This window comes from Cryptomeria japonica, chromosome 6 (assembly GCF_030272615.1).
Source record: "Cryptomeria japonica chromosome 6, Sugi_1.0, whole genome shotgun sequence".
NCBI classification, from domain to species: Eukaryota; Viridiplantae; Streptophyta; class Pinopsida; order Cupressales; family Cupressaceae; genus Cryptomeria; species Cryptomeria japonica.
In genome coordinates, this window is record NC_081410.1 from 211,281,990 (window position 1) to 211,354,078 (window position 72,089).

At 36.9% G+C, this 72,089-nt stretch overlaps 2 protein-coding genes across 3 annotated transcripts; both read right to left on the reverse strand.

Moving 5' to 3' along the window:
* Positions 1-14,653: 14,653 nt before the first annotated feature.
* Positions 14,654-17,673, reverse strand: LOC131050962 (coniferin beta-glucosidase-like). The gene is made up of 11 exons (XM_059207308.1): positions 17,257-17,673; positions 17,097-17,163; positions 16,940-16,998; positions 16,780-16,855; positions 16,526-16,685; positions 16,179-16,416; positions 15,965-16,080; positions 15,547-15,799; positions 15,358-15,460; positions 15,147-15,255; positions 14,654-15,046 (listed from the first exon to the last, which is right to left on the reverse strand). The coding sequence occupies exons 1-11, from the start codon at positions 17,377-17,379 to the stop codon at positions 14,863-14,865; spliced, it is 1,488 nt and encodes a 495-aa protein (XP_059063291.1). The 5' UTR covers positions 17,380-17,673; the 3' UTR covers positions 14,654-14,862.
* A 5,408-nt stretch (positions 17,674-23,081) lies between these two features.
* LOC131050961 (coniferin beta-glucosidase-like) lies at positions 23,082-26,192 on the reverse strand. 2 transcript variants are annotated; one of them, XM_059207307.1, is made up of 12 exons: positions 26,091-26,192; positions 25,815-25,942; positions 25,658-25,721; positions 25,501-25,559; positions 25,341-25,416; positions 25,087-25,246; positions 24,725-24,977; positions 24,510-24,625; positions 24,092-24,344; positions 23,903-24,005; positions 23,690-23,798; positions 23,082-23,591 (listed from the first exon to the last, which is right to left on the reverse strand). In XM_059207307.1, the coding sequence occupies exons 2-12, from the start codon at positions 25,935-25,937 to the stop codon at positions 23,408-23,410; spliced, it is 1,500 nt and encodes a 499-aa protein (XP_059063290.1). In that variant the 5' UTR covers positions 25,938-25,942; positions 26,091-26,192; the 3' UTR covers positions 23,082-23,407. The 2 variants fall into 2 exon arrangements, with proteins under 2 accessions (XP_059063290.1, XP_059063289.1); XM_059207306.1 differs by lacking the exon at positions 26,091-26,192 and having other exon boundaries at positions 25,815-26,060.
* Between the last annotated feature and the right edge of the window lie 45,897 nt (positions 26,193-72,089).

Below are 72,089 nucleotides of genomic sequence, written 5' to 3' on the forward strand. Positions count from 1 at the left end.
TTTTTTTATAAAATAGAAGGGGATATCAAGATTGTTGTCGGGTGGTTTGTCAAAAACCATCCACTAATGATCCCAAAATTTTTTCACAATCCCATCATTTGTGCACCATTTAATAGAAATTTTTGTTTTTTTGGGATCTATAGGCTGACCAGTACGGGGATTGGCAAACAATGAGGCGATTTCGGCTTTGGATATCTCAAGATCCTTGATATCCTTATACGACAAGCCATCTGCATATTTTTCCCTCATAGAATCTCACCACAAAAAGGCGGCATCGTGCTCCTTAGTCATGGTTTCCATACTTTTTATGATCGATGTGAGAGGATCAAACATTGGGTTTAGACGAGGGATCCTATGATATACTTCTACAATCCCCCTTAATTCATTCAAATTTTGTGCAATCAAATCCTGAATTGAGGGGGGGTTTGGCAAATGAGGGTTTGGCTGTTGCAGTTGTTGTTCGTCAGTGTTTTCATTGTTATCCCCCATTTTTAACCTAATTGAATGTAAACAATTAAATTTAGTTAACAAACTTAAACAATTAGGTATTTGATTTAAAAAAACCTAGTTTCCATTAAAAAAACCATATTTTCAATGAAAAATCAAATAAACATTAACAAAAAATACAAAAAATGAATGAAAATGATTCAAAATGATAAAATTCTTACCTCTGAATCTATCTTTTAGCAATTTTTTGTCAAAAAACTGGATATCGGATGGAGCGGATATCGGATTGTGATGAAATCGCGTAGCCCGTGAGTTAAAAATGACTCACGGGCTACCAGTGTCAAAATATAAAAGTCTCAGAAAATTGGATATCCGATTTTTATACTTAAATTATTTTTAAATAACATATATAATATAATATATTATTATATTATATAATACGTATTGTATTGTATTATATTATATAATATAATATAATATTATATTATATTATAATATAATATAATATTATAATATATTATAATATAATATAATATTATAATATAATATAATATTATATTATAATATAATATAATATAATATTATAATAATATATATAATATAATATAATATAATATAATATAATATAATATTATATTATGTTATATATAATATAATATAATATTATATTTTATATAATATAATATTACATTATTATATTATATATAATATATATTATATTTTATAATAATAGATTATATATTATATAATATGTAACATATAATATATTTTTTAAATTAAAATTACAAATAAAAATCGGATATCCGATTTGCATAGGTAATTATCAGGCCAAGGTGTACTAACACCCAGGTCAAGCAAAAAGTCAACACGGATTTTCGCGTTTTTAGGGGAGTGAAGAAGGCTATTTTTTTCACATCGCCACTTTTTGGCCCCCCTTGATCCTGCACTAACCCATAAGACTAATGGCAATCTTAGTAAGTAGTAACAATCTCCCCTTTTGACATTAGTTGAGATGTTTGACAAAAACTACTTTCAAAGTTATAACTCAAAAATCTATATACTTGCAAAATATGACTAAACTGACAATATATACATTTGTCAATGAAGTAGTATATTCAGATATACTCCCCTTATCAATTTACTGTACATAACTCTGATTTTGCATGCTTGGTGATCAATGTTCTGTGTGCTGCTCTGGTTCTTTGCTTACTGCTCGGTATACTCCCCTTGTATACTACATTCCCTTGTATACTTTGATACAATACTCACTCCCCCTTTTTGACAAACATCAAAATTTAGTTACCATTTGGTGGAGGTAATTGGTCAAAAATGGATTTATACTTTGTCCTTGCTTCAGTGAGGGCGACAGAGAGTGCATCCTTGACACTATCCATTAAAGAATTCTGGGCTTGAATGTCAGCCAATAGAGAAATTAAGCCATCTAATATGCTTCCCTCTTGTGTAGTAGATAGGTAAGTGGCTCGGTTGATCTGTTCTTGAATGGAGGACAAGTGTGGAATGAATAAGGTTTGAAGAGTCATAATGTCCATCCTTATTTTGTGCTCTTCATTCCTGAGTTCCAATTGTTGAGCCATGAGCTGTTGTAACTTTGTATAAAAATTCTGAACAAAATTGGGCTCGGTGGTCAACTTATTTGAGAGATCGGTGACCTCTTTCTCAATTGCTTCTATTTTATTTTTGATATCTTTAATGAATAAAGAGAATGTACAAAGTTTCTGAAATAAATAAAGAATGTGCTTGAGTTGAGGGGACAACTCAGCAATAAATTTGACAAGTTTAACTTTGCCAAGAGCAATAGCTTTCTATACCTCTTCAATCATTTTTGCAGTGAGCTCTTTGTCCTTTAACTTGCTCAAATATTCAGATGCATCTACTCCAGATGTTTCTATCTGATTGAGGAGTTCATCTAGTTGAATATGGATGGATGCATTTGTTGACACTGTAGCTGTGGGTAGCATATCTGATAATAGTGTCTTTACCTTCTAAAGTACTTTATTTTTCTTTTGTATGGCCAATTGTTTTTCCTGTTCGGCCTTTGCTTTGCATAGTTCACCGAATTCAATGAGTGCCTGCCCTTTTAATTTTGATATGTCTACATTGGGCAACACTATTGGTTTCGATATATCAACCTTGAAACTATGCTTTTTCATCTTCTTTTCTTTAGATTTGGCCAGTTGAACCAATACAATAGCTTGGGAGGCTTGTGGGTCCTCGGTAGGTTGCTCGGTGGAGGCAACACTTTTGTTGGTTTCTTTAGCCTTTGCTAAGTCCTTCGGTGATTTGGTGCTCAGGGTCTTAGTTGCAACATTTTCAGTGTTAGGAGGATCCTAAGAGGTTTGTTCCCCGGTGGCCTGAGGAGTAGCTTCTCCTTCTGTAGACTTGTGAACCTCTGCACCTTGTTCAGTATCTTGAGGGGCCTCAGTTGAAGTAGGGTGATTGACTGGAGGATAGGGCTGAACTTGCTCCAAAACTGACTTACTGGATACAAGTTTGGCATATGCATTTCCTTCGATCATTTCTTGTTCAGGTGCCTCGGTGTCCATGATGTCTTCATCAATTTGTATGGTGTCAGTAGGGTCTTGCTAGGTGACATCAGGATCTTGCTTGGTGACATCAACAATTTCAACTATAGCTTGCTCACCAGCATCCTTGATTTTAAAGATTTCCTGCCACTTTTCTTTTGTCTCATTTTCTACTTCAATATACAGACCATTCATCAGTTTTAAGGCTCTTTGTTTGACGAGGAACTTTGTGTTGTAGGTTGTCAAATGTTCTTTTATTTCAACTACCGACATGTCTAGAAAGAGATGTACTAGACTTCTTTCTCTAATCTGTTTCTCCGAGTCCATTGCATACTTCCACCTATTTTCAATATGTAAATATAATTCATTTGGAAGTGACTTAGATAGTTCCAATGGAGCCAATCGGAATTTTAGAAGTGTGTAGATGACAACTTCTTCTATTTGTATCTTTTCATCATCAGATTTGGATTCATATTTTACATATCTGAATGATCCAAATCCACCATATTCTTTCAGATTAGCACATAAATTTTCAACACTATGTACATTTACCTTCTTGCTCTTAACAATCTGAAATTTTCTAGCATCTTCAGACTCTATGTCACTGGACTCTTTTGCCAAAATGAGTCTCCGAGTAGATTGCTTGTAGGTCTTTGTTACCTTAGGAACATCAACAGTCTTTGGTTTCTTACTCGGTGACACTGCAGATGCTCTTGTGTTTTGGCGCTTTACTGAGGGAGTTGATGATGCGTTTGATGTGTCCAGTTTCTTCCTCTTCATAACTTTCCCTTTAGGCAACTCGGTACTTAGTGTAATAGCAGCCTCTTGGGCTTTTGATTCTTCCTCGGTGATTACTAGTGTTCCCTTGATAGGTGTGGAGGAAGAACCTTCTCCAAATTTCTCTGATAGTGCCTTGATCATCTTTGTTGCTTTTCTTGTAGCTTTTGGTACTACAATGCTCATCTTTACTTTCTCTTTCACTTCTTCATATGTTCCATACCTCAGCTCAATAGCATGCCTTGGTAGTGTAAGAAAGGCATCTATCTGATGTTGTGTGATGTCAAAGTCAACCTCATAACCCATAGGTGGCAAAGATTGAGTTCTTGGTTCCACAACATTCACATAATAGTAATTCGTGTCTACTTCAAAACATATGTCATCCTTGTATTTTTCCACTAGCTGGGGTGGAATTCTATACCTGCTATGCATCTTCTCTTGAAACTTGCTGAAATAATCATCCATAATATCATTGAAGTTGTCACCTAGACATTTGATAAATTCATTGATTTGATGGGTGACTGGTTGGTGTAGCTCCCAAACTACTTTATTGACTGATAGAAAGAATTTTTCAAAATAGAAAAACATGCATATTAACAATGATCCAAACTTTAGTGTATTAGCCAAGTTGTTCTTCTTCGGCTTCCTGATGGTGTTCAGATTTTCAAATAGGTTTTTCAGCAATACTTCACAAAGATCAATTTTCATTCCCTTTTTCACAATTTTGTATGCTAAGTTGATTGTTGCACAGGGTACACTGTTTTCCCTTGCCGATTGGAAGAAACAATAACCTATTACTCTAATAGCAAACTTTAGTTCTACATCAGTGACATTGTTCAGTTTTAGTCCTCTGCAATCTGATTCCACTCCGGTTAAGGTGATCAATTCCTTTTGTGATATCATCTTTTGAGGTCGGGCATGATCATAAATAGGGTAACCGGTGATCAGATGAATGATTTCCTTGGTGTTTTTGAATGGTTGCTCCTCTAACCACATGAAATCATTGTGAACTCTGCTAAGAACAAACTTGACCCACTGGGGTTTGAAGACACGGGGATAGGTTAGGGCTTCAATCAATCCCTTGATCTTAATGTGCTCATACTTGCTATCCAATTTTCCATCAGTGCACAATTCATCATAGATGTCCTTGATTTCAACATGACCTAGTTCTTCAACTCAACATTTGGTGAAGAATCTAACATCCTCAACTAGTAAAACTCTATTTGGGATGAGTGAAAATGTAGTTTTGTCATCTGGTTCTGATGTTACTTTGGGAGTTAGAGAGTATTTTAGTGAGGGCTTTTCAACATTCTTAACAATAACGGGTTCTTGGATCTTCGGTGCCATTGTAGATTTCAGATAGAAATTATCAAGAGATCCTTAAGGTTTGAAAACTTTCAAAAGATAGACGTTTTTCCTCTTAACAAATATGAAACATAAATCTTCAACAGATATGATCAGTAAACCAGCTTAACAATGCGTTGAGATTGATGTAAATAACTTGAATTTCACTTTGGAGGAGGTTTGATCGCCTTAGATTCGCTTTGCTCTGTTCTCTCGAAAACTTGGTAAGTAAAAATGACCACGTAAATTTTTTAAGTACACAATATACCTTATCGGGCTCCGTGCAGGTTAGGTTAAAACATTAAATGCACTCGGTTCCACTAAACTGATTTACTTTCCTTTTTCCGCTTTAACCAAGTAGCCAGATTTATTTCATTTACCAACTAGATAGGCTTCCTGTAGTTACCAACTTGACAGGTTTCCTGTATAGTGCTTCAAAAGACTTTGATAGAATTTCAAACTTACTAATACATCTTTAACTATGCAGATTTTGACTTAAGTACATAATAAAGTAGGAACTATTAAGATTTTAATCTTTTGAGAGAGTGCAGTCCCTTCATACCTTTACCGATTAATTTGGAATAGGTACACCTAATTCGGTAGGTAAGGTGCTTTCTTCATTTGACACAATTTCCTTCTTTTTCCAAATCATTTGTAATTTGCCTTTTATTTCTTCAATGTCTCCTCTAGGTTGATCTTTGCAATCTCCAACCAAGTGTCCAGCTTTGTGACAATGAAAACATGCCATACCAGGATTTCTCCATGATCTTCGATTGTTCATTCCAAACCTTATAAAGTAGTTGACACTTATATATCCATATCTTCCACAACATTCACACCATATCCTTGTATTGTAATCTCGTGGTACTGTAGCATATGGTCGGTTAAGTTCTCTATGAGTTCGGTAGCTTCCAGTATTTGCTCGGTGTGTAGACCACATATAGTTCTTTTGCTTAAACCAACACTTCTCAGTACTGTGTCCATATCTATTGTAGTTTTTACAAAACCCTTTGAATTTTGCCTTCTGATAATTGCTAGCAGACTTTGTCCTACATTGGTTAAATGTATGACCATATTTATTGCAATTGTAACAATAACCATTAGACTTAGTGACATTCGGTTGCTTAGCTTTTTTGATTTGGCACATGTTGGCAGTATGACCTTGATTTCCACAGTAGTTGCAAATAGGCTTCTTTCTTTTGATGTTCTTGATTCCAGCTTGCTTTGATGATTCTCCTCTCTCGGTAGTATAAATTCCCTTCTCGGTAGAGTGTTTTCCTTTGTAACTGAGTCCTGCATCTTTGTTGGGTCTTCTTATATTCAGTTGCTCATCCAACATCTTTGATGCTTCATAACTCTTCTTTAGTGTTTCTTTGGATTTCTTCTCTATTTCAAGTTCATTGGCCAACCTTGATACTTCAAGTTTCAATGCTTGATTCTCATCATCTTTCAGATTTGCTTCATGATGTGCATAACCTAGCTGATCTGACAGATTTTCTTGAATCCCAGTCATTCTTATGATTTCATCATTCTTTTCAGATACCAATGCTTCAAGTTGTTGTTTCTCTTTCTAGATCTCTTACTTTATCCTCGGTTGTCCTCAATGCATCAAGATTTTCAGTCATCTATGTGCTGAAATGCTCATGTTCTCTTTTCATTGCTTTTAGCTAATCAGTCAGTGCTTTGTTCTTTTCGTTCAACACTTCAATCATTTCTTCAGTCTCTTCAAACATACTGTTCTTAGATGATGTCTCAATTTGTTCTACTAACTCTTGAGAGTCTTGCAAATCATCAGACAACCTTCTTCTAACTTTCAGAGAATTTTGCATTTGTCTTTGCATGTCTGCAATCACTTGATTAGCATGATCCAACTCTTCTTGTAGATATACAATTCTCTAAGATTGTTTATAACCTTCCATTGATAAGATCTTTCTCTTTAGGCAGTTAAACCCATTTCCAAGATTGAAGCTCTGATACCAATTGTTAGGCCCAATATGGAAAGCTAATGTACTGAGAGGGGAGGAGTGAATTAGTACTTCAAAACTTTTCTCCAACAATAACTTTACTGTTAAGCATAAACTGAATAGTGCAGTAACATAATATAATGCTAAAACAAATAAGTGACAATTATACATGATTCACTCCATAACACATATATTTTGGCTACGTAGAAACTCTTGGTTAGAGAGAAAAACTATGGTGGGGATGGCACCCACAACTTCACTACTGCAATAATAAAGAGTGCTCGGTTAGAGCTACATGTTTAGCTATTTCTGATAGCTTACCCTGTTAGGAGTATCAAGATCTGTTAGATCTACCTTGCTAAAGGATTTTATAACACTTAAACTAAATGTTGTACCTGGTTAGAGGCTTTACAATTTATAGAATTTGTTAGAGTCTTTTACCTTGTTAAAGGTTTCTCTTACAACTTCAAAATATTATAATAAATCATTACAAATATCTGTAACTTTACATCTGGAATGTTATAGCAGATTCTATGTGCTCAAAATAAGATTACCTTGCTTATAGCATACCTCGGTAACCCATAAAGTAACTCGGTAAACCCTTCTGTTTACTCTGTTCTTTTACTGTTCTCTGAAATCCTTCTCGGTGACCTCTGTGTCTCTGTAACAGTCATAACACTTAGTGCTTTCGCATGTCTTGCTTCATACACCACTATATCTCTCTCTTTCACTGCATGTAATTTTTCTGATCTCAATCCATGTTGTATAAATAGTTCTCTTATGTTAGTGATCTGATTATTGCTTCAATCTTACAAACATGATTTTTCGAATGAATAACTATACAAAATATTTCATTGGTTAGATGACCTCAAAATCATACACAATCTTTAAGTGCAATTTCCAATGTGATAATGGTTACTCATTCCTCGATCTTTGTAACATGTTTCCCATATATGTCCAGGTTCAGTGAATCTGGTAAAACGTTTCACTCGATGTATATCAACTCGGTATATCATTATTGCTACTTGGTAGACATGGAATGATACTCGGTAGAGAGCTTGGTGTATACTGGGCTTTGTGAGTACTTTCTTCTTTAACCGACTGTACTGTGCATACTGACTGAATGTTTCGGTAGAGATGACCGACTAGAGTATATAGAATAACTTTGAACATAAGACTAATGGCAATCTTAGTAAGTAGTAACAACAATAAATCCCTTACAAAAATTCACAACCCAAGTCGGCCTAAGGCCGAAACAACATTATCCAATCAATAAATCCCACTGGTAACGCATCGAAAGAATCTACCAAAACATTACAAAAACTGGCCCATAACCTGGAAGTCAATAACACAAAATAGCACCAGACCTAAAATAGGTCACCATAAGCCAAATGCAACACCACCAATCAACTGGAACATGAACATGATAACCATCAGCATCTTGAGAACCTTCTAGAAGTTACACCAACACCACTTATCAAATCCATCAAAATATCTTCAACAAAGCTTTGTCAGTAAAACCCATACTGGTAATCAAAAGGCTTACTAAAACATATGATAGCTTCCGGATCACTGAATCCCGAACCAACTGAATGTGATACACACATGAATGACTGAACCAAACCATATACTAGAGATCAATCTCCTGATCATCATCACAATCCAACCATTCTACCAAAATTTGGTAGAAAACCAAATAAGCTAGTGTTGACATCAATGACAAACATCAATGCAACACATAATCAATTCCTTCATATTGCCAACACCCTAGGGGCTTATAAATAAACTCCCATTTTCTTGGGAGTGACCTTGAGAATCCTTTTGATCTTCTCAATATTGCAAAGGATGTGAAAATGGACCAATTCAATATTTCTAAATGGTTTTCATAAATGAATCAGGTTAATATTAATGTCTAGTCCATTAAGAATAAAATGACTACATTGGAGCATGGCAGACTTGGTCGATCTACCTCAAGGGTTGGTGATGGCAATCTAATTTCTGATGAGAAAAAAACTAGAATACTCTCCATCCTTGAGAATGTTGCTAAAGATGTTTTTCACTTGAAGATAGCCTATGAAGGCAGGTTGGGGGTCCTTGAAGAAAAAATGAAGAGAATTGATAACAACCTAAAAAATTTGGTTAAAATGATCTATAGAACCATTCATAATAGCGAGGAAGGGAATAATTTAATGCTCGTTAATCATTGGCAGAATGTACAAGCATTGAAGTCTAGGGATAATATTATAATTGATCTTGATTTAGCTGAGAAGGGTATCAGCACGAACCCATGGGCATCTCAAGAAGACAAGGGAGAAAGCAACACTTGAACTAGAAAACCTAAGGAACTTGTATCAAAACTTGGAGTAGGTGGAAGATGAAGTCTTCAGAGATTTAAAGAATCTAAGTTAGTTTTAAATATTTTCTTTCTTTCTTTGGCCTTATTTGTTAGAGGTATTATCCTTGTTACTCTTTTTTATGTTGCTGAGCTATGGGTTGGTTGTTTGTTATCTATTTGTAGCTCTTTGTTCTTAGGGTTTGAAGACCCCTTCAAAAGCTATTTTTTCCTTAATAAAAAATAAGTGGATACATGTATGCTCATCATGAAACATATAAAATCTCTGTCGACCCCTTCTAAAAGTAAACCTAAGCTCTCTGAGGATTTGACCCCCCCATAATATAAGGATTCAAAATTTGTTGTTTTGGAGGATGAAGGATGGGATACCGAAGAGGACGCTGAGGTTAGGGTTGGAAACAAAAGGGAGAATTTGAGCACTAGTAGAATTATAAAGAGAGGCCAAAAGAAAAAGACATCCCTTATTTCCTCTAACTCAGAGGAATAGATTAATTGTCATTCCTCTCGTTTGAGGGATTTTGAGGAGGTTCCTAAGTATAGAGGTGATAGATTGCCATTTCTGCATCAATTGAACATTGATTCTCCTCACCTCAATTTGGATAAGGAAAACTATGATGATGTCCTAGGAATCACTAGGATGTGGTGGTGGACACCTTTAAGATGTATAAATGGCAGTTCCATGAAATCAAACAGATGAGCCTCAAGATCAAGTCGATTCAAGCTAGGCTAGATAAGGGTGTGGAGCACAATGAATCATAGGTTGATAAAGAAGACAAAAATGTGGTTGCATCTCTTCAAAAGGTTGTGATGGATGTGGCCAATTTGAAATCTAATTATGAATGCCATATTTTGGCTTTGGAAACAAAAATGGAGGATATCAATGCCAGCTTGGTCAAGCTAGTCAATTTTAGCCACAATGTGATTAAACAGTCTGCAAGTAGTATGAAGATGCTGGTGGAGAAATTTGAAAGGTTGCATCAAGGTTTCCTTAGTTCAGAGACCTAGAGGACAAACAAAATCAAATTGGGGCTCAAGAGGGAAAAGGACCTTGTACTTGTACTAAGGGTAATATCTAGAAGTTTGTTGCACTGAAGGACTTGCAGAACATCAAGAATATTTTTCAAGAGGCATCTGAGTGTGAGGCTGAGGTAGTTGAATCTTTAAAGAACCTTAAGTAACCTTTTTATTGTGTTTCTTCTTGTCTTGGCCTAGTGCCTTGTTTGTTGTCTTGTCTCTTTTCTTTATATTTCTGTTGGCTGCCAGTTTAGTTCTATTCTACTGATGTTTTTCTGAAGGCAACATTTTGTATATAAGGTTTCAAGTCCCTTCAAAACCCATTTGACTCTTTAATAAAAAACAAAAGGATACATGTTTTACATATAGCATGTTGCAAAACATGATGACACACATAGGAAAACATTGTGCTATACATCCACAACCAAGATTAAATAGTTTGGTATGTAAAACAATCCACAAAGTAAAAAAACCTATGTTAGATCTTTTCTATTATTTCAATGTTATTTAATCAAAACATAACTTTATTTCTCTTGTAACATATCAACAGCTCAACAATAAAGAGAACATTAATATCATATATAAAATAGTTAAATACCTCTTATTTCTTTCTTAATTTATCGTTCCTAATTCTTTTTAATTTCAAACATAAATATAATATAACTTAAAATTTAAACCATAATTTAATTGTTAAATTATTCTATGCATAAGTTTTTAAATAAATTATCATTCTTCTTTGCAATAAATAATTAATCATATGAAATTCACACTTTTAGAAAATTTCTCATTAATAACTTTTCAATTATTTAAAAAAATATATCAATCTAAATTACATTAATTAAAAAATATATCAATCTAAATTAAATTATTCTATAATTATGTTTTTTTTCCATAATATTACAATCTAGAGAACTATTAATATCTTTATTAATAGTTTGCATTTTAATAATTACAACTGACCATATAGCTATACTTTGTCAACATCTAGACAAAAGATACAAATATTGACCCAAAAAAAAACCAATATTATAGTTTCATTTATTTTCTCAATAACCTACTAATTGCCTTCTTTTATTAATTTAAAATACATCGTTTCAATATTTAAAAAGCAATAAATACATGTTTTTTTTTCCAAGTCTATTTACTTCCTCCTCAACAATCTTGTATCTACTCTGCCAGGGATTGCTTTCCATCGTCGATTGCTATGGCACCCATTGAGTATGTTCTATAGCCAAAATAATGCTATATTCCAAAACAATCGAGAGCGTATAGTTTAAGCTTTAATTGCTTTTGTAGTAGATAGATTGCTCCACAATTTCTAATATATTTTTCCTGCTTTTGTAGTAGATAGATTGCCCCACAATTTCTAATATATTTTTCCTGCTTTTGTAGTAGATAGATTGCCCCACAATTTCTAATATATTTTTCCTGCTTTTGTAGTAGATAGATTGTCCCACAATTTCTAATATATTTTTTCTTCATTCAAGATTAGATTCTCTTTAAAAAAATGCTCAAATTATTATATTGCATTGGTTGTGTTCGCACAGTGGGTGTGTGAAAACAACTTTATTTTGTTTTGTTTTGCTTTCTGCTAGACAAGATCATAAAAATAAACAAGAATTTTTCTGATTTAGTATATTATAGAGATAAAATTTGGATTTAGATTGGTATTGAGTTATTCCATTGCAATTTGTTGACTATTGAATCATTCTATTTTTTCTGTAAACGGGCAATTAATAATTATAAAAACATATAGGATTGTTGATTATAATATTGATTCATCTTTTTCTATCATCCCGTTTCATATAAATGAGTTTAGAGGGAGAGATATGACAAATAATTTGACAGTGTTTGTGACTTTTCACTGCCCGGGGATTAGAACTTGGTCTCTCAAAAAAAAATCCAAGTTATTTTCTGATTGAAAGATCAGTCCAGATCCCATAAAAATTCATGAAATCCAACTATGATTTTTACTTTTTTCACTGTCACTTTTGTTTATTTCATGTGACGAACTTTTCTATTTCCTTATGAAGATAAATATTTATCTTCAATGCTTCGACCAATTTGCACTATCAAACCATTTTCCAGCTAAAATGAAAATTTGATTTTTGGTTTAATTTATTTGATAAGTAAACGTTTCCAAATTTATTGTTGAATGTTAAGATGGGTTGGTTTTAATTCTATGCAGGGTCATTTTTGGAAAGTGTTATAACAATAGTTTCATTATTCTTGCTGTATTTGAATTTTAGAATATTATTATCATTTTTATTTCAATTTTTTTTAATATAATAATACAAATTATGTTAATGATAAAAATAATAAAGAGTATTGGTCACACTCTTTATCATTAAAATGATTAAAAAGAAAATTTAACAAGCAATGACTTTATTTATAGTTGGTTTTGATATATTATCATAGTGTTGTTAAAATAATGTGGTAATATTTGTAGCTGGCATTGACATATTGTGATGTCATTGTTCTTGTCATCAAAATTCAAATCCACACACCTTGGAGAAGCGTAATTTCAGATTTATTTAGTATACTTTGCAAAAGTTCCACAGAGTCTTTGGACAAGAATTGGAGGACAAAACTAAGAAGGTGGTTAATGCACTGTTAATATTTCTTGCTGAGGATCATGTTGGTATTTCTAAACACCCTCATCCAAGCCCTTTTCCTAATCTCAATGCTTTGCCGAGAATGGGGGAAGTGCATTTTGGATATGATGCTGCTAGTTCTTCTCATGCTCCTCTTGTCCATGAACGAGTTATGCATGTGGGGAATGAAGGATTTTGATATATCTTATTATTTGATATATCATGAAAGAATTATAATATTATTAAAAAAGTTATATAAATTAATATATAATTATAAATATATTTAAATCTTTATAATTTATATTTATTATAGATTTATGATATCTTTGAATATAATCTCATCAATATTAACTAGCAATTGCACCTTGGTGTGCAATGTGTACGCCAAAAAGGTCTTAAAGGTTAATTAGGGAATATTTTGGTATATTTGTTTGCATACATTTGTATAGTACATGATGTAAATTGCTAGGTATGATTTTTGCTTGTGCAACAAAGGTCTCAATGGAGAAGTGATAGCTTCAAATCAACTATACATCCACTTATAGGGAGAGAAAAAGAGATAATTAGGAGGCGAGAGAGAGGGGCAAGGAGATAAAGATGGAGATGGAGATGTAGGAGAGGGATATGAAGAGGGGAGGGAGAGATAAAGATAGAGGAGAGAGGAAAGAGATAAATATGTATAGATAGAGAGAGAGGGGGGGGGGGGTGTAAATAGTGATGGATATAGAGGTATAGAGATATGGAGAGATATAAAGACAAAGAGATATAAATATAAAGGTCTAGGTTGAGGGAGATGGAGGGAGATGAAAATCTAGAGTGGGCAAGGAAGAGGAGGACAAATACATAGAGAAAGGGGGAGAGACAAAGATAGAAGGAAATGGGGAGCTATAGAGACTAAATTATATAATTATAGTATTAGTTATATTTTGGACTATTGGAATGGATCTTCCTAAGACAACCATATTTAATGGCATTGATTTGGTTCTCTTTAAGTCAACAACACTTTTGGTTATAATTAATAAGATTTTTTCAATTGCTTTGACTTCAATTTTTTTTTCTATAGTTTTAAGTTATCCCTCTCTTTTTCTAAGCAATGTGTTTTGTTGGTGTCTCATCATTATCCTCTTTCTACCTGCTTCTTCCATCTTTATTCCCATCACTCTTCTTCTTTCTTCTCTCCTCCCATCACTTTTTAACATCCTGATGATGGATCACAAAATGTAATCCAAAAAATTGATGAAAAAATAAATAAACACAATCAGATTCAAAAACAATTAAATGATAAATTAAAAAAACCATGTACCATATAATGAACCAAACAAATGACCTCTTTTCTTTTTTCTCAAAAGATGACAGAGCTATTCAACAAGAACAAAAATCAAGCAGACTACTTAGACGAGGCAAAAATGCCCTTTTCAATTAGTGTCACAATGAATTGAAAACACTATTTGCAACCAAGCAAACATTACGTGGCTTGCTGTTGCTGAGAAACCAAAGAAAATATACACTATTGGAGATTGTCGAATGGAATCCTCTTCTCTGCAGTTCATGGTAGAAGACTTGGTAATTAAAATCATTTACAACTTTGAATGGAGTTATCAACCGTTACCTTGAATGGGTTTACATATGTTGTAGCACCAACCTGGTGGAGTGTCGGGGGTGGCTGGTGATGGTGGCCGCCATGCAGAAGAGCAAGCTGAACGTATCAGGGAATAGTGAGTGTTGATCAAATGGTCAGAAGGAGTTAGATACCCCGATGTCGAGGATCGATAGCAATGACAGAAAAAGGCGAGGAGAAGTGACAAATTCACATTTGCACGTTGTGGTTATACTGTGATGCTTGCGTCCATCCGAAGAAATTGCTTTACCCATTCAGCGGATAGCTTCGGATATCTGCTCTGAGAAAGCTTATCCACGTAATATAGCCCAAATATCCGTGTGTAGCCGAATCGCCACTCAAAATTGTCAAGAAGAGACCAAATGAAGTATCCACGCACATCTGATCCATTCCTGCCATAAACAAGGACACCGCCTCAATTTCAATAAACATCCCATATTATTCTAAAAACACAAACCTAATGCAAGGTAAAATGCTCTTTACGAGAATTACATGATTGCCTTTGCCAAGTAATGCAAGTTATTGCTGTGAAAATGTATTCTCCTCACGTCTTCCAAAGCTTCCTGTAATGTGGCACAGGAATCCTTGGATTCTGCATACCCTGTTCAACCATTTGCAGACAAGGTTTCAGGACTTATCTTTTAGATATTGTTTGTTGAGGAGAATTCGAATTTTGAAAAGATTGATAGACGGGATAGTTTACCGTTTTCTGTGATGAAAATAGGAGGATTGTTGTAGATTTGTGTTACATATTCCACCATATTCTGAATTCCATGAGGCACAACATATAAACCGTCCATTCCTGTCTGAAGACAAGTAAGAAATTCATATCAGACTTTTGGCCATATATAGGTAAACCACAACCTGGGAAAGAGTATGGTGAAGTTCTTACTCGTTCTCCAATGGGAATTCCTTGTCTTTCGCCGGTCAAATAAACCATGGAGTCCGCATAAAAGCGTGTAGTGGAGTCGAGGGAAGGAGTAGGGATACTGCTTGCATACAAGGTTGTGTACTGATTTATGGCGATGAAATCGAATGATCCTGCAAGCTTCCCAGACATTTCTGAATCAGTAGCAGGTAGGCGCAAACCCAGTCGTTCACGCATTTCAATTGGATAATTTCCCAGAATAACTGGATCTAGAAACCTGCATTCAATTTAAGAGCTTGCGATGCTCATCCATTGGAAACAGTACCACTACTTCTCTATGGCACCCATATAAGTCTGATCTGAATAAAAGACATTGTATGCAATATCTAATGAGTAAACGAGAATCTCAATTTGAATTAGAATCATTGTTTCGAATACCCACCATCGGATATTGAATGCTAGAATTCTATCGACAGCTGCTCTGTCATCAGGAGTGTCTTCCAATGGTTCATACCATGGTGCGCTAACCACAAATCCAATAGATCCTCCTTGAATTTGCTGAAAATTATCTCAGATGTGTAAGAATGAATTAAGTTTCAAGAACGATTAACAAACTAATTATAAAATATAGCAGACCCGAAATTAATGAAAAATACCTGATATTTGGTCCTATATGTGTTGACTGCAGCTGCATGGGCCAGCAAAACATGTTGTGCAGCAACATATGGTTCAGACAGGGAATTCCCAGAGACACACTTTCCCAAAGGTGGAGGAAATAATCCAACGGTGTAACCCAGTGGAACAAAAAGATATGGTTCGTTCATTGTAGCCCAGTACTTTACCCGGTCACCAAAGGCTTTGAAACAAATATCCGCGTAGGCTTCAAAGTCCGTTCTGCACACAAACAAGTCAATATATGTTAGCGACTTTCAGTATTGAACGAAATTGTTTTTCTGTTTAAATGTTGAAAACAGATGACATAGAAATGTTAGAGACTGCATACACTATCTGTGGACTGAGCCATCCACCGTAGGAGTCTTGAAGTGCATTCGGAACGTCGAAGTGGAATAATGTAACAAATTGTTGGATACCATTTTGAAGAAGAGCATTGATAAAATTATTGTAGTACTCAATCCCAGCCTGGTTGATTTTACCTTTACCATCTGTAAACATAGCAGAGGATCTTTTAAATTATATTTTCATTCTTCAATCCTCTAATCATCAAACGTTGAAGTGGAGAAACCAAGAGCAATGTACCTGGAAGGATTCGAGACCATGATATGGAGAATCTATAAGTGTCTAGCCCAAGTGACACCATGAGCTCGATATCTTCCTGTTTTTAGCAATCATGATCACTAAACATACAGCTGATAGAATTGAAGATCATAAACAGATTGAACAGATGATTATTGTGTACCAGATATTTGTGATATTGATCATCCGCTACGTCTCCATTGCTTCCATCTTTTATACTTCCTGTATAATTCAAGTTGATTGACAGCACCAAATCTATCTCAATAAACAGTTATAAAAGCGCAGTGAAACATATTGAAGAAATAGTATAGAGAACAGACCTGGTGAATGTGTGAAGGCATCCCAGTTGCTGAGACCTTTACCTCCTTCTCTCCAAGCACCTTCATACTGTTTCAGCAATGAAGAGCATCAGAAAAAGGCTTTGAGTATTAGACAACAATAAGTGAGCATTCATAAGGCAAGATGTGAAGATGAAGAAACCTGATAGGCAGAGGAAGCAGTTCCAAACTTGAAATTCAGGGGAAAGTCGTTCCTGTCGAGCCCAACACTCGTGGAAACAATGCTAAATAACAAGCAGAGAAACAAAGTTTGAATCATTTCCATGTTTTCTGCAAAAATAAGGATTTGTTAGTGCCAGAGCAGATGCGATCTCTATCTTACTGAGATATACAATCCAGAGAACGAGAGTTATATACAGTAGAGAATAATTATTTCATAGATTTGGAATGTGCGAGGCAAGGCTGAGTACTTTATTCAGTAGTCGGTGGGGATTGAGACCGAGTTCATTACTTGTCAGCGCATTAGTAAGATGGGCCTGGTTCTAACCGATCCTATTTTGGGAGGCGTGAAGATCACATTTAAGTTTTGTGCCTTGTGACACAAATTCCTCGTGCTTAAATTCGATTTTTGTCCACAAGACGGTCAATGAAACGTTGCTTAATTGCGAAAAGTAAAACTGCAACCGACGAATCCCACGCCCACAACGTGGAAATTATGATTCGGCCCTGTGAAGTTTAACATCTCATCAAATGTATTTATGAAGTAGGGTTAGCATAATCGTAATCATCATCAAAACCATGATAAATCTAATCTATCAATAATCCATCACATGGTGAGCATATAGAATCCATCGAATACATATGTCATCAAATCACATGATCAATCATGATAATACCAACATCCATATAGATCATCAAAATAGCATATGTCCAATAGTGTCTAACATCAATAATACGTAATTGAAGCACATGAGTAATCATCATCCAAAGCATTAAATATAGTCTAGATAAGTCTATCAAGCATAATATAAAAGTCAACTCTAGTCAAAATAAGTCAAATCAAGGGTGAACACTACACAGGCCGATGTCACGTGTCACTGGGAAGCTAACGTGGCCAACTCCTAGGAGATCATCTGCCTTTAGCTCCAGTAAACCATAATCAAGATCAATAGTTTTCTTCAACCCTTTTATCAATGCAATTGACATGATTGAATTGAAAAAACAAATAAGATGCAATTGATATTCTTCACACTATCAATAACACCACACATTCACCATAAATGACACTGTCAACACACAACCGGTTATTCGCACATTGCAATATAAAGTCAGCATGTCGCTGTGTTATGTACAACCCAGCTAATGGTTAGCCATAAACTATTCATGACATTCCACTGTAGAACATATTTTGTTGCAATTGCAACGAAATAATGATTATGATTCATCGCTAACGTTGTCAAAAAGGCTTCATGTGTTGTCCCCATCCAAAATACAACACAAAAACTAGATTTTGTTAAGGATTGATAAAGAAGGATGCAGAACACGCTTAACACATCAGCTGCGTCTATTCTGGCTCCAAAATAGACCTTTTGTACAACGTGTTAGCAACAAGTTAGTCAATCGCAACCGTTAATTGCAAAATCGATGGTGTAAAATGAGTGTGCAGCAATTAAGATGGTCACTCTATGTCACAGAATACAAAGGGATTGATTACCATTAATAAAGTCTTTGATGATAATTAATGTGTACAAAGACCTCCAATTCAATATTCAGAAGACACATGTCTTTTGAAATGAGTATCTATTCTAAAGGTTCCATCTCTTTGTTGATATGGGAATATTATTAATAACCTAGTCTTAAGTTCCCAAAACAAAACAAAAGCACTGTGAAGGATACACACGTGAGGAGTTCATCATGCCAACCGGAGACATCTGAAACAGAACTCCAAATAATATTTCAAATCGGAGTTGAATCGTCAAACACATGTAGTTCTCAAACATCATGAACATCGATAATCTAGATATACAAATACATTGGGATGCACATAAACACTCTCATGCAAATTAACAGAATATATACAAATTTATAACACATAGTTCACAAGAATTAGGATTTCAAGTTCATATATTCAACATTGGTTTCATGACTCGAAGATCCATAAATAATAATCCTACTGCATTCAGGTTGGAAAATAATATCTTATTGTCTAATATGGTGCATCTATAGCATAGAGTATAAGGCATCAGCCAATTGCATTGTTCATTTTCATTATTATCAAATTTAGTAAAAGTAAGGACATTAATATTACATGATCAAGAACTAAATTTTATACATAATGTCTAGACATTTGTAGGGGGACTGCTCAATAGTCCTTGAAAATCAACAACCTGCATTAGTTTAGTAGTAGTCTACATTGGGAAGTAAATGCATTTCAAAAGGCATAAAAGGAACCTACATGTTCATATATGAAAATGCAGTTTAACATTCAATATAAACTACCACTAAGTAATATACATCACCTAAATTATATGTGTCAATTTGCCATAGTGCCAAAGCTGTGTATATCAACCACCTATTTTGGTACTGTTGTTATGCACTCGAGGACAAACGCCTCTATTCTGACTCGAAATCAACACTATGGTACGACTAACATGCAGCTTAGTCACACGTTTTACACCATATATTTTACATTCAATGACTACGATTGAATAACATGTCACTAACACAGTAGGGTTTGTCTATTCTGGAGCCTTGTTATTGACTAACGCCAACTCCAACACCAAGTGGCTTTACCTGCCCAACAAGCCTTGTTATTGTAAATTGCATCGCGTCTTAGCCTTTGGATTTACTGCTGTTAGCTACATCAAATCAAAAATAGTACATGATCAATGCTCTGAGAGGTTGTGTCTATTCTGGCTCCAAAATATACAAATCGTACAGAGTGACAACATCGTGTTAGACAAAAGCAGCCATTGAATGCAAAACCTATGATTTAAAACCTGCCACAAACATGGGGTGTTAGTCATCCCATACTGTTTTTTGCAACCACAATAGAGGCATCCTGCTGCGAGACTAACTTGAGTTTAGTGTTAGTCTTTTCTTTGACAAACATACCAAGTTTTGGAGCATGCGGCCTCTTTTTCCTACTGAGATGTCGTCCAAATGCGGTTCCTTCATTCACGGAGCCAGAATGTGCGTGTTATGCACAATAAACTGCCAGTAACCACGAAGCATGTCGTGGCCATCCTCTGGCATGTCCACATAATTTCGTGTGGGCCTCGAGGAGTGAAACCAACAACTCGACAGCAACTCCACATCACATACCGTGGGTCTAAGTGCCACGGCAAGTTGGCATGGTATACATATCTCGGAAATGTATGTCAATGCATGTCGTTGGTATGATAGGTCCATTGTCGAGCCAGAATACACGTAGCTATTAGGTGCCTCCCACATATATTTGCATATATGTTTATTCTGCAGTTTTCGAGTGAGATTAGGTGCATCCAACTTGTGTCGGACATGTCTATTCTGGCTTCAAAATGCGATTGTACCAATGACATGCATTGACATACATGGGACGCGTCTATTCTAGCTCCAAAATAGACCTATCGTACCAACGACATGCATCAACATACATGTCCGAGAATAAATATATATGCAAATACATGTGGCAGGCACCTAATAGCTACATGAGAGAGAAAGTCATGTAAAATGTTCTGCTTCAAATTGAGCTTCTTTTACGTGGTCTTGACCTCGTTTACATGTTATGGTTTGCCTTTTGATGCAAACAAACTCTTGAAAATCAGGTTGTTGACTGGTTGATCCAACCATTCCTTGACTATGCATGACCTGCTCTTATTTAGGATTTGATTTGCTGTTTTTACAATAAATGTGTAGGACATGCATAATAGCTACACGAGGGGCCCATTTTCTACACACTACCATTCCATTCAGTAAACAAGCGTATAAGTGACTAGATGTTATTACAGTTCTCATTCAAATCGATTTGTGGAATAGCGGGGAACTAATCTCTGTTGGTGTTAAGTTAGATGTGATTGATCATTTATGGACTGCTGTTACTTTGCAGTCTTCGTAGGAACTGATAACGATTTTAGACTGTTGTTACGTGGTAGTAAATTGTAGGAGTTGATTAGGGGCTTTTGTGGAATAAAGAGGATTGTTGTTAACGAGGAGAGTAGAGGTTTTCTTTTTTTGATCTAATGAGCAGCTGAGAATAATGGAAATAGAGCATAATATTTCCATAGTTTTTTTGTCTTTGTTTTATTTTGTCTTTTTCCTCTGTATTGTAGAGGACATGTTTGTTGAATTGCAGGGTCAAAGGATCATCTACATCACCTTTTCTATGTGTGTGTGTGTGTTTGTGTGTATATTGCTTCATATTCACTCACACACACACACACACACACACACATATAGGGTTTGGCGTGTGCTAGTATAGATATAGATATGTTTGTACATTTTTGTGCATACATATGTGCATTAGTAAAAAATTACAGATGTTGCTCGTGCTTAGTAGAACAAGTTGCATTTTCCTTTTTCATAACACTAGAAATGTGACACATTCAAACAATTGCAAAGTTAAAAAAGCAAACAACCCGCTACATTTTCTAGCTCTTAACACGTTCGCCCCTAACACGAAACCTTTTGGCAAATCAAACAATAAAAATGTGTTTGGTTGGACCAACAAAATAGTGGACACTTCCAAACCATTCTAATTTTTTATACATACAAGAAAAAGAACGAGCATTTCATCTTTAACAGCTCTGCTCACTATGGAAAACCGACACATATAATTATGGAAATATACATACCTTTAAAATCTTCTAGATCTTCTTCACCCAGCCAACCCACAAACAACGAACCTTGGTATCCTGACACGACCATGCTACAAAATGATTAATAATTTTCACAGACAGAACACAAAATGACACAAGAAATTAAAAAAAAAATTATTGAATGTCTTAGGGTTTCAAATTACCGCAGCCGCCTAAGCCTCCACCCAAATTGTTGTCCTCTTGACACCTCCCAACGACACCCTCACAACCACCTCTACGATACAAAAATGATAAAAAATTTGCAATGGAAAACATAGGGTTGAGGAAGGAATCATAAAACTATCGTTTTATCTGTTAGGGTTTGAATTTTCCAATGCCGCCATACCCCTACACAACAATCTTCAAACATCCCACCCACCTGTGCGCTACGATACCTCCTCCCTGCACATGAAAAAACCCACATGTTAACAGGTGATAACAATATACCCATACAACTCACATTATGCATGCAGTCAACTTTGTCCTCCCCTTTGGAGCCATAGATATTTTGACAATGCATACCTATAACTCCAATGGAAGTGCAACTCCCTCGCTCAGTGATTCAACAAGGGACATTCAACCACAATGATCTCAATGGATTTCTTTGAATTTTTTCCCCTCCTCTGCGATAAGAGTTCGGCATGCAACTCACGTACGAAATATATCCAAAAATTTTGGGAAATCAAGTTTTCGTTCAAAATTTAAAAAAAAAAAATTGAAAACTGTGCACATAACACATGACTGACAATGTTAGTCACCTCGTGGATGCCAAAAATGTTAACCGCGTGGATGCCAGAATGTTAACCGTGTGTAAGCTTTGATGTTAACTGCCTCGCCCGATGTAATGTCCCATCACCGTGACATCGGCCAGCAAAATGTTAACCGCGAGCAAGCTTTTCCATCAAACGCAAAAAGGCAACATCATCCATGTCATCGCGGCCACAAATACCTCAATGTCATCTGTGGATCCCAGGAACATTGGTCTCATGACATTTCGTACTTGAATGGTATGCCTTCGACATCATGTAGGGGCATGCCGTTTTGGAGCCAAAATAGCTACAGCCATTCTGAACATGAATGAATATAACACTTCTCTTTATGATCATCGAGTCATTTGGAAACACTTTTACTAGTATAAAATATATTGCACATTCTAAAAATTTGGCCAGATATTTTCTTGACATATATCTGGAGGCCATTATCATGACCAAATCGAAATGACATAATTTGTTTTATCATGTACAATCATCTTTGGGAAACAAAATGCAAGACTCTCGTGAACTTCCCACTTCTTTTGGTATCGGTTATCCACACTCAGATAAAGTACCGCAACTATCCATCCTTGTTCTACCTACTTTTTGGGTTTTTGGATGGTTCGATGAACTTAGTCAAACTACTTGAAATTATATTACATTACATTTCATTTACATCTTTTCCGTCATTGAATTCTGTCTACATTCATAATAATCTGCTTCCTTTCTCCAGGAATTTGCGGCTTGATAATGGAGGTAGTTGTTGTTAAACTGTGCTGCTTGCGTCCATCAGAAGAAATTGCTTTAGCCATTCAGCGGATAGCTTCGGATATCTGCTCTGAGAAAGCTTATCCACGTAGTATAGTCCAAATCTCTTTGAGTAGCCGAATCGCCACTCAAAATTGTCAAGAAGAGACCAAATGAAGTATCCACGCACATCTGATCCATTCCTGCCATAAACAAACACACCACCTCAATTTCAATAAACATCCCATATTATTCTAAAAATAAACCAAATACAAGGTAAAATGCTCTTTACGAGAATTACCTTATTGCCTTTGCCAAGTAATTCAAGTTATCGCTGTGAAAATGTATTCTCCTCACGTCTTCCAAAGCTTCCTGTAATGTGGCAGAGGAGGTCTTGGATTCTGCATACCCTGTTCAACCATTTACAGACAAGATTTCAGGACATCTTATCTTTTAGATATTGTTTGTTGTGGAGCATTCAAATTTGAAAAGATGGATAGACGGAATAGTTTACCGTTTTCTGTGATGAAAATAGGAGGTTTGTTGTAGATTTGTGTTACATATTCCACCATATTCTGAATTCCACGAGGCACAACATATAAACCGTCCATTCCTGTCTAAAGGCAAGTAAGAAATTCATATCAGACTTTTGGCCATATATAGGTAAACCATAACCTGGGAAAGAGTATGGTGAACTTCTTACTGGTTCTCCAATGGGAATTCCTTGTCTTTCGCCGGTCAAATAAACCATGGAGTCCGCATAGAATCGTGTAGTGGAGTCGAGGGAAGGAGTACGGGTAGTGCTTGCATACAAGGTTGTGTACTGGTTTATGCCGATGAAATCGAATGATCCTGCAAGCTTCCCAGACATTTCTGAATCAATAGTTGGTAGGCGCAATCCCAGTCGTTGACGCATTTCACTTGGATAATTTCCCAGAACAACTGGATCCAGAAACCTGCATTCAATTTAAGAGCTTGCAATGGTCATCCATCTGAAACAGTACCACTATTTCTCTATGGCACCCATATAAGTCTGATCTGAATAAAAGACATTGTATGCAATATCTAATGAGTAAACGAGAATCTCAATTTGAATTCGAATCATTTTTTCGAATACCCACCATCGGATATTGAATGCTAGAATTCTATCGACAGCTGCTCTGTCATCAGGAGTGTCTTCCAATGGTTCATACCATGGTGCGCTAACCACAAATCCAATAGATCCTCCTTGAATTTTCTGAAAATTATCTCAGATGTGTAAGAATGAATTTAAGTTTCAAGAACGATTAACAAACTAATTATAAAATATGGCAGACCCGAAATTAATGAAAAATACCTGATATTTGGTCTTATATGTGTTGACTGCAGCTGCATGGGCGAGCAAAACATTGTGTGCAGCAACATATGGCTCAGACAGGGAATTCCCAGAGACACACTTTCCCAAAGGCATTGAACACCTTCTAGGAGGAAATAATCCAACGGTGAAACCCAGTGGAACAAAAAGATTTGGTTCATTCATTGTAGCCCAGTACTTTACCCGGTCACCAAAGGCTTTAAAACAAATATCCGCGTAGGCTTCAAAGTTCGTTCTGCACACAAACAAGTCAATATATGTTAGCGACTTTCAGTATTGAACGAATTTGTTTTACTGTTTAAATTTTCAAAACAGACGACATAGAAATGTTAGAGACTGCATACACTATCTGTGGACTGAACCATCCACCGTAGGAGTCTTGAAGTGCATATGGAAGGTCGAAGTGGAATAATGTAACAAATGGCTGGATACCATTTTGAAGAAGAGCATTGATAAAATTATTGTAATACTCAATCCCAGCCTGGTTGATTTTACCTTTACCATCTGTAAACATTGCAAAGTGTCTTTCAAATTATATTTTCATTGTTCATATCTCTAATAATCAAACTTTGAAGTGGAGAAACCACGAGCAATGTACCTGGAAGGATTCGAGACCATGATATGGAGAATCTATAAGTGTCTAGCCCAAGTGACACCATGAGCTCGATATATTCCTGTTTTTAGCAATCATGGTCACTAAACATACAGCTGATAGAACTGAAGATCATAAACAGATTGAACAGATGATTATTGTGTACCAGATATTTGTGATATTGATCATCCGCTACGTCTCCATTGCTTCCATCTTTTATACTTCCTGTATAATTCAAGTTGATTAACAGCACCAAATCTATCTCAATAAACAGTTATAAAAGTGCAGTGAAACATATTGAAGAAATAGTACAGAAAACAGACCTGGTGAATGTGTGAAGGCATCCCAGTTGCTGAGACCTTTACCTCCTCTCCAAGCACCTTCATACTGTTTCAGCAACGAAGAGCATCAGAAAAAGGCTTTGAGTATTAGACAACAATAAGTGAGCATTCATAAGGCAAGATGTGAAGATGAAGAAACCTGATAGGCAGAGGAAGCAGTTCCAAACTTGAAATTCGGGAGAAAGTCGTTCCTGTCGAGCCCAACACTTGTGGAGACAATGCTAAATAACAAGCCGAGAAACAAAGTTTGAATCATTTCCATGTTTTCTGCCAAAAAAAGGATTTGTTATTGCCAGAGCAGATGCGATCTCTATCTCACTGAGATATACAATCCAGAGAAAGAGAGTTATATACAGTAGAGAATAATTATTTCATAGATTTGGAATGTGCGAGCCTGCGAGGGAAGGCTGAGTACTTTATTCAGGAGTCGGTGGGGATTGAGACCGAGTTCATTACTTGTCAGCGCATTAGTAAGATGGGCCCGGTTCTAACCGATCCTATTTTGGGAGGCGTGAAGAGCACATTTAAGTTTTGTGCCTTGTGACACAAATTCCTTGTGCTTAAATTCGATTTTTGTTCACAAGACGGTCAATGAAACGTTGCTTAATTGCGAAAAGTAAAAGTGCAACCGACGAATCCCACGCCCACAACGTGGAAATTATGATTTGGCCCTGTGAAGTTTAAAGAATATATATATTGATACTGCTCCTTTGCTTTCAGTTGCAGGTTGGGATCAATGCTTATGATTTACTCGCAGTCGTAAACATGAATGTAAAACAAAAAAACGGCACTGTTTGGGAAACTTTGAAACTAACAAGTGAGCTGAAAATGCTGCATGATTGTAGTGATCATCGGTTGATGTGGCAAATAGCTTATCCGCATTCACCTAATCTGTAGATGTTGATGTTTCTTGCGAACGAAGTGTGGGTATCATAAAGTCCAATCTTTGACAGACACGCTAACCATTTTACCAACCTCCAATGATAACGTTTGGATTGGGTGTCGTTTATGTTTTGTTCATTATTCTTTCACGGGTGCTGTGTTGGGTCTATGTTTATGTCGATGGCCTTCAAGTGAAATGCCTGACGATCTGCACTTGTCATTCGTCACGTATATAGGGAATGCAGGAAATGGCTATGGAGCACACAGAATGGTCTGAGTGTTGGAAGGAATAATTTCTCCAGTTCCAAATTGCATTCAACCAGGTTAGGCAAGAAATAATAAAAAAGAACAGTCAGTTCTCATTTCCTCGCTCATGCACAACTATCTACAGTTGGTTTCAAGCTCAGATCTCTATGCACCGTTATGCAAATAGTTAGTTCGAACATGATTTGGACGATACTTGTTTATGCATAGTTACTAGACAGTTAGCTTTCTATTTTATCTCCTCTCCACCGTATAAACTGTTATGATCGATTGATTATTCCTCCATGCATGTAGAAGACAGTTTGTCTTATCTTCTAGTTAAACACGATAAGATTCTCTATAAATAATAGGCGAATGTAATGAATTTAGCAATCAATCAAAAAAATTATTTTGCTTTCTGTTTTATTCTTCTTTCCTCTTCCTTCATATTGGTATCAGAGCTTGGTGTTATCAGAGCTGGTCTGGGCCTATCTCCCTTAGGGGATGGCCCAAAACCATTAGAGAAAGAGCTTGGTGTGAACTGCTGTAGCAGTCAGAAGGAGCCCGCTACCTGCCAAGAGATTTGGAGATTGTAGAGATGTTGGAGCCATCATCGAAGTAGTCAAGAAGTTCGTCGAAGTTTTCAAGAAGGCAATTGGAGGAAGCCTTGAAGAAAGTAGATCATAGGCAGTGAATGGAGGACAAAAGGCAGCAGCCACAATCATAGAGATAGATAGTGTTAATCACCATACAAGTCACAAAAGGAGAGATCGTTGAAGAGAGAAATTGCCATTGCTGAAAGGAGTCAATTGTCAAGGGGGGTCAAAAATTAAAAAGAGGAAACCAAAGCCATCAAGATTGCTAATCTGATTTGTCATCATCAGAGGAAGGAGACGATAGAGGCCAGATATGGAATTCGACAAAAAATTCAAAGGTAAAGAGGATTGTTGTTTGTAGTTGTTTGAAGAGTGGAGAATGGTAGAGGAAATCAATTTGTGGTCAAAAATCTGTTATCTTACTTCTGTGGAAGAGTCAGCTGTAGCTGAAGTTGAAGACAAAAAAAGAGCATTTTGTTTCTGGATGAAAGCAATGTTTGATGCCAGCAAAGCCCATTGATAGTAAGATCTTCGAGCACCCGCAGTGTGACTCTAAAGGAGGTGTTGATAAAACAAGTAAAACACATCTGAACCAACGATGGACTGGTAACCAAGAGGGCCAGAGCTTGTGGTAAGAGCATCCCTATAGCAGCATGGGATTTCCTAGGTTCAATCTCTAGATTTAGAAGTTTTTCAATGCAGCAACATGAGTGAAAGAGACTAAGAATGGAACCAGAGTTCGCAGTCAAAATTAAGGAGGAATGTTGGAAGGAATAATTTCTTCTGACACCGTTTACTGCAGTTTGGTATACTCAACCTTCAGATCCATTATGAGCCCTCGGCCACCGTTAAACTCCTCATAGACATTTTTATTATTGTTCATTCCTTCAATTGGTATGAGAGCTAGGTGTTATCAGAGCTAGTATGGGCCTATCTCCCTTAGGGGAGGGCCCAGAAGTATGAGAGAAAGAGCTTGGTGTGAACTGCTATAGCAATTAGAAGGAGCTCACTACCAGCAAAGAAATTTGGAGATCATCGCCAGTTTGTGTAGCTGTTGAGGGCCCAGAACCATGAGAGAAGAAATAATTTCTCTAGTTCCAAATTGCATTCAATCAGGTTAGGCAAGAAATAATAAAAAAGAACAGTCAGTTCTCGTTTCCTCGCTCATGCACAACTATCTACAGTTGGTTTCAAGCTCGTATCTCTATGCACCGTTATGCAAACAGTTAGTTCGAACATGATTTGGACGATAGTTGTTTATGCATAGTTACTAGACAGTTAGCTTTCTATTTTATCTCCTCTCCACCGTATAAATTGTTATGATCGATGGATTATTCCTCCATGCATGTAGAAGACAGTTTGTCTTATCTTCTAGTTACACCGGATAAAATTCTCTATAAATAATAGACGAATGTAATGCATTTAGCATTCAATCAATAAAATTATTTTGCTTTCTATTTTATTCTTCTTTCCTCTTCATTCACTGAGGTGATATTTTTTATTTATTTATAAAAATAATAAAAAATCACAAAACAATGATTTTAATTTATTTAACAAATGAAAATAATTGTCATACATAAGAATTATTTTGTCTGTTATATATAGTCGAATAGCAATGAATGATTTTCAGTGGCATCTATGTAGGTATTTCGATATGTATTTTGGAAAGGGTAGACAATGTCAATGTATGGCTGGATTGCACATTTGAAAAAAAAAGTATTTATAATAAGTTTTTTACTTTCGAATAATTATAAACTAGCATCTTGTACCTATAAGAGGTTCAAGGGATATGCCAATAGGTTAAAAGTGTGAAATTTCCACAATTCGTGATAAATTGTCTTTTGAAGCTTATTTATCTTGATGATGGTTCATGCAACATGATCCAAATTGTTGATGAAGAAATTGATCATATTGTTAAATCCAAAAGCTACCCAAGAGAAAATTAAATGTATTTTAATATTGTATACTTAATTATATAATAATTAAAACCTATATATTATTGGAATATTATTCACGCCCCTTTAGAGTTCTAAATAGATTAAGCTCAAAAAGGCTTAAACCATTAAATGAGCACATCAAAAACAAGTGACAAAAACTAAAGGCTCATGAGGAGTGAGGGTCCAAGATAAGGATGCCTACTACCAAAAAGGAACAAAACCAAGTAGGTATCCAACACCACAAACAAAATCCAGACAACAAAAAGTAGAATCAACATACCACAAAATAGAACAAAACACACCCCCACCGAAGGCATGAACCAATGGCCTACCTGGTGGGGGACATCACTAGCTTCCTATCTTGGCTCATATTTTTAACTTTTTCTAAAAATGAGAGCTTTCTATTAGATCCTTCCCCAAAAGAGATAGCCTACAGGGAATCGACAGTTGCCTTCATGTTTGACGTAGATGTCTACTCCAAAAGACAATGAAATATTATTATTTTAAATTAACTTATTATTTAATATTAAGTAGTAAACAAACTTATAAACAAAAAATATAATAAAATTAAATGTAATAACTTAAATATGACAAATGTATATTATATTTTAATGTTATTATTATATCATCTTATATTACTATTATATTATAATATATTTAAAGTTTATTATTACATTATTTTATTACATTCTAATTATAACATTATTATATCATAATTGATATTATCTTACATTATTTTTTATTATTCTTATATTAATATTTTTATTATAATAATAATATAATATTAATTATATATTATTATATAAAACACATATTATTTTACTCATATTAAAAAATTAAATTAATTAATTAATCTACTCATTTTGATTTTGGTCAAGATAACAATCAATTACACATTATGAAATGGATTTTTATGAATCTTTTAACTTTATGTTTGTATCAAATATTTTCAACTCAATAACATTTTTGGGGTAGTATTATATAGCTATGATGAGAATTCACATTTTAATCTGATAGGCTTTTTTTTAGGTGGGGAACTCCCCATCAGATTCCACAAGTCCCAAGTTGATAACTTATTTCTAATGCCTGGTTAAATTTCTACTACCATCGGAAAAGGATATGTATCAGTATACATTTTGAAAGTAATAATTCATATTGATGCATATCTCCCAGTTTCTATGTAGCCAACATGCCATATCTATGTGTCATCCGTAGAGGTCATTTTTCCATAGTAGAAAATGAAAATGCAACGAAAAGTTTCTTCTAATATCTACTTCTTGCTAAGTAAATTTTACTAGGGATTGAAAGTTCAATTTGACATTTTAGGTTTCATGAATAAAATAAAGTTATTAAATTATGTAAAATATTTTACTTCATGTTACCATCATATTAAATAAAAATCATACAAAGTAAATAAACCAGACAAAGTAAATATTATAAGAAAATTATATATTAGAAAATCTGCATTGTCCATGGATGGGGAACACCACAAAATAGCACTGACATAGATCTTTTGTTTTTCTTGCTCTGGATGGCATCAAAAAATTTATAATGTCAACAAGATAGTTATAATTGTTGGAAGTGAAGTCCAACAGACTCCTTCCATTTTATCGCCAAAACTCTTGGCTCTTCAACTTCTGTTTGTAAAGCTCTTTAAGAGCTGCTTGAATATCATTTTGTCATAAGTATTCTGAAGCTACTTGTAGCTGTGTACGTACAAACTAGATTTGGTTATTAATACATTGATTCCCCTGCTTTAAGTGTGGATGTAGGCAATTCGCTGAACCACGATAAATTTGTGTGTCTCATTTGTGTTTGTTGTGAATTCATTATTCTATTTTTCTGCTCTTCTAATTCATTTCTAAATCCTAACAATTGGTATCAGAGCGAGGTTAGATCGTTGTTAAGATTTCGATGGTTGAAATTGCGAAATCATGGAAGAAGCGAAGATAGAGAAGTTCTTCAGTCAGAACTTAAGGTTATGGAAGGTGCAGATGGAGTCTCTGCTAATAAAGAAAGTCCTTTAACTTGCGCTTGAAGGGAAAGCAAAGAAGCCAACTACGATGGCTGATGAAGAATGGGAAAAATTAGATAAGAAGGAAAGAGCGACAATTTTTCTCTTGTTGTGCAACAATGTTCTATTCAATGTCACAGGTGAAGCAACAACAAAAGATGTATGGGATAAACTCACAGCCATGTATGAAATGGTGTCGACTGCCAATAAAGTGTTTATCATGAAGCAGTTGTACAAGCTTAAGATGAAGGAAGGTTGTGCTATGGCAAATCACATCAATGAATTTAATACATTGATTAGTCAAGCAACTTCGGTGGGGATGACACAAGATGATGAGAGCAAGGCTGTTCTTTTATTATGCTCTTTGCTAAGTAGCTGGGATGGTGTTGTAACAACAGTTAGCACATCAATATCCGATAAAAATAAGTTAGTTTTTAATGATGTAGCAGCTACTCTTCTCAGCGAGGATTTGAGAAGAAAGAATGATGAACCTTCATCTGGTGAAGACTTAACGGTGGTAAGCACCGAAAATAGAGGTAGAAGCCATAATAGAGGTAGAAATAATTATCATAGACATTCAAAATCAGCAAGGAGATCGAAGTCTAGAAACAGAAATGGTGATTGTTGGTTTTGTGGCAAAGATGGTCATGTAAAGAAGGATTGTAGAAACTACAAAAGGGCACAAGAGAGGGTGCAGGACAATGAAGCAAATAGAGTCTACGATAAAGATGATAGTGTACTAATCCTTTCAACAACCAACACTAATTTGAATTTATGGGTACTTGATTCCGGTGCCTCCCATCATGCTACCTCATGTCTTGAAGCGTTCATTAACTACAATGAAGGTCATTTTGGAAATGTTTTCTTAGGAGATAAAAAAGCCTGTGAAATTACAAGCAAGGGTGATGTGTTGCTTCCCTTAGAAGGTGGTAAAACATGGTTGCTCAAAGATGTTCGACATGTCCCACAATTGAAGCAGAATTTGATATCCGTTGGACAACTCTTTGATCAAGGTCTTAATGTAAATTTTCTTCTGGATACTTGGAAAGTAACTCATGGTACCATGCTGATTGCAAATGGCAATAAATTAGGTAGTCTATATATATTTAAGACTCATGGTGAAGTGGGAGCTGCGATGGTGATTGAGGACAACAAAGCGAATCTTTGGCATCAAAGACTTGGGCATATTAGCAAGAAAGGGCTCCATGTTATGCACACAAGAAATCAGCTTCTGGGCCTCAAACTTGTCGACTTAGCCTTTTGTGAACATTGTCTTTATGGCAAACAAAAGAGAGTCAGTTTTTTGAAAGGTGGGCGTGACACGAAGACAACATCACTGGAGCTTGTATACTTGGATGTTTTTGGGCCTACCGAGGTAACCTCCATTGGAGGAGCTAACTATTTTGTCACCTTTCTTGATGATTGTTCAAGAAAAGTATGGATTTATATGCTCTCTAAGAAATCTAAAGTTTTTTCAAAATTAAAATTTTCAAGGCTTTAGTTGAAAATCAGATTGGGCATAAGATTAAGTGTCTACAAACTAATAATGGTGGAGAATTTTGTTCACACAAAATTGATGATTTTTGTGCGGATAATGGGATTAGAATAATTAAGGTTGTTCCTTTCACTCCTCGAGAAAATGGTGCAGCCAAGAGGATGAATAGGACAATCCTTGAAAAGGCATGATGTATGTTATCAAATGCAGGTCTAGGCAAGGAATTTTGGGCAGAGGCTTGTAACACGACAATATATTTGATCAATCGAAGTCCCTCATCTAAATTAGACTTTGGTATTCCGGAAGAGGAATGGCAAGGGAAGAGGATTTCATACTCGCATTTTCACATGTTTGGATGTGCAGCCTTCCTGCATATACCCAAGGAGAAATGAACCAAATTGGATCCCAAGTCGGAGAAGTGTATTTTTGTTGGGTATGGCGAAGAGAAATTTGGTTTCAAGTTGTGGGATCTAGTTCACTGAAAAATTGTTCGTAGCAGGGATGTAATTTTTCATGAGACTTCCTTCCCTGCGCTGCAATGTTCAAATAAACCAGATAAAGATTATGTTCCTCTATCATTGTTTCAAGATTATTCTATAGGTACTCTGCCTCATATCTCTCATCAAGTGGGAGCCCCTATGTCATCTACCAGGGTTGAATACATTTCTCAGACTCAGAATGATGAAGAGAGTGCTTACAATGGTTGCTCTCCATTTAATTATGAAACAACACACTTTGGTTGAAATGACATTATATAATGTGAATCTGGGGGTCTGCTGAATAGAGCACATCTTCCACGAGCTAGAACTCATGTTGCAGAGGATGTCCTCACACTACATATATCACTACCTACACGGGTGGAGGAACATCCATACAGTGAGCACATTGGCTCACATTCTCATAGGCACGATGGGCATTCCTCACGGTGGTCTGCATCACCGCCACCACAGCATGTTGCACGCCACATCCCACACTCCCCATCGCTCGCTAGGTACTCACCATTGCTCGCTGGGCACTCACCACCACCAACACTGTAGCCTTCATGCCATGATTTCCTCCATAGGCTCACTGTAGAAGGGTCCTCCTCTGCGTGAAAACAACAGAGGTGTCATCCTCCCGTGTAGACTGTGGAGGATGCTTCCACAACTCCCCACTCCTGCGACCTGCCTTCACATAGCGTGGACAAGAATCCACATGGCATGGGTGGACCTCATCTGCCTTGTCTTTTGAAAAATACTGAGGTAGATTGCTCTGTAGAAGGTAAAATCATTGTGGGCATAAAACATTAAATGGAAACATCATTGATTTGCATAAACAGAGCACAAATGAAGTGACTGATTCCACTACTCCAACAGAGAGTCAATTGCAAAAATCTACCAGATAAAGGTGACCTCCTGTAAAGTTCTCTGACTATGACTTATTATTTTGTGAAGAAGTTGAGCTTACTTAATCTCTAATCAAATAGAGCCTGCAACATACAAAGAAGCTTGTAAAATTGTAGATTGTGATAACTGGCACGCTACAATGTGCGAAAAAATGGATGCACTATTGTGAAATCAAACATGGGATTTGGTGTCACTTTCGCCTGACCGAAAGGCATTACAAAATAAGTGGGTGTATAAATTGAAAGATGAAGCTAGTGGTCAAAAAATATTTTGAGCAAGACTAGTTGTCAAGGGATATGCTCAGCAGCAAGACTATTTGAGTAGTTTGGGGATTGGTTGCAACCTAGGATCTTGAGCTTGAACATATAGATGTGAAGACAACATTTCTCCATGGCGACCTTGATGAGAAATTGTTTATGCATCAGCCTGAAGGATTTATTAAAAAGGGCCAGGAACATCACTATTGTAGATTGAAATGGAGTTTATATGGGCTTAAGCAAGCCCCTTGCCAGTGGTATCTTAAATTTGATAAATTTATGATTGATCACAAGTTTACTCGATGCGAGTCTAATCCTTGTATCTATTTTAAAAAAGATTCCAAATGGCGAATTTGTCATACTTCTTCTTTATGTGGATGATATGCTAGTGGTCGACACAAACATGAAAATTATTAGTGAGCTTAAAACTCACTTAGCTAATGAATTTGCCTTGAAATATTTAGAGGCAGCAAAGAAAATTCTTGGGATGAATATTTTTTGAGATAGGAAAAAGAGAGAACTAAAACTATCTCAGCAAGACTACATTAAAAAAGTATTGGACAGATTTGGTATGGCAGATGCTAAGTCTATTTGTATTCCCTTAGTCTCTCATTTTTAGTTGTCTTCTCAATTGTGTCCAAAAACACAAGAAGATAAGGAGTTTATGGACAAAATTCCATACAAATTTGTAATTGGAAGTCTTATGTACGCTATGGTGTCTACTCGTCCGGATATTTCTCATATCATGGGAGTGGTGAGCAGATTTATCTAATCTAGGAAAATCACATTGGGACGTGGTCAAGTATATTTTGCAGTATCTCAAGGGTAATTCAGATTTTTGTTTATGGTTTGGGAAGGGCAAGGCAATTTTGCAAGGGTTTACTGATTCTGATTTTGCCAGAGATTTAGACAAAAGTGTAGCGTCCTAAAATTGTGACACTTGCAATTTCGACTGCATTTCGGTCTTCACGATGGCGACGCAACACGCAACCTGAATGGAGACCCCGAAACCTGTTTACGACATCAAAAATTGCATTTTTCTTACACCCTGGCCTGAACCTCCTTTGCACCCTGCTGTCCTGGGAGGTGGGACCAGAGCGCCCAGCGCCCTGGTCCCCCAAGACCATGGCGCCCAGCGCCCTGGTCCCTGGGCCTATTTTGGGCCCGGTCTCCTATGGGGTCTCGGGTCTTTTTTGTTTGCAAATTGGAAATTAACTTTCTTGGTCGGCCTAAGGTCGGGAAAATCAGTCTATTAACCCTAATTGGCAAGTATATAAACTACATTTTTCCTCTCCCATTTGGGTAAGAAGGATATATGTGTACAAGCGTGGAAACTATACTCAAACATTAAAGCATTCAAGTGTTCAAGCATTCAAGCATTCCTTCTAAGTCTCCATTCAAGGCTAAGTGTTGCATTCAAGACAAGGATTCAACCATTGAAGAGGAGATCACTTATTACATGCTACATACAACATACAACAATACAACAAATAACAACATCTATACCTTCGCACATAAGGATACAAACATCCTTACAACAAGGTATTAGTACTTGTTTTACATTACAGACATTTACATTTACAGCATTTCTCATTTCTTGGTTAATTCCAAAACCGGGGTTTGACCTAAAGGCAAACCCCTAATCCCTAACCCCCCAATCGTCTCCGCTTTTCTGTGTGTAGGTTGCAGGTACGCGGCTGAAATTGAAGATCTGGAATCCTTGTGCAGAGACGAACAGATCCCCCTTCGTTTCGCGGATTTTTCGGAGGACCGTGTGCACGCCGAGCGCCATCGTCCCGTCAACTTTTGCTCAAATTTGCAAGACAGCGCCGTATCGACATTTTACTGCTAATTCCAGGTCCGCAGCTTCATCCTATATCCCTATCTCAGTTTATAAGCGAATCTTTCCTACTTTCTATGCATTCCTAGCTTAATTCTTCTATCAACATTCTTTACAAAAGAGGGTAGCCTTGCTGTCTTAACCCTTGAAACGCATTTAGCATCCAATCTTGCATTGTGTGGGATTGGATCTTGTGGGTTTCAACCCCTCTTTTGAATGTAAAGTCTTCCTAAGTGAAAACCATCAACCCTAGCAACCTCCCTTCTCTCTCCTCGAAGTTGGAAGAGGGGAGAGCAACTAGGGTTCGATTGCGATTTTCCGCTTTACATTTTGGTGAACCCGACGTGAACATCCTTTCTGATTATTCATGATTAGATCTGAAAATTGGCTTCCTTAATTACATTTCCATGTTTGATCTTTTGCAAAATTTTAGAGGTTAATTGCATAAAAAACCCTAAATTTTCTTTTTGGTAATTGAACTTGTGAAATGTTAAATTATTAATGCTTGTTTCAGATCTGCCCTTCTACTACAAATTATCAATTCATATTTGTACTTTAATTTTGAAAATTAAGTGGTTAAGTGTCAAAACCCTAATTTTTGAAACCCTCTTGATTCAACCTTTGTCCGACAATTTCACTGATCAAAACATCTCCAAATCAGCTGTAACTTTGGATTCCGCAATAAAATCACAATATCTTTCATCCCTGAAAATTTGGAAAAAAGTTGCGAGGACCATGTGCACTCCGAGCGCCATCGTCCCCAACATTTTTTCCGAAATTTCGAGAGCAAGATCTTACTGTATTTTCCTGCTAAAATCCAGAATTTTGGCTGATTTTATCAATTATAACACTTTCAAAATTACAGTCAAAGTTGGTCTTGTGATCACTTGGTTTAAGGCTCCTAATCATTCAAAAATTGTTGAAATTGAAATTTTGTGTCAAAATTGTGTTCTTACTGTCCTAAATCTGAAAAGTGTGTTTGCATTCATTCAAAATTTCAGTATTTTATTCAAATTCTTGCAATTTGCAACTTTTGAAATTAAGTGCTTAATTACAACAACTTTGATTTTCGCTTTCAAAATTGAATTTTGCGTGAAATTGAGTCAATTTTTAAATTTCAAAACTTGCATTGCTCTTAACATTCCCTCTAAAATCATAAAATTCAAAATTTCAGTTTCTCTCTCTTTTTCAAAATTCAAATTTTGCATTTTTCGACAATCTGGGTAGGGTTCAATTTCGAGATTGCAACTTTAATTTGGCCTATCTACAGATCGTAAAATCACTCAATTTTTTCAGATTAGCTCTAAAATCATCATAACTTTCATCCCTGCAAATTTTGAAAAAAGTTGCAAGGACCGTGTGCACTCCGAGCGCCACGGTCCCGGACATTTTTTCCGAAATTTCGGGAGACTGTCGTGATTGCATTTAACAGTTTAAATCTAGAAGATTGGTTGATTTTACTGAAAATTGCTACCTCTAAAATTCAAAATCTTCTCTCCCTCTCTAGTGCATGAGTTTTACAACAATAAGCCCTACTTACACTATTCCCGTTAGACGAAGCCGTAGAATTAAGTCTTTCCGAGGTTTAATTACCGAGGAGATGGAACCTAATTTGAATAGCCTTTTTAACGAGGACATGGGAAATTCCTCTAATCCTCCTAATGATGAAGAAGCTCTCCATGAGGTTTCTGTAGAACAACTTTCGAAATTGGATAACCAATTTGACGATTTTCACCAATGGATGTCTCATGAGTATCCCGATAGTCAAGCTCTTCCTTTAATTGAGGGTCTAAAACATATGCTTCAAAGTGATAAGAATGGAATTGATATTTTGCGTGGTATTGCACACATTGTGGATTCGAATGTGATGCCTATGAAGAGTTGTGCCGAAACTTTAGGTTATACACAACCTCCTACACAAGTCAATCATTCTATTCCTTTGACAACTTCTATTGCTAGCATACCTACCTTTACATCAAACATAATGACTACTTCTATACAAGACATTCCCCCTATGATCACTAGTCATGGGGGCAATCCCTCTTCTTCAATTAACCCTATTCCTTCATTCAATCCAACTTCTTCATTCATCCCTTCAATGAGTGTTCCTATTACATCTTCACAAATGAACATGACGCAAGGGGGCAATTCATTTAACCATTCCATTCCTCCTTGTAGTGTTCCTCCTGTCCAATCATCTCCTATGACTAACTATCATAGAGTCCCACCACCTTACTCTTTACCTTCTTTCAATAACATAACACCTCCATCTCAATCTAACACATCTAATATGAATTCTTCGACTGAAGCGACCATTAACAATCTTGCACAAACTGTCTCTTCTTTACAGCAACAAATTGCCTCTATGAATCAATCTAAGTTTAGTGTGCCCACATTTGATGTTGCGAGCCCACTTTCTCTTGACATTGTTCGAGCTATCCCTCCTAAACATGTTCAAATCCCGCATTTGGAGTTTTATAATGGTAAAGGAGATCCTCTAACACATGTTAAGACTTTTCAAACAATATGTACTGATTTTGCTTATGACCAAAGGTTGCTTGCAAAACTGTTTACTAGAACATTAAGAGATAAAGCCCTACAATGGTATTGCTCGTTGCCTTCTTATTCTATTACTTCTTTTGAACAACTTGCAAATGCTTTCATTCAACGATTTCAAAACAAAATAAGTCCTAAAGTTACTTTGATTGATTTAATGCATTGTAAACAAGGTGTTAAAGAAAAAGTGACTGATTTCATTGGTAGATATAAGCATTTGTATGCTCAAATTTCTTTTCCAGTGCCTAACAATGATATTCAAAGAATCTTTATTTCTAATTTACAAAAAGATATTCGAGACAAACTCCTGTTTTCTGAGTTTACTTCTTTCCAACAGTTGTGTGCAACTCTTCACAATTATCAACTGACTGTGAGTCAAATGGAACAATCACATCCTATGGCTCCGAGTGATAAGGGTGATAGTAGTCAACAACCATTTGGAAAGTTTAAACCGAATAGAGATTCCATCAAATTCAATGAAAACATCATCAACAACAATGTGAATGCAGCATCAGGTGTGCCTCCTATTTCTAAGTTTTTCAAGAAAGAAAGAAAGTATACTCCTTTGAATGAATCATTGAATAGTATTATGAATAAGTTATTGGAACAAAATGTGCTTACTCTTCCTCCTATAAGGCAAATTGATCTTGCAAAGATTACTTCACCTTATTTTGATAACAAAGCTTTTTGTCAATTTCATCGTTAGCCTGGGCATGATACTGAAAAATGTTTTTCTTTAAAGGGTAAAATTCAAGATTTGATTGATAATAATACTATCTCTGTTTCTGGAGTGAATGATAAAGGCAACACATCTATAGCTCCTCCTAACCAAAATCTTCAGATTTTTACTGATCCATTACCTTCCCATACCTCTAATGCGATTGAGACTAATGATTCCTCTCTCTCATCTGATGGTCTTGTGTCTATGACTCCAAATGTGATTAACTTTGTAGAGCAGCAAGAAATCCCTAAAGAACCTTCCATCACATTTGATTCTAGTGAAACCATTAGGGCACCTGATGGTCCTTTATACATAGTTGCAAAAGTCAAGAATACACCTTGCCGTGGAGTGCTTATTGATCCTTCGTGCATGATTAATGTTATTACTAAAGAATTTCTTTTTACTTTGCAATTGAATCAAGTGATCTATGACAAAACAGATGTGATTGTGAAATTATTTGATGCATTTTTTTCTCCTGCAATTGGTTCTATTACATTACCTATTGAAGTCCATAACAAATCTCTTGATGTGAACTTTGCTATTATTCCTTCATCCGAACAATTTCGTGTGAAGCTTGGCTATCCTTGGCTATCTTCCATGAAAGCTATTGCCTCTCCTATTCATAAATGTTTGAAATTTCCCCATAATGGTGAAGTTGTTACTGTTAATCATAGTCTCTTTAAACCAGCTGAAAGAACTTCTAGCATTCCTATTGATTATTTTTGGCCTAAACAATTCCAATCCCTTCCTCCGCGAAGTGATCATCTTTTCAAATCTTATCAAAAGTGGAAAACAGATATGATCCTATCTCTAAGTGAACCTAGAACACCTAAACTTGATATTCCTATCGTTCTTGAGAAGGAAGTTCTTCCTTTGAAAGATAAAACTAATGTCTTTCCTCAAGAAGATTCTCAACCCATTCCCATGGATGTGACTATGTCTATGCCTAATAAACCTTCTAAGAGTAGACCTATACCTCCTCGTCATGATGGACTTGGTCTTCTTCCTAAACCAAAAATTCCTCCTTTATATGGAGCAGTTCCTCCTTCTTCCTTTTATAGAGAGAAGAGACCTTCTTCTTCTCCTATTATCCAACCTAAGAGACCACAACCTAAACACCCAAGTGATAAGGATGAGAACATTCCTCCTCCTCAATCTTCTCCACTTCCTACTAAGACTAGACAAAATCGTTCTGCGCGTGAACATTGACGAAAGCGTCGTCTTAGAGCTCAAGCAGCTGCTTCTCAAACTTTGCAATCTCCAAAAACACCTTTAACAAGCATTATTCCATTTTCTCCAAAATCTCCTAAACATAAGATGCATGATGGTCTTGATCCTGTGTGAGTTAAAGATCCTATTTTTATAAATCTTGATGATGATATAGATGAAAATGTTATTCATGATGAACATGTTACTCCTCTTGCTTCTGATAGTGAATATGAACTTGTTGATGTTGATAACCATTTATCTAATGAATTTTCTAAAGCACTTATCCTAGCTCCTAGACAAGAACAACGTGGCTTGGAACATGAACATAGCCCTTGTTTGGATCTTGTGATAGCTCCATCTGCTGTGTTGGATGTTCCTCCTCTAGCGTGTTCCCTGCCTTCCCGAAACATTGATCAGCAAGATCGGGGGGTAGATGACGTGCTAGACTAGTTACATTAGCATAGCAGATTCTCTCCTCCTCTCTTTTGTTACTTCTTCTATGTGTTATTCTCATTCTTCTATATGTTGTCCTTAGTGTTGTCTACTTGAGGACGATGCAAAGCATTGAGATCTCTTTTGGTCTCTCTCATGTTGACTCAAAAGACACATGTGTTCCCTTCTTCTAGGTGACCTTCCTTGATTGGGGAATGAAGAACAATTATGCATACATACATATGACATACATGAATTATCATACAGCATGCTAACGCCAAGGAAAGAGAAGTCACCTCGTGCTTTGTGTTTTGTATCTATTATCCTTGGGTTTATTTCACACTTGGGGGCTAAATCTTTGTGATAACGTGCTCCTTTCCCTTCTTATGTGTATCACTACATTAAAACAATCACCCCCGTTGAGGCGTGTGCGATCGCTTTAACGTTGGGGGGCATACACCCCATCTATCCTTTCAAGATACTTGAAAATTTCTTGGCGAACTTAGCTTTGCCTTGAAAATTTTTGGTATTTTTCTTGCATGACTCATAGTGAGGGAACCTTACTACTGATAGTCATGGTTCTCCCTCGTGATCTTCCCTTTTACTTTGTCAATCGAAGTCGTAAGATCCTTAGTCCACTAGGGGCTTGGTGTGTCTTGCCTCCGTGACGTTGTGAAAGTCTTTCAATGTTGTTTCCTTGTACTTTACCGGAAGTATGAGCACACATACTCCCGCTAAAGTGGGGGCTAAATGTAGCATCCTAAAATTGCGACACTTGCAATTTCGACTGCATTTCGGTCTTCACGATGGCGACGCAACACGCAACCTGAATGGAGACCCCAAAACCTGTTTACGACATCAAAAACTGCATTTTTCTTACACCCTGGCCTGAACCTCCTTTGCACCCTGCTGTCTCGGGAGGTGGGACCAGAGCGCCCAGCGCCCTGGTCCTCCAGGACCAGGGTACCCAGCGCCCTGGTCCCCCAAGACCATGGCACCCAGCGCCCTGGTCCCTGGGCCTATTTTTGGCCCGGTCTCCTATGGGGTCTCGGGTCTTTTTTGTTTGCAAATTGGAAATTAACTTTCCTGGTCGGCCTAAGGTCGGTAAAATCAGTCTATTAACCCTAATTGGCAAGTATATAAACTACATTTTTCCTCTCCCATTTGGGTAAGAAGGATATATGTGTACAAGTGTGGAAACTATACTCAAACATTAAAGCATTCAAGTGTTCAAGCATTCAAGCATTCCTTCTAAGTCTCCATTCAAGGCTAAGTGTTGCATTCAAGACAAGGATTCAACCATTGAAGAGGAGATCACTTATTACATGCTACATACAACATACAACAATACAACAAATAACAACATCTATACCTTCGCACATAAGGATACAAACATCCTTACAACAAGGTATTAGTACTTGTTTTACATTACAGACATTTACATTTACAACATTTCTCATTTCTTGGTTAATTCCAAAACCGGGGTTTGACCTAAAGGCAAACCCCTAATCCCTAACCCCCCAATCGTCTCCGCTTTTCTGTGTGTAGGTTGCAGGTACGCGGCTGAAATTGAAGATCTGGAATCCTTGTGTAGAGACGAACAGATCCCCCTTCGTTTCGCGGATTTTTCGGAGGACCGTGTGCACGCCGGGTGCCATCGTCCTGTCAACTTTTGCTCAAATTTGCAGGACAGGGCCGTATCGACATTTTACTGCTAATTCTAGGTCCGCAGCTTCATCCTATATCCCTATCTCAGTTTATAAGCGAATCTTTCCTACTTTCTATGCATTCCTAGCTTAATTCTTCTATCAACATTCTTTACAAAAGAGGGTAGCCTTGCTGTCTTAACCCTTGAAATGCATTTAGCATCCAATCTTGCATTGTGTGGGATTGGATCTTGTGGGTTTCAACCCCTCTTTTGAATGTAAAGTCTCCCTAAGTGAAAACCATCAACCCTAGCAACCTCCCTTCTCTCTCCTCAGAGTTGGAAGAGGGGAGAGCAACTAGGGTTCGATTGCGATTTTCCGCTTTACAAAAAGAAAGTCTACTTCAGGTTATGCTTTCACATTTGTTGGGGTAGCGATTAGTTGGGCTTCTAAATTACAACATACAGTTGCTCAATCAATTGCAGAGGCTGAATACATAGCTCTTTCTGAGGGAGCAAATGAGATGGTATGGTTGCAACTCTTGTTTAGCGAGTTGGGTTTGAAGCAATCAGATTTTGTTTTGTTTTGTGATAATAGTAGCGCCATCTTTATGAATAAACATCAAACATCTCAGCCTCGGTCAAAACATGTTGATGTTTGCAGTCATTATGTTTGTCACATGGTCGAAGAAGGCAAGTTTCATGTATATAAAATTCATACTGAAAAGAATCCAGCTGATGTGCTCACTAAAGTTGTTAAGTGGGAGAAGTTTGATTTCTGTCGAGCTTCTCTCGATCTTTCCAATATTTGATAGCAGGACTGAGTGGGGGAATTTACTTGTTGTAGCAGTTCATTGGCCTTTAGTGGGAGATTGTTGGAAGTGAAGTCCAACAGACTCCTTCCATTTTACTACCAAAACTCTTGGCTCTTCAACTTTTGTTTGTAAAGCTCTTTAAGAGCTGCTTGAATATCATTTTGTCATAAGTATTCTAAAGCTACTTGCAGCTATGTATGTACAAACCAGATTTGGTTATTAATACATTGATTCCCCTACTTTAAGTGTGGACGTAGGCAATTTACCGAACCACGATAAATTTGTGTGTCTCATTTGTCTTTGTTGTGAATTCATTATTATGTTTTTTTGGTCTTCTAATTCGTTTCTAAATCCTAACAATAATGTCATTAGCAATGGATGTTATGATATGTAGTAAAAAAACAAGTTTATTGAAATAAAATAAAATAAAGATTTCATAGAACCAAAAAATTTGAGTTACAATAATTAAATATTAATATTTATTTTTCATATTGTGACAAATTTTTTTACTATAATATTATTATAATAGTTTTTGTTATTCTTATGATAATTTAAAAAAAAAATTATAATCTTAATTAATAATTTTATTATTATTATTATTATTTTGTATTAAATATAATCAAGCCAAAAGAGGAGTAACATATCAAGAGTTACAAAGATGTCATGCTAGACCAAGTATCAATGAAATCAGAAAGAGGCTAAGAAGAATTATAAAAACCCATTCGATCATCCCATGATTACCCCCAAAAAACTACATACAACCGACTCCTAGCTATTACAAAAATATCCAATCCAAAACAACCACAAAACAAATACAAAGATAGAAGACTCTTGCTATCTAAACTCAATCTCCCCATCTGGAAGAGTAGTATTTCCCAAAGGGGGAACCCATGCGACCCAACCTAAGTCTCCTTCCTACCAAACTTCGACCAGTCCATTCAAGATTTTTTCTTTATTCGGATGTGTTACATACTCTTGCATCAAAGCCTCTTCTCGATGAATCAAATCCATCTGAGCCCGCCTCTCCTCCAAGAAGTGCATGAAATAGTAAGGAGTGTCATCTCAAACAAGGTCTTGTTGTGATCTCCCCTATCCCAGGTGAATCCATGGGAGAGCTCCCTTTTGTGTACAACAACAGAGCTATCCTTCAACCACTGATCAAATGTATCTTCACCAATCCTGATAACCAAGGACACCTGCATAGAAATTAGATGAAAAATTCAGAGATTGAGTAAAATTCCTAACCCTGCCATTAAAGATCTCATCATTACGAAACTTCCATATCAACGATAAGATTTCCAAAGAGAGACAAGACCAAAAAGAGTTAACAACTTTCTTGCAGCCTTTAATGTAACCTAGGATAACATTAGTGCAAGCAATATTCATTTCTTCCATTTTAATACCAAACATTTTCTAGACTTCACTGGCAAATAGACAGTCAAAGAACAAATGATGAGGTGACTCAAGGAGGCGACAGGTTATGTAAAGGAGAAAATTACCATTAGTGTCTTTCAAGGGGAGTCTGTTTAGGAGTAGCTGCCAGACAAAAAAATTCTTTTTAGGCTCAGATGGCCCAGCCCACCTAATACTCAGAGACTTACTCCACTACACCCTGTTCCAGTTTAAGCTCCAAATAGAGTTAACATGGTCAATCACAAGAGAAGAATCCAACAAAGAGTCATAGATAATTCTGGTCTTAAGGTTTGGGAGGGGAGTATTATCAACCCAACAATAAGAGGATGGACAAATAGGGAGGAGAGTAAGGGAGCCAGGGAAATGAAGGAGGAAATAGCATCCTTAAGGGCAACATAGGCCTTGTACTGAGAGGGGGGCACCTTATATCTAGCAACCAACTCTTCCCAAGACAACAATAGACCATCCTGAAATATATCCCCAAACACTCTAATACCACTGTTATACCATTTAGGTGTCGAACAACCCTGTTGAGTAGCAAGAAATTTACCTTTGTGAGAGGCACTCCACCAAATGGACCTATTTTTGGCAAGACTACAGTTATCCCCTAGGTAGTCATTCTTTCTAACAAACTGCTTAACAACCTCCCATGCCTTCCATAAAGATTTAAAGACTTCAGACCCCCAAGGAGAAACTTCAAATTTTCCTACAATTAAGTCCTCAAACGGAAGACCCTTCCATTTTCTAGTCTTTCTGGGAACTGACCTTAAAATATTTTGTCTAATCAACACTTTCCATGGCTCTTCTCCAATAATGGCCCTAAAGATCCACTTGGAGGCCAAGGCAACCCCTTAAGTCAACAAATCTTTGAGTCTGATACCTCCACTCTCCTTCTTCATGACACACCAGTTCCACTTGACCCCATGTTGTTTCCTATTACCTTTTCCATTAGACTATAAAAAATTCTTGATTTTCTTTTGAATATAATTAAACTGATAATTAGAAAAGAGCCAGGTTGAGGAGAAGTATATGTTGCAAGAGGAGAGTATTTTTTAACAGATTTGAAACCTTCAAACTAGAGAAAGGAAATTCCTATTCCACTTAGATAGCTTTTTATCAATCTTGTTTATGATCCATTCCCACATCTCCTTTAAGTTTGGGGCAACTGAGAAAGGGATGCCCAAATACCCAATAGTTTGGTTGGGCCACCCCCAACTTATTGAAAATCTAGAGATCCATAAAGGGGGGCTATGTTCCCACCTAAGTAAACATGATTTATGAAGAGCAATTTTACTACTAGATGCTTTACAAAAGATGTCAATATTCTCTAATAGGGCCTCCATATTATTTTCTTCCAAAGCCAACATATCAGTACTATCATCCACAAACTGCGCATTAATAACATATTTTCCATTAGGTAGGAAGATCCCTCTGTAAAGCAAAAAATCGTGAGCGAACCCTAAGTGTTCCCTCCACCACTCCAAAGGGGAAAGGGGAGGTCACTTAGGATTGTCGGTTTTCACTTAGGGGAGACTTTACATTCAAAAGAGGGGTTGAAACCCACAAGATCCAATCCCACACAATGCAAGATCGGATTCTAAATGAGTTTCAAAGGTTAAGACAGCAAGGCTACCCTCTTTTGTAAAGAATGTAGATAGAATGATTAAGCTAGGAATGCATAGAAAGTGAGAAAGATTCGCTTATAAACAGAGATAGGGATATAGGATGAAGCTGCGGACCTGGAATTAGCAGTAAAATGTCGAGACGGCGCTGTCCTGCAAATTTGAGCAAAAGTTGACGAGACGATGGCGCCCGGCGTGCACACGGTCCTCCGAAAAATCTGCGAAACGAAGGGGGGATCGGTTCGTCTCTGCACAAGGATTCCAAATCTTCAATTTCAGCCGCGTACCTGCAACCTACACACAGAAAAGCAAAGATGATTGGGGGGTTAGGGATTAGGGGTTTGCCCTTAGGTCAAACCCCGGTTTTGGAATTAACCAAGAAATGAGAAATGTTGTAAATGTAAATGTTTGTAATGTAAAACAAGTACTAGTACCTTGTTGTAAGAATGTTTGTATTCTTACATGCAAAGGTGTAGATGTTGTTGTATGTTGTATGTTGTATGTTGTATGTGATCTCCTCTTCAATGGTTGAATCCTTGTCTTGAATGCAACACTTAGCCTTGAATGGAGACTTAGAATGATCAATTGCTTGAAGGAATGCTTGAATGCTTGAATGCTTGAATGCTTGAATGTTTGAATATCACTTCCGCGACTTGTACACATATGTCCTTCCTCTTTTCATCTACCCAAAATGGGAGAGGAAATGTAGTTTATATACTTGCCAGTTAGGGTTGATAGACTAATTTTTCTGACCTTAGGCCGACCAGGAAAGGTTATTTTCCAATTTGCAAACATAAAGACCCGAGGCCCCAAAAGAGACTAGGCCCAAAATAGGACCAGGGCGCTGGGCACTCTGGTCCCACCTCCCGGGACAACAGGGTGCAAGGAGGGATCAGGCAGGGTGCTGGAAAAATGCAGTTTTTGATGTTATGGACAAGTTTCGGGGTCTCCATGCAGGTTCCGTGTTGCATCGCCGTTGTGAAGACCCAAATGCGGTCAAAATTGCAAGTGTCGCAATTTTAGGACACTACATTTAGCCCCCACTTTAGCGAGAGTATAAGCATACGCTCATACTTCCGGTAAAGTACAAGGAAACAACATTGAAAGACTTTCACCATGTCAAGGAGGCAAGACACACCAAGCCCCCAGTGGACTAAGGATCTTACGACTTCGATTGACAAAGTAAAAGGGAAGATCACGAGGGAGAACCATGACCGTCAGTAGTAAGGTTCCCTCACTATGAGTCATGTAAGAAAAATACCAAAAATTTTCAAGGCAAAGCTAAGTTCACCAAGAAATTTTCAAGTATCCTGAAGGGATAGACGGGGTGTATGCCCCCCTACGTTAAAGCGATCGCACACACCTCAATGGGGGTGATTTCTTTAAGGTAGTGATACACATAAGAAATGAGAAGAGAAAGGAGCATGTTATCACAAAGATTTAGCCCCCAAGTGTGAAATAAACCCAAGGATAATAGATACAAAACACAAAGCACGAGGTGACTTCTCTTTCCTTGGCGTTAGCATGCTGTATGATAATTCATGTATATCATATGTATGTATGCATAATTGTTCTTCATTCCCCAATCAAGGAAGGTCACCTAGAAGAAGGGAACACATGTGTCTTTTGAGTCAACATGAGAGAGACCAAAAGAGATCTCAATGCTTTGCATCGTCCTCAAGTAGACAACACTAAGGACAACAAATAGAAGAATGAGAATAACACATAGAAGAAGTAACAAAAGAGAGGAGGAGAGAATCTGCTATGCTAATGTAACTAGTCTAGCACATCATCTACCCCCCGATCTTGCTGATCAATGTTTCAGGAAGGTAGGGAACACGCCAGAGGAAGAACATCCAACACAGTAGATGGAGCCATCACAAGATCCAAACAAGGGCTATGTTCATGTTCCAAGCCATGTTGTTCTTGTCTAGGAGCTAGGATAAGTGCTTTAGAAAATTTGTTAGATAGATGGTTATCAATATCAACAAGTTCATATTCACTATCAGAAGCAAGAGAAGTAACATTTTCATCATGAATAACGTTTTCATCTATATCATCATCAAGATTTATAAAAATAGGATCTTTAACTCGCACAGGATCAAGATCATCATGTATCTTATGTTTAGGAGATTTTGGAAAAAATGGAATAATGCTTGTTGAAGGTGTTTTTGGAGATTGCAAAGTTTGAGAAGCAGCTGCTTGAGCTCTAAGACGACGCTTTCGTCGGCGTTGACGTGCAGAACGGTTTCGTCTAGTCTTAGTAGGAAGTTGAGAAGATTGAGGAGGAGGAATGTTCTCATCCTTATCACTTGGGTGTTTAGGTTGTGGTCTCTTAGGCTAGATAATAGGAGAAGAGGAAGGTCTTTTCTCTCTATAAAAGGAAGTAGGAGGAACTGCTCTGTATAAAAGAGGAATATTTGGTTTAGGAAGGAGACCAAGTCCATCATGATGAGGAGTTATAGGTCTGCTTTTAGAAAGTTTATTAGGCATAGACATAGTCACATCCATGGGAATGGGTTGGGAATCTTCTTGAGGAAAGACATTAGTTTTATCTTTCAAAGGAAGAACTTCCTTCTCAAGAACGATAGGAATATCAAGTTTGGGTGTTCTAGGTTCACTTAGAGATAGGATCATATCTGTTTTCCACTTTTGATAAGATTTGAAAAGATGATCACTTCGCGGAGGAAGGGATTGGAATTGTTTAGGCCAAAAATAATCAATAGGAACACTAGAAGTTCTTTCAGCTGGTTTAAAGAGACTATGATTGACAGTAACAACTTCACCATTATGGGGAAATTTCAAACACTTATGAATAGGAGAAGCAATAGCTTTCATGGAAGATAGCCAAGAATAGCCAAGCTTCACATGAAATTGTTCGGATGAAGGAATAATAGCAAAGTTCACATCAAGGGATTTGTTATGGACCTCAATAGGTAATGTAATAGAACCAATTGCAGGAGAAGAAAATGCATCAAATAATTTCACAATCACATTTGTTTTGTCATAGATCACTTGATTCAATTGTAAAGTAAAAAGAAATTCTTCAGTAATAACATTAACCATGCACGAAGGATCAATAAGCACTCCACGACAAGGTGTATTCTTGACTTTTGCAACTATGTATAAAGGACCATCAGGTGCCCTGATAGTTTCACTAGAATCAAATGTGATGGAAGGTTTTTTAGGGTTTTCTTGCTGCTCTACAAAGTTAATCATATTCGGAGTCATAGACACAAGACCATTAGATGAGAAAGAGGAATCATTAGTCTCGATCGCATTAGAGGTATGAGAAGGTAATGGATCAGTAAAAATATGAAGATTTTGGTTAGGAGGAGCTACAGATGTGTTGCCTTTATCATTCACTCCAGAAATAGAGATAGTATTATTATCAATCAAATCTTGAATTTTACCCTTTAAAGCAAAACATTTTTCAGTATCATGCCCAGGTTGACGATGAATTTGACAAAAAGATTTGTTATCAAAATAGGGTGAATTAATCTTTGCAGGATCTATTTGCCTTATAGGAGGAAGAGTAAGCACATTTTGTTCCAATAGCTTATTCATAATACTATGCAATGATTCATTCAAAGGAGTATACTTTCTTTCTTTCTTGAAAAACTTAGAAATAGGAGGCACACCTGATGCTGCATTCACATTGTTGTTGATGATGTTTTCATTGAATTTGATGGAATCTCTATTCGATTTAAACTTTCCAAATGGTTGTTGACTGCTATCACCCTTATCACTCGGAGCCATAGGATGTGATTGTTCCATTTGACTCACAGTCAATTGATAATTGTGAAGAGTTGCACACAACTATTGGAAAGAAGTAAACTCAGAAAACAGAAGTTTATCTCGAATATCTTTTTGTAAATTAGAAATAAAGATTCTTTGAATATCATTGTCAGGCACTGGAAAAGAAATTTGAGCATACAAATGCTTATATCTACCAATGAAATCAGTCACTTTTTCTTTAACACCTTGTTTACAATGCATTAAATCAATCAAAGTAACTTTAGGACTTATATTGTTTTGAAATTGTTGAATGAAAGCATTTGCAAGTTGTTCGAAAGAAGTATTAGAATAAGAAGGAAATGAGCAATACCATTGTAGGTCTTTGTCTCTTAATGTTCTAGTAAACAGTTTTGCAAGCAACCTTTGGTCATAAGCAAAATCGGTACATATTGTTTGAAAAGTCTTAACATGTGTTAGAGGATCTCCTTTACCATTATAAAGCTCCAAATGCGGGATTTCAACATGTTTAGGAGGGATAGCTCGAACAATGTCAAGAGAAAGTGGGCTCACAACATCAAATGTGGGCACACTAAACTTAGATTGATTCATAGAGGCAATTTGTTGTTGTAAAGAAGAGACAGTTTGTGCAAGATTGTTAATGGTCTCTTCAGCCGAAGAATTCATATTAGATGTGTTAGATTGAGATGGAGGTGTTATGTTATTGAAAGAAGGTAAAGAGTAAGGTGGCGAGACACTATGATAGTTAGTCATAGGAGAGGATTGGAAAGGAGGAACACTACAAGGAGGAATGGAATGGTTGAATGAATTGCCCCCTTGCGTCATGTTCATTTGTGGAGATGTAATAGAGACACTCATTGAAGGAATGAATGAAGAAGTTGGATTGAATGAAGGAAAAGGGTTAATTGAAGAGGAAGGATTGCCCCCATGACTAGTGATCATAGGCAGAATGTCTTGTATAGAAGTAGCCATTATGTTTGATGTAAAAGTAGGTATGCTAGCAATAGAAGTTGTCAAAGGAATAGAATGATTGACTTGAGTGGGAGGTTGTGTATAACCCAAATTTTCAGCACAACTCTTCATAGGCATCACATTCAAATCCACAATGTGTGCAATACCACGCAAAATATCAATTCCATTCTTATCACTTTGAAGATATGTTTTAGACCCTCAATTAAAGGAAGAGCTTGACTATCGGGGTATTCTTGAGACATCCATTGTCGAAAATCGTCAAATTGATTATCCAATTTCAAAAGTTGTTCTACAGAAACCTCATGGAGAGCTTCTTCATCATTAGGAGGATTAGAGGAATTACCCATGTCCTCGTTAAAAAGGCTATTCAAATTAGGTTCCATCTCCTCAGTAATTAAACCTTGGAAAGACTTAATTCTAAGGCTTTGTCTAACGGGAATAGTGTAAGTAGGGCTTATTGTTGTAAAACTCATGCACTAGAGAGGGAGAGAAGAGTTTGAATTTAGAGGTAGAAAATTTCAGTAAAATCAGCCAATCTCCTAGATTTAGGCTGTTAAATGCAATCACGACAATCTCCTGAAATTTCAGAAAAAATGTCAGGGACCGTGGCGCTCGGAGTGCACACGGTCCTCACAACTTTTTTTGAAATTTGCAGGGATGAAAGTTATGATGATTTTAAAGTTAATCTGAAAAAATTTAAAAGTTGACTCAATTTCACACAAAATTCAATTTTGAAAGCGGAAATCAAAGTTGTTGTAATTAAGCACTTAATTTCAAAAGTCACAAATTGCAAGAATTTGAATAAAGTACTGAAATTTTGAATGAATGCTAACACACTTTTCAGATTTAGGACAGTAAGAAACACAATTTCGACATGAATTTCAATTTCAACAATTTTTGAATGATTAGGAGCCTTAATCCAAGCAATCACAAGACCAACTTTGACTTTAATTTTGAAAGTGTTAGAATTGATAAAATCAGCCAAAATTCTAGATTTTAGCAGAAAAATACAGTAAGATCTAGCTCCCGAAATTTCGGAAAAAATGTCGAGGACGATGGCGCTCGGAGTGCACACGGTCCTCGCAACTTTTTTCCAAATTTTCAGGGATGAAAGATATTATGATTTTATTGCGGAATCCAAAGTTACAGCTGATTTGGAGATGTTTTGATCAGTGAAATTGTTGGACAAAGGTTGAATCAAGAGGGTTTTAAAAATTAGGGTTTTGACACTTAACCACTTAATTTTCAGAATTAAAGCACAAATATGAATTGATAATTTGTAATAGAAGGGTAGATCTGAAACAAGCATTAACAATTAAACATTTCGCAAGCTCAATTACTAAAAAGAAAATTTAGGGTTTTTTATGCAATCAACCTCTAAAATTTTGCAAAAGATCAAACACGGAAATGTAATCAAGGAATCCGATTTTTAGATCTAACCATGAATAATCAGAAAGGATGTTCACGTCAGGTTCACCAAAATGTAAAGCGGAAAATCGCGAGCGAACGCTAAGTGTTCCCTCCACCACTCCAAAGGGGAAAGGGGAGGTCACTTAGGATTGTCGGTTTTCACTTAGGGGAGACTTTACATTCAAAAGAGGGGTTGAAACCCACAAGATCCAATCCCACACAATGCAAGATCAGATTCTAAATGAGTTTCAAAGGTTAAGACAACAAGGCTACCCTCTTTTGTAAAGAATGTAGATAGAATGATTAAGCTAGGAATGCATAGAAAGTGAGAAAGATTCGCTTATAAACAGAGATAGGGATATAGGATGAAGCTGCGGACCTGGAATTAGCATTAAAATGTCGAGACGGCATTGTCCTGCAAATTTGAGCAAAAGTTGATGGGATGATGGCGCCCGGCGTGCACACGGTCCTCCAAAAAATCCGTAAAACGAAGGGGGATCGGTTCGTCTCTGCACAAGGATTCCAAATCTTCAATTTCAGCCACATACCTGCAACCTACACACAGAAAAGCGAAGATGATTGGGGGGTTAGGGATTAGGGGTTTTCCCTTAGGTCAAACCCCGGTTTTGGAATTAACCAAGAAATGAGAAATGTTGTAAATGTAAATGTTTGTAATGTAAAACAAGTACTAGTACATTGTTGTAAGAATGTTTGTATTCTTACATGCGAAGGTGTAGATGTTGTTGTATGTTGTATGTTGTATGTTGTATGTGATCTCCTCTTCAATGGTTGAATCCTTGTCTTGAATGCAACACTTAGCCTTTAATGGAGACTTAGAATGATCAATTGCTTGAAGGAATGCTTGAATGCTTGAATGTTTGAATATCACTTCCACGTCTTGTACACATATGTCCTTCCTCTTTTCATCTACCCAAAATGGGAGAGGAAATGTAGTTTATATACTTGCCAATTAGGGTTGATAGACTGATTTTTCCGACCTTAGGCCGACCAGGAAAGTTTATTTTCCAATTTGCAAACATAAAGACCCGAGGCCCCAAAGAGACCGGGCCCAAAATAGGGCCAGGGACCAGGGCGCTGGGCGCTCTGGTCCCACCTCCCGGGACAGCAGGGTGCAAGGAGGGATCAGGCAGGGTGCTGGAAAAATGCAGTTTTTGATGTTATGGACAAGTTTCGGGGTCTCCATTCAGGTTCCGTGTTGCATCACCATCGTGAAGACCCAAATGCGGTCGAAATTGCAAGTGTCGCAATTTTAGGACGCTACACCCTCTAACCCTAGGAGTAATGTCATTGTTTTTGACTAGGTAGTGGAAGGCATATGCAACAATTACAAATAGTGTTGGGGCTAGTGGGCAGCCTTATTTGATGGATCTCGAAAGAGGGAAACATTCTGACGACAACCCATTAACTTCAATGATTGCATTTGCATCACAGAGGAGAGTTTGAACCAGCCTCCAAAAAAAATCCGGGAAGCCCATACTACTAAGCATCTGGATAATAAATCCCCATTCAATCCTATCATATGCCTTGTTAATGTCAATTAGTAATATTTCTGCATTTTGACCTGTATCCTTTGCCTAATTCAAGGATTTCCAACATGTAATTAGATTCTCTAGTATGAACCTACCCTTAACAAAGCCAGTCTAGGTAGGACTAATGATTTTAGGGTAGACCTCTTCCAATCTTCGAGCTACGACCTTGGCCAGTATTTTATACAAGACATTCAGGAGAGTAATAGGTCTCCAATTTCTAATCAAGGTTTTGTCCCACTCCTTTGGAATCAATTTAATAAGCCCCCAAGTAACTCCCTACCAAGCGAGCCTCTATCAACAACTTCCTTACATATTCAAAAAGATCTTCCGAGATCCACCCGTGGTTTTCTCTATAGAACACCAATGGAAATCCATCTAGCCCAGGGGATTTATCATTACTCAAGGAATTAATGGCCTACACTATCTCCTCCTTTTATAGAGGCATACAAATTCGAGAGCAGTCATCTGCATTTAGCTTTTTTGGCACCACCCTCTTGAACACTTCCCTAGCTATGGTTTGTTCAACCCCCCTACCCTCTAAAGAAAGAAAAGATCTATAGAACTGTGCAAAGTGCTCTAATATTTCCTTAGGGTCAGAGATATTCTTATTATCTTCCCATATACTATGAATCCTTTCTTTTACCTCTTTCACCTTAAGCATTTGGAAAAAGAGCTTAGACCTCCTATCTCCAACTTCAAGCCACTTTAGCCTAGCCCTAGTTTTCCACCCATTAACCTTAGTATTTTGAATCCTACTCAATATTTTCTTAGTTCCAATCAAATTATGTGTAAGCTATTCATTTTATGGATTGTCCTGAAGTTTGGACTCAGGTACCAACAAGGCCCCTTGCCAAAACATATCAGCCCTCCTGGTATCCTTTGCCTTCTTCTTACCCACAGTTTGACACAAATCTATCCAACTCTTAACATTCTGACCCCATCTCTGACATCATGAACGAAATGAGTTATTATTCTTATTAAACAAATGAATAAAAGTCAAAGCACACCTGACATCTTCATTCTCAAGAAAGCCAACACTCAATATAAAGGAAGCATCTCTAGGGGGTTAGGAGAACAACCTACTGCAAATCCCAGCTGAATATTAATAGGATGGTGATCAGATAATGTGTATGGAACCACAAAGTACTTCTCCCCCTTGACATTTCTTTGAATTTTGAAGAATTGTTTATTAAAATAGAACCTGTCCAACCTATAGTAGACCCTCCTATTGAGCTACTGATAATTACACCATTTATCCAGATAGTATTTAGTTCCTCCTTCCTCCCAGCAACTGGGTCAATAAGCTTGACCATCCTATCCCAATGCACTCTCCATTCCTTTTCATTCAAATCTATTTCCACCTCTCTTATCCTGAGCATTTTTCACCATATTAAAATCCCCCCCCAAGAACCAAGGGATGCCATCTTACTGGGATATCCAATTCCACAGTTTAAATCTTTCCCTATAATCATTAGGGGCATAAATTGAGCACACCATAAAGATCTCATCCTCAACCTTAAGTATAATCCACACAACTCTAACACAGGGGGATTGACCCCACTTAATCACATTGTTAGCCCATTTATGGCTAAGAAAAATAGAAGTTCCCCCCTTACCCCTAGAATGGTTAGTGAAGAAGTATGTGACATCTTTCCAAATAAATTTCAATCCTAGTTCTAGAGAGAATCCAATCGATTTCAGCTCTTGCAAGATGAGAGAGTCAATATTCTTGTGCATACTGAGGAATCTCTTCACCATGTACTTTATGTCTAGGAACTTCAAGCCCCTTATATTCCAAGACATTGTATTAATCATCTAGTGATATTCATTCAGAGGCATTGATGCAGGGGCACCAGTCTAGTTCTTACTGATTGGGCAGTTTTCAGTGGAATTGCTTGAGAGCATGGCATTTCTTCATGTTTGAGTGTTTAGCATTATGGTTTTGGGTTTATTCCCTTGTGTTCATGGTCACTGTCATATTCGAGTTTCATAGCATTTGGCTTTGTTTTTGCTAAGATATGGATTTTGGTATCGTCCCGGTTGGTGTGTTCTTACCTGTTAGCCTGGCTATATGTTGAGTGAAGATGATTTAGGGTTGCAATTGATCTCCTTGACTTGCGGATCATTGGAGGTGTTTCTTTGAGTTTTGGATGGTATTCCTAGCATTTTGTGCATCATTTTATGATTTGTAGATTGTTCTTAGTTATTTGAGCCATGTTATAGTTGCACGTTTCATGAATCGGTTGGTCTTTGGGATGACTTGATTGAATTGTAATTATTTGTAGATGGTATAAATGGAATCTTGTGAATCATTTGAAGACAACAGAGAAGTTAGAAGATCGAAGACAGAGCTTTGAGATTGAGTGAAGATGTAGAACCGATGAGATTCTGATCCGGTAGGACTAAGGTTGGAAAGCTGAGGTCCAGATTAGGATAGAACCGATAGATTGTTACTAGAAGCTGATTTAATATGTGGATGATCTATGGATCTTGTAATTGCATTGTAAGAATTGTTTGTATCCTAGACTATAATCTAGCATGTGGCATGTATAATTCTTCAAATTGTAAGAAGATTCATTCACATCCTTTACCGGTTATGTGTTATGTGTTGTTACCGGTTGTTATTTCTGGCACCTTGTTACCAGTTACTGGTAGGCTTTGCATGATTTATGTGTTTATCTGCAAGGTTGGGTTGTACTTCATTGGATATCCCTACCTTGATTGCATCAAATGGTATTAGAGCTAGTTTGTGAACCTATTGTTAGACAGAGTGTTATTTGTGCACCGGTTGATTGGGGAGAAGATTGAGGCAACTTGTGGACTTGTTCAGATCGCTGAACATGAGGCAGAGCAAGGTTTGCAAGTAGACCGCCAATCCTAGAGCTTGATCAGCTTGAGGCAATTAAGTGGTGGAGACTTGAACAGATCGCCGATTGAGGCAGGCTGCAGTTTGGACTGGTAGATCATCGTGGAGAGGCAACCACAAGTTGTGGTTAGATCACTGAATTCCCTAAGGCAGTTGCAAGTACCTAGTGACCAATCACCGAACCAGAGCAGGTGATGGGACTCACTTTTCAATTAACCCCAAGAGTTTGATGCAGGGGCATTAGTCTAGTTCTCACCGGTTGGGCAGTTTTTTAGTGGAATTGCTTGAGAGCATGGCATTTCTTCATGTTTGAGTGTTTAGCATTATGGTTTTGGGTTTATTTCCTTGTGTTCATGATCGTTGTCATATTCGAGTTTCATAGCATTTGGCTTTGATTCTAGTAAGATGTGAATTCTGATATTGTCTCGGTTGGTGTGTTCTTACTGGTTAGCCTGGCTGTATGTTGAGTGAAGATGATTTTGGGTTGCAGTTGATCTTTGTGACTTGCATATCGTTGGAGGTGTTTCTTTGGGTCATGGCTGGTATTCCTGGAAGTCTGTGCATTGTTTTATGATTTGGAGATTGTTCTTAGTGATTTGAGTCGACATGCTATTGTTGCACGTTTCATGAACCGATTGGTCTTTGGGTTGACTTGATTGAGTTATAATTATTTGAAAATGGTATAAATGGAAGCTTTTGAACTATTTGAAGACAACAGAGAAGTTAGAAGATTGAAGACAGAGCTTTGAGATTGAGCAAAGATGTAGAACTGATGAGATTTTGATATGGTAGGACTAAGGTGTGAAGCTGAGGTTTGGATTAGGATAGAACCGGTAGACTGTTACCGGAAGCTAATTTAATATGTGGACAATCTACAGATCTTGTAGTTGCATTGTAAGCATTGTTTGTATCCTAGACTACGATCCAGCATGTGGCATGTATAATTCTTCAAATTGTATAAAGATTCATTTACATTGTTTACCAGTTATTCTTTTTGTTGTTTTTGGCACCTTGTTACTGGTTACCGGTAGGATTTGCATGATTTATGTGTTTATCTAGAAGGTTGGGTTGTCCTTCATTGGATCTCCCTGCCTTGACTACATCAGGCATCCATTAGAGGCTTAAACCACTCAAAACATTTATGCCATTCCTCCTTGTTAGAGAGATTACTAGCATCAAAGGCCACAACTAAATTGGGTCTACCTCTCTTCTTCCTACTTTCAAAAAATTTCTCAGGTCCTAAGGATTCCTTTATGAGAGAAGCATCCATGTTAGTCCTAGGAGATCTCTTATTTCTAGCCCTCTTTGTTTTGAATTCAATGAAACCATCAGCCTTCTCACCAACCCCTAGAGTAAAGTTATGAGCCTTAGGGCCTAAAATCAAGTCCATTCCCCATTGAAGGGGTACCAATGTTAACATCCACTTGTCCATGAGTGAAGGAATGGGTGTAGGTGGGGTTAGTCAAGGGAGATCACTGCCCCTGATAGAAGTACCCATTGGAGACCTAGGAGTATCCACCAATAGCTGGGGACCTTTAGTTTCTTCATAAGACTCAGGAGTAGCTTTGATGGATGTTAGATTAGGGCAAGAGTTTTCTGATCATGTCCCCCTGAGGTCAAGAGTCATCATTGAGAGTAGAGTCAAACTTAGTGACCTCAGAGTTAGTCTCCAGGTTAGTGGAATATGGAACACAATCCACCTGGCCACCAATAGTGACATTGTTAGTGGTAGGGGCCTCCAACCTGCCATCCCCACCCATGAACTCACTAGAGGGCACAGGGAGAATCACATCTGGATCAACCTTGTAAGAACCAATAGCCTGTTCAAGTTTCTTCCTAGTCTCAACCACAACTTTCAACTTGGCCAAAACTATCTGTTGTGCATTTTGAGTCCTTAGGCCCTTATTCAAAGCCGACCCATCAGAGTAATTAAAGAGACAAGGCCGGGTAGGTTCAAAGGCCACCTTAGCTTCCCTTAGAGCTTGTTTGTACTTAAGGATGCTCTCTGCAATGGAGGGGTCGATGGGGAGGGGAGGAGAGGTCATTTTATTTAATTCGGCTTCAGAGACAGGGCCAAAGTGAGGGGGAGCCAAGGGAGATTGGGAGGATGGCGAGGGATCATTGGAGGGGTTAGATTGGGGTTTACATTTAGCCACAAGAGGGCAATCCTTTTTAAAATGACCATTGTTTTGACAAACATGGAAAGCATTAACGTCCCCTAAATATTCAATGAGATAGGAATAGAGAGACTCTTCGATCTTGATAACAATTTTAGAGGGTAAATCTGTGCGAGGATTAAATGCAACTAGAATCCTTGCATCCGAATGAGGGAGAAGGGTCGAAGAGGAGTCCTTCGTTAAAATTTTACCCAAAGGCTCCAACATTTTTGGCAGACAAGACCAGAGGAACGGAGGGACATTCTTCACAATAACCCATCTGGGGTTCGAAAGGCCATAATTTCTTCATTACAACACTTAGGGGCCCATTTAATGGTTCGAAAGGTAGCATTACCTATCACCCAAAAATGTCTATCTAGGGATTTTTTTTTACTATCTGCATCTTTGGAGAAAATTAGAAACAAAACTTTTTGTATCATTCTGCAGTATGTAAAATGAAACCCTAGTTTTTTAACCTAGACATCTTGAAGCCATTTATTCATGAATTGCCTGGATGGAACCCTATTAACATCTAAGGCTGCAAGAAAGATAGTCGACTCTCTAAGCCTACAAATTTCTTTAGAAATCATCGCAAACATAGAAGAATTTGGTGAAATGATGATTTTAGTGGCAGGCAGAACCTTGTCTTCTTTTGCTTCGAAATTGGTCACAACATCTTGGCTAGACAGAGTGAGAAAACATGCATCCACAGGAGTGTCAATCTGAGGACCCTCAAGGGCTTTCTTGAAGGATCTAGAAGAATCCATCACCAAGCCAGAGAGAGTCTAAGCATTCGAGGAAGAATGTAGCTCATTTGGTTGTCCATCAACCATATTAACATCCATCCCATCCACTTGAAAGAGAATTAATTGTGGGGGCTCCCCAATGGTGTTGAGAGCCCCCGTACATAGCCTGGACAACAACCAGGAATGCCAAGTTGTGACCCTAGTTGCAGAGCATTCTCATTTTCTCTTATCAATATTGATCATTTTATTATTATTATTGTTGTTGTTGTTGTTGTTGTTGTTATTGTTGTTGTTGTTGTTGTTGTTGTTGTTGTTGTTGTTATTGTTATTATTGTTATTATTATTCTTGTATAATTTTTATTTAAAAAAACTGTAAGATAATCTTGTTTAATAATCTTTACAAGAATGTTTAGATTTAAAAAATTATAAAATGGTTTTTTTTGGATCAAGATGAAAATACATATTTTAAATTAAAATAAGAAATTACATGTGATATCATATCTATATTGTAAAATTAAAAAATGTTTTAGTCATATATAAACAATCTTTTTATTCATTAAAAAACTATTTTATTTTACTTTAAAAAATTTTAAAATTATTTAAGACTTTAATTATAGATGCATTATTTGTTAAAGGGTTAGTTTAAGTACATAAAATAGTAAGAAAAATAATATTTTAAGTGAATAAAATAACTATAAATAATAATAATTCTTGAATAAATAATGTAAATAAATTAAGATTATTCTTCAAAAGTTGTAAAGTAAAAAAAATATACTAGAGTAAAATACATTTATTTCTATAATTAAAAGAACTTTGGATAAAGAAAATAATTGTTTGTTAACATTTTATAAATAGGTGCATTTTAAGTGGGTAAAAAAATTCAAAATGATTGAGTCTTAACTGTTTTGAAAGTATCATTGTTTTGACATAGATCAAAAACTTTTCGTTCTATATAATAATTTGGATATATAAAAAAATATTTAGAAAAAAACTATACATATAGTTGAAAATTTTGTAGAAAATAACTACACATATAGTTGAGATGCACATACAAAATATAAAGTTATATTTTCCTATCGGCATAACCATTGCACCTGAATTGATACAAATGCTAATTATTAACAAATTTAAAACTATGGATTTTCATTTGACCAGTGTCTTAGGGAATTTATTGCCATACACATACTAATTCGACTAACATTTGGAAATTCACTAATAATTTGAAATGTTTATTGAAGAACAACTCTTAATCTATATAACTCTCAATGTTGTCTTCATCTTATAAAGATAGTCATAAAAAAATCTTCTCAAAGGTAGCAAATATTTTGTTTAGGGAAAGAAGGGAAGACAAGAGGATTGAGAATAAAAAAAGTTCAAAATAGTAATGATCATAATTTAAAAAAAAAAAAAAATTCTTTTTGGAGGTAGAAAAATCGTTGCTTTTCATGAATCTATTTTGAAATTTATACAGACAAATAATGAAGTATTTTCTTTTACTAACAGGTTTTCATCAACTAACCATTTTTTAATTTTTTAATTTTTATATTTTTGTATTTTTTATTAGGATACTCTAAAAAATTAAATGTAAAACCTACGAAGGTGCATCCTATTGATAGGATCTTCCAAAGGTTCTCCATCCAGTGTTGAGAGTTGATATGCACTTGATCCATATACTGTTATGATGATGTAAAGGCCAAGGCAATTTAGTTGAAACTTACCATTTTATCTTTGTCTTGTTGATTCTTAGGGTTTTCTCTAAGGACTAAGTCACCCACCTCAAATGTATGAGGCTTTACCTTGTTATTATATCTATGACTCATACATTGTTGATATGACTTGAGATGATTAATGCAATTTGTCTATGCTCATCCAATAATTCCAAATCTTGTAAGCGGGAGACCCTATAGTCTTCATCACTAATGATACCATGCAAAGAGACTCATAGGGATGGCAAGTTGACCTCGATAGGAAAGATGCCTTTGAGACACCATATACAAGTGAGTAAGGAGTGGATCTAGTAGGTGTGTGAACATTTGTGCGATAAGCCCAAAGTGCAAGATTGTGTTGGATATTCCAGTTACGACCAATGTCATCGATTGTCTTCTTGAGGATTTTAAGGATAGTTTTGTTAGATGCCTCAACTTGACCATTACCTTGAGGTTAATATGGAGTGGAGAAATGATGATGGATATGGAATTGAACACAAAGCTCACGAACATCCTAATTTTTGAAAGGGAACCCATTGTTTGTGACGATGGAAAATGGAACACCATATCAACAAATAGTATAGTTGAGGATAAAGATTGCTATCTGATTTCTGGTGACTTGGGTGAGAGGAACGACCTCAATTCATTTTGTGAAATACTCTATGGTTGTAATGATGAACTTGTGGTCATTAGAGGAGGGAGGATGAATCTTGCCTACAAGATTGAGCCATGGAGTAGCGCTCGGTTGAGTTTCCTGTGCTGGTGCATGAATGAGGTTTCCATGAATCTGAAACTACTTACACTTTATGACAAACTAGTAGGAGTCGTTCTCCATAATAGGCCAGTAATATCCAGTCCTTGTGAGTTTCTTAGCTAGGGTGGGACCACTAGAGTGAGCACCACATATACCTTCATGAACCTCATGTAATGCAATCTAGGCTTCGTCACTTTCTAAACATCTAAGGAGAGTACCATCTACACCCCGTCGGTAAAGTGTATCGACTAGAATGACATAGCAGGAGGATTGGCAAAAGAAAGTATGGCGATGATTATTGAAAAGGACAAGTGGAAGGATATTGTCACGGAGGTAAGTGAAAATGCTTTCATTCCAAGGGAAATTAGGACCAACAACACATATCATTTCTACAAGAGTGATCTCATACGAGGGAACCAAAATATTATCCACCAAGAACTCATAGCAGGTCTCATTCTAAGGCATGTCAATCGAAGAAGCAATAGTAGTCATGACATCGACAGCTCAATTATTATCCCTTGGAATGTGTTCAAAGACTATTTGTATGAAATATTACTTGAAATAATTCACCATTTTCTTGTATGGTATTAACTTTTCATCTTTAGTCTAATTGTCATCATTTGCTTGACAAATTACGATTTGAGTCCCCAAAAACATGAAGTTCCTGGATCTTCCACTAAACTGCAATTTGTAGGCCTATTGTTAATGCCTCATATTCTGCTATGTTGTTTGTACAAGGGAATGATAATCAATATGACTTAGGAATGGAATCCCCTTGAGGTGTGATGAAGAGGATGTCATCTCCTGCACCATGCTGTGTATATAAACCATGAAAATATAACTACCAAGTCTTTGAGTTTATCACTACAAAGATGGATTCATCCGAGAATTCTGAGACAATAGGAGTGTCATCGATCATAGGTGCATCTTCTAGTTGATTTGTAATGGATTTTTTGTCAACACATTCAATATCAAACTTTCTCAACATCATGGTCCATTTAGCCAATCTACCTACGAGTGTTGCCTTGTTGATTAAGTATTTGAGTGGATAAGTTCTTGCAACGAGCTTTACCTTGTGAGTTAGCATGTAATGACACAATTTTTGTGAATCCAAAACCATGGCAAGACATACACCCTCAATTAAAGTATAGTTCATCTTGTATCCAACCAATGTGACTGATATAGTGTATAGCCTATTATTTACCATCATGGTCTTGTTGTGCCAAGAGTGCCCCCAATGTTGTCTGTGTAGCTGATATTTAAAGTAATCTAGGGGTTTTCCTTGAATAGGTGACATCAATACAGGTGGATTTAGGAGATAGTCTTTGAGAATCTAAAAGGCCTATTGACACATATCATCCCATTTGAGCTTGATATTTTTGTGAAGTAGATTTTGAAAAGGATGAAATGTATCTGCAAGTTGTTCTATGAATCTACGTATTGATTGAAGTCTTCCTTGTAGAGACTAGAGTTGGTTGATGTTCTTTGGAGGTGGCATTTCCAATATAGCTCTGACATTTGTTGGATCTGCTTCAATTCCTCATTGTGAGATAATGTATCCAAGGAGTTTCCTGAAGGTCACCCCAAAGACACACTTCTTGGGATGTAATCTTACTTTGTACTTTTCCAAATGTTCAAAGACTACTGATAAAATGTGCAAATGTGTTTCCCTTGTGACTAAATTTCCCAAGAGATCATCAACATAGTCTTCCACAATGACATGCATGAGATGGTGAAAGATGGTTGTCATGACTCTTTGATATGTTGGGTGAACCCATAATAGTGTAACTTTGGATGAATAAATTGCACTTGTTTGTACAAAACATAATTTTTATAACTTTCAATCAAATTCCATGTTCGATTGGACCAAAAAAATGATTTGATCGAACATATTTTTTTAAATACGTTTGATCGAATATTAAATTATTAAAAAAGGGGGTTCGATCAAACCCCCCTTTTTAATGGTTCTTTTAAAAGATCATGGTCATTAAAAAAAATTTCTCAAAGGGGTTCAATAGAACATATGTTCTATTGAACCTACCTACTAGATTTCCCCCCTAAACTCTCCTAGTTTCTGCAAAATTTTGGCCTTCAAAGCTCAAAATGGGTGCTCAAATGGATGAATTTTGACAAACCCAAACACATGATGGTAGTAATCAAAGTGATCTTTCCAATGATTATTATTTTAATATATATTGAATTTATTTATTTTTTTTAGATTAATTGAACATAGGTTTCACACCAAAAATCAACTTCTAAGTTCAACGCTTATGGAAAAATAGTAAACAAGAAAAAAAAAATCTGAAAAATATCTACACACTATGTATTGAAGTCCTCTTTCCAACCAAAAAAAAAGAATTTCATTGCATACACAACAAGTTATGAACAACCAAATAGACATATGTCAAAATTACTATTAACTCAACTTCAACAATTAATAAAATATGAAATCTTGAAGATAATGTTATGAAACTAATTGGAAACATTAGATATGGATGTTACAAAACTAAATTCGAAAGAATCACATTTGGTAGTGTCGTAAATTGTACACCCTTTCTAGGGTGGTACAATTTCACACTTAGGTTAGCACCCGCCTTAGTGTGTTTGCATCTTGCATTATTATTTCTCTTTAAGCATTTAATTAATTTAATTAAATCTAAAGTCCCATTTCATCACTTCATACATTATAAAATTGGGCCCTTTACCCGAAGTGTGCCCCTTTTTTATTTTATTCCTCCAATAAATCATTTAATCATAAAGCCTAATTATGTCCTATTTCAAACTTTACGGCCCAATTTCTCATATTAGAACACCTCAAAATCAGCTATAACTTTGGGGTTTTCTCTAATATCATCATATCTAATGACCCTAAAAATTTGGTGAAAAGTTGGTCGGACCATTGCGGGAGTGCACATGGTCCTCGGTTTATTTCCCAAGATTTTGGGAGCACAATTCTATGATATTATAATGGTTAACCCCAAAAGATTCGTGGGAATTCAATTCCTAGGTTGGCCTAAAGGCAGAATTAAGTCGAAATTAAGATCTAGGGTTTCATACATAAGAGCTCTCTTTCTTCATTTGAATGCAACTAAGATCTATCTAATCTAAGGGAGTTTTCAACAAAGCAAGCATAAGGAGTCTTCTATGTAGTGAAAGAGAAGCCTATGTGGAGTCTTCAACAACATTCAAAAACATTCATCAAGTATTTCATCAAACATTCATCATCAATTAGGAGCCTTGATGACAATGAAGAGTAAGAGGATATCTAGTAGCAATATCTCTCCCTTGGGGATTGGTATGATTTCATGTTATTTTCATGTCTTTGTATGAGATTCTTTACATCAATTTACATATTTACATTCATTCTTTAGATCATTTATCATATTTGGTTTGAAGCATTATTATTTAAATTCACATTTACATTTAGGGTTTACTCGCATGCATAGGGTAGCTCTAGTTTCTTTCATTTTAGGATCTTGCATAAACACAAGGTTCTATCACACACATTTTCAGTACATTATCAACTATTTGTGGAGGTGGAAATCACCAACATAGGGGTTTGACTAAGGAAAAACCCTGTATATCCATCCAAACCTTTCGTTTTCAGTTGCAGGTGCATAAACCAGCATCCAGAGGTAGTTTCAGATCTATAAATGGCATCAACACCACCTAGAAGTCTCACTCTTTAAAAATATTTTTTTTGTAAAAAACTAGTTTTCAAGGGAGATAGAAAAATAGAAGCAAATTAGTTTTAAATTTTTTTTGTTTTTAAAAATAGAATGTCCACACAAAATGACACAAATCATTAGTTCACATCATCTACAAATTCCTTGTGATTTAGCAGTAATAGGTGTCTGAATGTGAAGTTTTTTTAAAAAATGAATATTGCAGTGTCAAAGTTGGCTAAAAATGTGTAACCCACTATTGTGGGTTCACCTTGTTGCACCTACATTCTTTAATCTAAAGGCCATGACATTCCAACAAAAATTACCTCAAGACATGTATTTATGATATTTTGTATTGATCTTCAAGTGCTATTTTGATCTGATTATACCTAGAGAATCCATTCATTAGTGAAAATATTTTATGACTCATTGTGAGATCAACTATTAAATCAATGTTTGGCAATGGAAAATCATCTTTGAGACAAGCCTTATTGATGTCTCTCAAGTCACTAAATATTTAGATGTTCTGGTCTGGTGTGTTGATAGGTACAAGCTTAGAAATTCACTCAAGGTAGTCGATCAGTCTGATGAAGCCAATGTCCAATAATTTCTCAAGTTCCACTTTTAATAATGCCACCTGTGGATGCATCTTTTGGAGTTTTTGTTTTACCAGTTTGGCACTTGGAGTAACTACCAAATGATGCATAACTAAATCAGGATCCAGTCTAGGCATATCAGTGTATGATCATACAAAGTTGATTTGTCACTCTGTGAAGAATGTTATGAACTTTGGTCTTTCAATTTTGTTAGAGATTGCACCAAGAAGATGTTGCATGGTACCTCCTATGTGCCAAAGTTTGTCTTGATAGTTTCTTCAATCAACATTGATGATTTTTCTTCATATGATGTCATGAGGAGAGTGCCAAACCTTCCATCCTCAGGCACCTCAAAGAGGTTTTCAATGTTGGATGTGTCCTTTCTTTTCACTTTTTTAGAGTCAGACATTGCAACAATGTGGTTTTCACCATAGGACCCATGATTTGTTTTTATTTTTATACTTCTATGAATGGAAGGTTTGGTACCCTCTCTAAAATATGCCACACTATCAAATTCTATGATGTATCCTACTTTGTGGTCCCCAAGTGGAAGGTCATCTTGTATACCAAGGTAGTTAATAAAGGTCTCATTATTTACAAATGTGTCAAGTCATGGAGGTCCTTGTTGGTCCCAATCAATGATTTGCGGATGAATGAGTGGAAGGACACTGGTATGTTCAAAGTCAGCAAATGTGAGGGTAAAGAAGCAAGAGTCTTTGGGTATTCCAATGCAATCATCGAGGTCATCGCTAGTACTCTCCTCATCAGTCTCGATTGTAAATGAATCCAAATAAATGTCACTAGAAGGACACTCAACAATGACAGCCTTCACTCTTCATGGTTTTGACCTAGAACTTCGAGACGTAGAGGCATTAAGATCCCAAAATGTTTTTATACATGGTTCCCCACTATCTTTTTATTGTTGAGATGTAGAATCAAATTATTTTGTTTGACCAACTTTGAATTATTTTCTAAACTTCTCTTCTTAATTGGGTTCTTCTAGTTCTCTAAATGTTTCTATAAGCTCATAGTCACTGGATGACTTATTTGAACCCCATTCACATTCATTAGAGTCTGGTTCTGCAATAGTTTTATGTCAAAGTAAGTGAACATTTTGTTTTGTATGAGTTCATATGATTGAATTGTTGGTGTATGTTAATCATTTAATTGATTATTCATTATGGTCTCTTCTTCAATTGAATTAGTTTCATTTGGTAAATCAAATTGAGTTGGTGCATGTGCATTGTTTGATTGATTATTGATCATGGTCTCTTCTTCAATTGCATTAGGTTCATTTGGTAAATCAGATGTAGTTGGTGCATGTTCATCATTTGTTTGATTATTGATTATGATTTCTTCTTCAATTGCATTAGGTTCATTTGGTATATCTAATTGAGGTGTTGTAGATGGCATACCTTCTTGTCCCATTGTTCTTATATCATGTAATCTCTTCATACACTACCTTTGTCTTTCCTTTTCAGCCTCTCATTTTTGATGTTCCTCGCTTGTTCTTTCCCATTGTTAATAACAACTGTCCTAAATAGAATCATTTTGCACTTATATGTTACAAAAACTTATACAATCAAATCACCATAAAAATGAGTATTATCATTATTTTTAATAATCAAAACTATTAAACAATTAGAAAAATAGTGAACAAACCAATTAGAACAACAATTCAATCATTTGAACTTATACAAAACAAAACATTCACTTACTTTGACATAAAATTGTCACAAAATTGTAGAATCAATTGTAGTGGGGCCTTCAACAAGTTCCAAAAGTCCTTTTGTGGTCATTGAGGCCATTGACCAAATAAAATTATGTGAAAGAAAAGTGTATGGGTTACTTTTGGTTAACCCATTCGCATATTTAGTCCCTAAAATACCCAAATGAACCAACATTCATAGTTCCAATAACCCATACACACTTCTTATGTTAAAAACCCATAAGTGCTTCTGTAAAGCGGAAAATCGCAAGCGAACCCTAAGTGTTCCCCCCACCACTCCAAGGAGAGGGGAAGGAGGTCACTAGGGTTGACGATTTTCACTTAGGGGAGACTTTACATTCAAAAGAGGGGTTGAAACCCACAAGATCCAATCCCACACAATGCAAGATTGGATTCTAAATGAGTTTCAAGGGTTGTGACAGCAAGGCTACCCTCTTTTGTAAAGAATGTAGATAGAAGGATTAAGCTAGGAATGCATAAAAAGTTAGAAAGATTCACTTATAAATAGAGATAGGAATATAGGATGAAGCTGCGGACCTGGAATTAGTAGTAAAATGTCGAGATGGCACTGTCCTACAAATTTGATCAAAAGTTGACGGGACGATGGCGCCCGGCGTGCACACGGTCCTCCGAAAAATCCATGAAATGAAGGGGGATTTGTTCGTCTCTGCACAAGGATTCCAGATCTTCAATTACAGCTGCGTACCTGCAACCTACACACAGAAAAGCGAGGACAATTGGGGGGTTAGGGATTAGGGGTTTGCCCTTAGGTCAAACCCCAGTTTTGGAATTAACCAAGAAATGAGAATGCTGTAAATGTAAATGATTGTAATGTAAACAAGTACTGATACCTTGTTGTAAGAATGTTTGTATTCTTACATGCGAAGGTGTAGATGTTGTTGTATGTTGTATGTTGTATGTGATCTCCTCTTCAATGGTTGAATCCTTGTCTTGAATGCAACACTTAGCCTTCAATGGAGACTTAGAATGATCAATTGCTTGAAGGAATGCTTGAATGCTTGAATGCTTGAATGTTTGAATATCGTTTCTGCCTTTTTTCCATCTTCCAAAATGGGAGAGGAAATGTAGTTTATATACTTGTCAATTAGGGTTAAAAGACTGGTTTTTCCGACCTTAGGCTAACCAGGAAAGATTATTTTCCAATTTGCAAACATAAAGACCCGAGACCCAAAAGAGACCGGGCCCAAAAATAGGGCCAGGGACCAGGGCGTTGGGCGCCATGGTCCTGGGGGACCAGGGTGCTGGGCGCCCTAGTCCCGAAGGACCAGGGCGCTGGGCGCCATGGTCCCACCTCCAAGGACAACAGGGTACAAGGAGGATCAGGCCAGGGTGCTGAAAAATGCAGTTTTTGATGTCATGAACAAGTTTTGGGGTCTCCATAAAGGTTCGGTGTTGCGTCGCCATTGTGAAGACCCAAATGCGGTCGAAATTGCAAGTGTCACAATTTTAGGACACTATAGCTTCTAATGTTAAATAAAAGTTACTTATATTAAAGAAAGGGGGAAGGAAAAGGAAGGGAGAGAGAAGAGAGAGAGAGAGAGAGAGAGAGAGAGAGAGAGAGAGAGAGAGAGAGAGAGAGAGAGAGAGAGTGGGAAAGGAAGGGAGATAGAGGGGGAGGGAGAGATAAAGAGTGGGGAGGGATGGAGAGAGAGAGAGAGGGGGGAGGGAGAGGCGGATAGAGTTGTTGAGGGAGAGGGAGAAGCAGAGAGAGGATGGGAGAGAGAGAGAAAGTGTGTGTTGGGGAGGGAGGGAGAGGGAGAAGGAGAGGGGGGAGGGTGTGTGTGTGTGTGTGAGAGAGAGAGAGAGAGAGAGAGAGAGAGAGAGGGAGAGAGAGACAAAGAGAGAGACAGAGAGAGAGACAAAGAGACAAAGACAGAGAGAGACAGAGACAGAGACAAAGAGAGAGAGAGGGGGAGGGAGAGAGAGAAAGGGATAGGGAGAGGGAGAGAGAGAGTATGGGAAAGGAAGGGAGATAGATGGGGGAGGGAGAGATAAAGAGAGAGATAGAGAAAAAGATAGAGAGAGAGATAGAGAGATAGAGACAGATAGAGACAAAGAGAGACAAAGAGACAGAGATAGAGAGAGATAGAGAGATACAGAGAGAGACATAGATAGAGATAGAGAGAGATAGAGACAGAGAGAGACAAAGACAAGGACAGAGACACAGAGATAGAGACAGAGATAGACATAGTGACAGAGATAAAGATAGAGAGATAGAGAGAGAGGGGATGGGAAACAAAGGGAGATAAAGGGGGTGAGGGAGGGAGAGAGGTGGGAGGGAGGGGGAGAGAAATACAGAAATATAGAGAGGACATCATATGTTCCTAAGTGGTCATGTGGTGTGCTAAGGGATCATATGGTGTCATGAGGGGTCATTTGGGGTCCCAATGGGTCCACACATGTGTTAGGACACCATATGACCCCTTAGGACACCATAGGACCCCTTAGGACATCATATGGTTCTAAGGTGTCATATGGTGTGCTAAGAGGTCATATGGTATAGTTAAGGGTCATGTGGGGTCCTAACACATGTGTGGCCCCATTAGAAATCTACATGACCCCTAACGACACCGTATGACCACTTAGGACATCATATGCTCCTATGGGGTCATATGGTGTTGTTAGAACACAATATGACTCATTAGGACATCATATGACCTCTTAGGACAACATATGCTCCTAAGGGGTCATATGGTGTGCTAAGGGGACATATGGTGTTATTAAGGGTCATGTGGGGTCCTAATGGTGCCACACATGTGTTACAACACCATATGACCCCTTACGATTCCATAAGACTCGGTCTTAGGACATGATATGGTACTAAGGGTTCATGTGGTGTGCTATGGGGTCATATGGTGTCATTAGGGGTCCTAATGGTGTCACACATGTGTTATAACACCATAAGTCCTAAGGGGTCATATGGTATTCTAAGGGGCCATATGGTGTCATTAGTGATCATGTGGGGTCCTAAGGGGCCACATATGTGTTAGAACAACATCAACCCCTTAGGATATCATATACTCCTAAGGGTCATATGGTGTGCTAAGGGGTCAAATGGTGTTCTTAAGGGTCATGTGGGGTCCTAATGGGGCCACACGTGTTAGAACACCGTATGACCACTTAGGACACCATGGACCCCTTAGGACATCATATGGTCCTAAGGGGTCATGTGGTGTGCTAAGGGTTCATATGGTGTCGTTAGGGGTCACGTGGGGTAGCTAGACATGTGTTAGGACACCATATGACCCCTTAGGATACCATACAACCCCTTAGGACATCATATGATCGTAAGGGGTCATATGGTGTGCTAAGGGGTCATATGGTGTCATTAAAGGTCATATGGGGTTCTAACATATGTGTGGCCCCATTAGGACCAAACATGACCCCTGATGACACCGTATGACCTCTTAGGACATAATATGCAC

Bases quoted from the DNA above. Each gene is read 5' to 3' on its own strand.
- LOC131050962 (XM_059207308.1), bottom strand. From the start codon at position 17,379: ATGGAAATGATTCAAACTTTGTTTCTCTGCTTGTTATTTAGCATTGTT. The intron at 17,164-17,256 runs GTTTCTTCATCT...TTGCTGAAACAG, and splicing joins CTGCTTCCTCTGCCTATCAG to TATGAAGGTGCTTGGAGAGA. The intron at 15,800-15,964 runs GTGGGTATTCGA...AATTGAATGCAG, and splicing joins CTAGCATTCAATATCCGATG to GTTTCTAGATCCAGTTATTC.
- LOC131050961 (XM_059207307.1), bottom strand. From the start codon at position 25,937: ATGGAAATGATTCAAACTTTGTTTCTCGGCTTGTTATTTAGCATTGTC. The intron at 25,247-25,340 runs GTACATTGCTCG...CAATGTTTACAG, and splicing joins ATGGTCTCGAATCCTTCCAG to ATGGTAAAGGTAAAATCAAC. The intron at 23,592-23,689 runs GTAATTCTCGTA...TGTTTATGGCAG, and splicing joins TACTTGGCAAAGGCAATAAG to GAATGGATCAGATGTGCGTG.